Here is a 60948-nt window from a genome sequence, read left to right on the forward strand (position 1 = left end):
TTTCAGAATTGCTCATTTCTGGCATTATTTTCATGTCCCTTGATTTTTAATAACGTTTCTCAGTAGTTGTTAGCAGCTTCATAGTGTGTGACTATTGAAGGATACCTTTTTTCATGTTCCTTGATTTTTAATAACTTTTCTCAGTAGTTGTTAGCAGCTTCATAGTGTGTAACTATTGAAGGATATCTTGCCAACAAATACATTCCTCTTTTCCTTTTACGAGATATTTTAATCCCTCTAGTGACCAACAGTTTTTTCTTTGCTTTTTAATGTCCTTTCTGATTAGCTTATGTGGAAAGCTATTTTCAAACAAGAATATGAATTTATCATGAAATAGATTAAATTTCATGTTAGCATTTGGTTCATTATAAAAGCCATCCTATGCCATCTACTGTAAAGTATTCTTAAAAATTTCTTAAAAGACATCATAGTCGCCATTGACAGTATAAAATATTTATTGTTACTATTGCAATTTCGGACTTATGCCCATTTTCAAGTAACGCTGCAAAGTTACATTCTGTCAGAATAATTCCTAAGAACATTTTTTCCTGGAGTCAAAATTGTTCAAATTTATTTCCACTGAGGAGTATCAACATTGTAAAGCACTACCTTATTTTTCTTAACTAACTGTGCATCATGGTCAGAGAGAGCATTTGTTCATGGGTAAAAAGCTATTTTCTTGCTTTGAGCTTCACCAAAGAAAACCCTATTAGTTAGAGTCCTACTGTCTTTATCCACTCATGTTGGAAATTTAACTATTGAGGTCAAATTGTAGGATCCAAATAAGGTCTCCAGGTAATTTTTCCTATCAGAATACTTTAGAAAATCTACATTTAAGTCACCACAAGCTATTAACTGCTTGCTGCAGTAAGCTCAATAAGGGCTAGTAAATCATCAAATACCTTAATGGAACACGTAATGAATATTCTCTCTATAGCATACCACTGTGGTCAAAAGGTTGAAACAGCTGGAAAAAACAGTGTCATAAAAGGAGTATTTGTAGGGAAACAAAAGCAATACATTTAAGCAGAGTGTAAAATATACAAGGTCCTGAAGACTGGAACAACAGTGGAGAAAACCGAACATTTTTAGTTGTTTTCAAAATTGCTGGCTACTGAAAACTATGTATTGTAGTAAGAAATTCGTTACAAAAGATGTTATCAAGGCAAGAGAAGAACTTAAATTGTCATATGAAAATTGCCAAACAAATAAATCATGTGTTAGACAGGAAGAAGCCATGTTGTAGATTGATAAGGGTAGATAAATTCTTATATGGCAAAAACTTTTTTCCAGAATATCAGTGAAATAAATGCCAGTGGGTATACCCTGAGAGTAGCAATGAATAAACCTGCTCATTTTATATTGTATTCTTATGTGCACAATGAGGTATGGGGTAGCTAAATATTCATACCAATGAATCAGGAGAAAAACTATTGTACATGGTAATTCCAGCTGTCTACCTTTGGCGTATACACTGAGACGACAAAAGTCATGGAGCAGTGATATGCACGTATACAGATGGCAGTAGTGTCGTGAACACAAGGTACAAAAGGTTAGTACATTGGAGGAACTGTCATTTGTATTCATGTTATTCATGTAAAAAGGTTTCTGACGTTATTATGGCAGCACAAAAGGAATTAACAGAGGTTGAGCTCGGAATGGTAGTCGAAAATAGATTCATGGGACACTCCATTTCGCAACTCGTTAGGGATTTCAATACTCTGAGCTGCACAGTGTCAAGAGTATACCAAGAATATTAAATTTCAGGCATTACCTCTCACCACAGACAGAGCAGCAGCGTTTGGGTAGAGTTGTCAGCGTTAAGAGACAATCAACTCTGCATGAAATAACTACAGAAATCAATGTGAAATGTACAGCAAACGAATCCGTTAGGACATTGTGGCGAAATCTGGCGTTAATGGGCTGTGGCAACAGATTTCTTTTGTGAGGCCTCTGTTAACAGCATGACAGTTTTATTGAATCTGTTGATCCCTGGATGACTGGAAAACTGTGACCTCGTCAGATGAGCCCCGATTTCAGTTGGTAAGAGCTGATGGAAATGTTCAAGTATGGTGCAGACCCCATGAAGCATGGACCCATGTTGTCAACAAGGTACTGTGCAAGCTAGTGGTGGATCTATAATGGTGTGGGCTGTGTTTACGTGGAATGGGTATGTTCGGCTGCTTGTAGACTGTTTGCAGCCGTTCATGGACTTCATTTTCCCAACCAACGATGCAATTTTTATGGTTGAAAATGTTTCATGTCATTGGGGCACAATTGTTTGCAACTGATTTGAAGAACATTCTGGACAGTTCGAATGAATGATTTGTCCAGCCAGATCATCTGACAAGAATCCCATCAATCATTTAATCCCATAATCCAGAGGTCAGTTCGTGCACAAAATTCTGCACTGGCAACACTTTCGCAATTATGGATAGTTACAGCAGTAGCACGGTTGAATATTTCTGCAGGGAACTCCCGAGAAGTTGTGGAGTCCATTCTATGTTGAGTTGCTGCACTATACCAGGCAAAAGAGGTTCAACTCGATATTAAGAGGTATTCCATGACTTTGGCACATGCTGACCATTATCACTTTAAGGTTTATATCTGTGTTTTACTAAGCAAACTAGCTACTTTGAATAATATCTATAAGGCTATGTTGCCTCATATAAATGAAAATGGAAAGTTTTTAATACAGCAGGTTGTGGAATGCCATACTACTTCATACAGTGAGAAAGTGACATTGAGATCCAGCTGAAATCCATATCATTTCAAATTGCTTCACATAGAGCTAGTAGACAAACTGATAATTCCTAGAAGTTACAGTGAAAAGCTTAAAAAATATTTCCTGTATGACAGGATGTACTTTCAATGGTTCTAATGATTCTGATGGTTTGAGCACTATGGGACTTAACTTCTAAGGTCATCAGTGCCCTAGAACTTAGAACTACTTAAACCTAACTAACCTAAGGACATCACACACATCCATGCCCGAAGCAGGAACCGAACCTGCGACTGTAGCGGTCATGCGGTTCCAGACTGTAGCGCCTAGAACCGCTCGACCACCACGGCAGGCGGATGTATTTTCACCTCTCTAAACAACAATACTACATCAAAATATCCACGGGTGTGTTGCCAGTCTATAGTGTCCAACGGGCACAATATTTCGGCGATCATACATGTCGCCATCATCAGGTGAACTGACGGACTGAGCTCCTGTGAACGTGCCGGCACGGAGATCCGTACGCTATGGCTGCTCAGAGGGAACTGGGTTCGGTCGCGGCGGCGGCCGATTTAAATACCCTCCGCCCGCGGCGCGCTCCCTCCGCCGTCCGCGCCCCGCGCCACGGTCGCGCGGTGGAACAGATTGCGACGGCGTCTGAGATGACGTCGGTGTGATGGCTCTGTCCGCCGTGGTCGTCACAACTATACGTTTGCTCGATTTACTCTTGATTAACCCAATTGCTGGTTCCCAAACCTTGCTAAGATTATAGCCACAGTCACGGTTTATGAGGTCGTCATTGGTGCGAATTTCGATGGCCTCTCTAACAACGCTGTCCCAGTATCTCGACGTCTGTACCAGAATCCTCGTGCGGTCATACTCCATGGCGTGATTTTCCGACAAACAATGTTCAGCGACCGCCGACTTGCTCGGATACATCAGTCGAGTGTGCCTCTGGTGTTCACGGCATCGATCCTCGACGGTACGCATCGTCTGACCAATATACGACTTGCCACACTGACACGGAATCTGGTACACGCCGGCCTTTCTCAAACCGAGATCATCTTTGGCGCTCCCCACCAGTGCACGAGTTTTATTCGGAGGACAAAACACAGTTCCGACCCGGTGTTTCTTCAGAATGCGGGCGATTTTCCCCGAGAGTGCGCCTGTGTATGGAATAAATGCAGTGCCTACCTCCTCCCTCGTGACTTCATCCGTCTCAACATGTTGTGCTGCAGTGGTTGGGCGGAGAGCACGTTGAATCTGCCACTCTGAGTACCCATTTTTTCGAAATACAGTTCTCAGATGTTCCAATTCCTGGGGTAGAATCTCTGCGTCGGAGATAGTGCGCGCTCTATGTACTAGAGTTTTAAGTACCCCATTCCTCTGTGAAGGGTGGTGGCAGCTGTCTGCGTGCAAATACAGATCAGTGTGCGTTGTCTTCCGATACACCCCATGACCTAGGGTGCCGTCAGCCCTTCTCTTGACCAAGACGTCAAGGAAAGGTAATTTACCCTCTGTTTCAGTCTCCATAGTGAATTTGATGTTGGGGTGTATGGAGTTTAGATGTGTAAGGAAGTCAAGGAGTTTATCCATACCATGTGGCCAGATGACGAACGTGTCGTCCACGTAACGGAAAAAGCAAATAGGTTTCCATACGGATGACGACAGGGCTTCCTCCTCGAAGTTCTCCATGTACAAATTGTACATATTGTGCCCGTTGGACACTATAGACCGGCAGCACACCCGTGGATATTTTGATTATCAAATACGCCGGGAGAAACTCAAGAATCACAACAATAATACAAGTTCTTAAAAACGAAAAAACTGAGGAATTGCATGGTATATCTGCTACAATAATGAAACTTATTATCATAGGTTGATGGGACTTTTCTTAAAATTAAACCATATATTAAAGAACAGTCAAAGTCCTAAAGAAAAGTAGGAGGGAACTTGTACATAAATGTCGAAGTATGTTTTATATTATTCTCTGTACTGCAGTAATGTTTTATTTTTATTATTGTTGAAAAGATCCTTTATAATCTTAACTTTAGTGAAAACTTTGCCACCACTGCTTAGTTTTATCAAGTCAGCTATAAAAGAGACTGTAATCGCTATTATGTCACCGTAAAACAGCAATACTTCTCATTATGATGGGATTCCAACCAGTGTTACACAAAATGCAAAACAGCACACATTCTATGGTAGGCTGATCAATCTGAAAGATACTGCATTTCATGAGAGGAAACCACTTTGTTACAGAAAGGTCTGCAGTATAACATTATTCTAAATTTTAGAACCAAACATTTTACTTCGGTACTCATAGAGTCTAATGCTGCCTGTGAATTGGCTAAAAATATTAAACTCCAGAGGCTGTGGTTAAAATTAATAAAGCAAAATAATCTAAAATAAAGCGAAATAATCTGAATAAGAAGTTTTAAAAAGTGTAAACTAATAAAGAAGACCAGTAAGGTAACACAACTGTAGTCAAATATAACGTAGATTAGGTTAGAAAAATAGCAGAACTATTTCATGAGAATGATATAAGACTATTACAAAGAGATCCTACCAAGAAATTTCAGGATGACTGATGGAAGAAAATAAATAGTTCTCCATTTCTTTAAATTAGTATGATACAGTAACAGCAAAAATGATGAACTGTAATCTCGCCCCAACTCTGATCACAAGTTAATTTCTGTAAAATTAATAATACTATATATACAGCTGTGACCAACATATCTCCCAGACAGAAACTTCATTAAATTTTGAAGAAAAAGTTGGAAGCAGCATCCATTTTCAATACATGAGGCAAAGGTCCCGAGTTCGAGTCTCGGTCGGGCACACAGTTTTAATCTGCCAGGAAGCTTCATATCAGCGCACACTCCGCTGCAGAGAGAAAATCTCATTCTGGAAACATCCCCCAGGCTGTGGCTAAGCCATGTCTCCGCAGTATCCTTTGTTTCAGGAGTGCTAGTTCTGCAAGGTTCGCAGGAGAGCTTCTGTAAAGTTTGGAAGGTAGGAGGCGAGATACAGGCAGAAGTAAAGCTGTGAGGACCGGGCGTGAGTCGTGCTTCGGTAGCTCAGATGGTGCCGGCACGGTAGCTCAGCGTGTTCGGCCAGGGAGCCAGTTGGCCTCTGTAATAAAAAAACTCAGTGGAAGGATCAACCACCGAACTTGCACAGGATGTCTTGCGACGTCCGCAACGATCGAACACAACAATAAAAAAAAATGGTAGAGTACTTGCCTGCGAAAGGCAAAGATCCCGAGTTCGAGTCTCGATCGGGCACACAGTTTTAATCTGCCAGCAGGAAGTTACATATTATTCAGTTAAAAAGTATACAACTGGCGAACGAAATTAAGGATGTACAACATTCTAGATACAGCAGTTTAGGCATATATTATATATGTGCATAGTTTATGCCATCTGAATGGCAGAAAGCAATGTGTATTAGTTCCACGTCAGTATCAGATTTTTAATCTCAGTCGAACTACATACGCTTTCTCTTAGAGAGGCAGAAAACAATGCGTTCGTTGAAACATTTACAGTATTTTAGAAAAGAAGACAAGGAGAATGCAAGCTTTTAGTTCCAAAGTTCTTCTATCGTAGTCATGTGTATGAAATGTTAATATCTTAGGAAGGAGCATCTGTAGCGTTGAAGTTGTCTGATCGTGTTGTTTGTGTTTATGGTTAGTAGGTGTTGAAACAGTGAGTTTATTTTGAAGAAAATTAGAGTCATGGGGGAGAAAAAACTGCCCGAAGAAAATCTATACGAATTACTGGGTATAAATATAGAAGCAACTACACAAGAGGTACAAAGCCGTGATTGTATCACAGAGTAAAGTAGGTACGTTGTAACAGCAGTGAAGTAACTCGCATACTTTTTATTTCAGATTAAGAAAGCGTACCGAAAAACAGCCTTGAAATGTCATCCAGACAAGAATCCGGACAATCCAAAAGCCGCAGAATTGTTTCATAAATTATCAAACGCTTTGGAGATTCTTACTGACGAGTCTGCAAGGGTTAGTAAACTCATTTAAATTTCCATAGTTGTGATATTCGTTGCAAAGCTTAAATTTTGTTGCTTCGTGTACGTTCTGTTAGAAACAGATGTCCAGTAAACTTCATGTGACATACGAAAATGTTTAAGCCGTTTTGCAAGTTTTGTGCAATTTACTTTCGTTGGAGCTTTTCACTATATTACTCAGTACATAGATGGAATGAGTCTCGTATAACTTAGCGGCTGTTAATTGTTCCCATTCAGTGAATCCTGAAAAAAAAAAAACATTACCTTCCCTCCATTCTGTAGTTCCATTAATTTCTGTCAAATTGTGCTGTGTGAAGGGCCTATAGGCTTCGGCTTGTCTCTCTAATTTTTTTATGATTTGGAGCAGTTGTGGCATTGTTCCAAGTTTGAACAACTGGATTGCTTAGAGTTAGGCATTTCAATCAACCTTCTAATTATTTCAGGGCCACTGTTATATTTCTTCTCATTTTCGTGCTTTCCAAAATAGGGATATGCAGCTAAGCAGTATTCCGTATTTGAGTCACATAACAGTTTCACTTCTATTCGATATATAACTGGTTTTGTTCGAATATATAGCCTGAATGGGCAAATTCTTCATCAACTATAACTTACTCACAAGGATTATAAAACTCAGAAAATTTACTATCATGTTCGATATATCCCTGATAGGAGCAAATTTACCAGTGTGTTTTCTAGCTGCTTGAGTTAGAGCATCATCAAAGTGCAGGCACTTTAGTACGAGCCGCAGTCTATGCACCAAAAATGGAGCTCGGTACATCAAAATGTTTTCTTTAGTAAATATATCACGTTAACTGCCCTTGTTATGTCTATGGGCTCCACAGTTCAAAAGAATTCCCATTGCTGACACTATTTCTTCCCTTTCAAATGGTTTCAAATTTTTCATGAAAATATCTTCAGATGATTCCCTAATATTGCCTAGCTTTTGGTTGGTATGCATCAAAATGTTATCCAAGATGTGATCATCAAGATACGTGAGAAAAGCTTTACCTTGTGTATCAGGTTTTGTCTCTGGCTCAGTTCCTTTTGGGGGCCGTCATAATGTTAGCAATAGACCCCCTCCTCTGAGTTACATAATGATCTCTCTTCCATATCATACTTGATGGGGCCACCATGTCTTTTTCAAGGTGATCAATTTGTGCCTTCGGCCTGGGTTAACTTCTTGTTGTTGAATATCTATAAAAATGTGAAAGCAGAACTGAATACAGGCACAAGGACCGAATGCAACCACACAAAACACTCATCTACTGAGACAGGCATCCTAATGTAGTCCAAAATATCAGCAAAAAATAATAAAAATCAATACTTACCATGTTCATTTTCATCCAACCCAGTGCTATTAGAAACCATTTGATTTGGAATTGCCACGACCACATTTTCAGTCTCACTGCTTGCAGTTTCAGATAGTTCCTCACTAAATCATTGTCTGAATTCTCAAGCAACTTTCTTATTTCTTCATCTGTCGATTAGCTTCAACTCACCACACTGTTTACCGGTTGACTGCAGTTGGTGATTATTGAGCTGCTACACCTTCAGTTGGAACACAATCACTATTACTCACCAATGAATGTAAACCAAAAGCTCTTTTTACTATCAATTGCAGCAATAATCATTATGATAAATGTCATGTATGTATTAAATAAAATACTGAACACAGTGGGAGTTGCCCAAAAACTACATTGGGGGTCAGTTACTGACACCACCCCCACGCCCCCCCCCCCCCCCCCAATTGGTATGCAACTGTTAAGAAAGCAGATTTGGACAACACGAAGCAAGGTTTATTTCTTCTTCCTTCTTATTATTGTTTGTTTGAGGGGGGAGTGTGGGGGGGGAGGTTTAGAGATCAGATATATATGCATGTTACAGGATGCAGCAAAGGAAACGAAGAAGGAATGCTGAAGAAGAATTTAAGTAGTTCAGTGAGAAGAAATAAGTCTTAGGGCTGCCAATACCATAATTTTGTCTTAGATGGCAAGGGACATAGTTTATCAATTGAACAGAGAGGATACTGCTTCAAAAACAGATTATAAAATAAACATCAACAAAAGTAAAATAAGGTTAATGGAAATAGTCGAATTACATTGGGCAAAGTTGAGGGAACTACGTTACGGTTTGAGAAACTAAAAGTAGTTGATGGGTTCTGTTTTTTTGGGCAGCAAAATAACTCAAGCCAGCAATAAAGAGAATATGAAATGCCGACTGGCAGTAGCAAGAACTGAAAAAAGGTTTGTTAATATCGAACATAAATTTAACCCTTCGAGTGCTACTCCGGCACGTGCAGCTGGCCGTGTCAAGCCTGCCCTTGGGGCCACCTAGTCCGTGTACCTGCGCTGGCAGCCACTTTCGCGGACTATTGTGTGTGCCTGAGCTCTCCGCTCGGCCGTCTTCGCTCTGGCCTGAGTATTTCTGAAACCAAGGCGGCCATGACAGTCTCGCAGTTAGTGTGATCACTGACATTACAAATAAATGCAGAATATGTGGATACTTATTCCATAGCTTTGAATCTGTAGGTGAATTGCTCGATAGACCTAATGTACACTGAAACTGCTAACGTGTAACTCCTCATCAAAGGCTTTCTTTCATTTGCAATTAGTTCTTGAGAATCATCATACGGTCTCAGTATACATCTGTGTTTTATTTCGCATACTGATACTTAATTATCAGATTTTTGTGCGCAACTTATGATGTAAACGCTATAGAATCCGTAACGATCAAACATTGACGTTCTTCTGTACTAGCGCAATAATTCGCGTGCAAACAACCTTTGAGGGAAGCTTCAGGATGCCGAGACACACTTTTAAAGCTATTCACTATATTTTGAGAGCATTAATCCAGTAAATTGAAAATTCAACATTTCTGAATTCTTTTTATAATGGACACAATTGTTATTGTACAGTAGAAATAAACAGTTATTTATAACTTTTCTTTAAGAATTTGATAAGGAAATACTCAAGTTTCAAAACTACCCAATTAAACGTCACCTTTAATTCCTAATGACCTTTTGTGCTTCAGAAACGGGCGAGTGTGTGCAACTGGCCAACGTGTGCCAAGATGCCCTTTCCAAGTGTAGGCCTAGAATTTTTTCACAAGTCCAGTGGCCTGGAAAAATAGGACAGCAATCCATTACTGAATACTACTAGAAAATTGTAGCCTGGGTAGCCCATTTTCAAGCAACCATGTCAAAAAGGAGTGTGGCTAACACATTACAGCTGTTAATAAAATCATAGAATATCAATAGCTATCCATTTTCTTTGGTTTTATTAATAACTACAATATAGTTGTCATAGTCTTTGTTTTACATGGTGGTTTGAAAATGGGCTTCGCCTGAAACTAGTCGTCACTTAAATAAATATCTTTTACCGCAACCCAGGCTACAATGTTGTAGTAATAATAATACTAGAATTTTTTTAATTAATGATATTTGCACTAAATTTAAGGTTTAACTTCTACCAAGAAATTATGGAAGAATCCATAAATTTGTACTTTTTTATTTTTGCACCTTCTGTACGAACATTTGAAGATAATTCGATGATTTTTTCCCCCCTCCACAGTTATATTTCCCATCTCTTCTTTCTCATCTGGGCTTTCGACTGGCAGTGGCGAAGATTAAAAAATAATTTTAATTTTTATAATTATTTTTATTTATTTATTTTTATTTTTAAGTAATTTTTTTCGGAAGTAATGGCTTCATTTCATTTTCCAGCTGTAGCAACTTGGCTAAAAGTTCTTCTTTGTGTGGTATGTTTCAAAACATGGTTACAGTGCACAAAGGTACATTGCATGTTTTGCATTCATATTTTGTTTCTCGACGCACATTCTGTTTCGAGCAGACTGCACACCTATGCTATAGTCCGCGTTTCTTGGACTGGTCACTTGGAATGACATGTGGAAAGTGCCTCCCAGTAAAGTGAAGAGGATTCTCGTCATCAGAGCGTCTTACTTTCATATCTCTTCTCCGTTCTGGAGCAAATTTTTCCACAAGTTCTCGTATCAGACATAAATGAAGATCTGCTAATGATATTTTACTCCCTGTCACCGATCTGTGAAGAGTGTGAGCATTCAAAACACAAAGGTCCACAACATGAAAATAAAACTTTTTGTACCATCTAAAAGATTTATGTACAGATTCAACAGAGCTTAATAGCATATCGGAGTGGTCTACTGCTCCCATATTTGCATTGTAATCAACAACACATTGTGGCTTAATTACTTTTTCGCCAGTCGTCCTATTTGTCTTTCCTGTGTCACGCATTTCTGTAGTGTTGCAAGTAGTCAGCATGAACACTTCTCTCTTGTCGCACCACTTGATGGCAAACATTGCGTCATTTGACACAAACTCGACTTCTCCTCATTTCAGTTTCTTTTGTAGCTTCGGAAAGTTGCGCCTCTTCCTATGTACAGTACTGCATGCTGCTGTTCTCTGATTGTGAAGCCAGAGGAACAAGGCTGGACTTGTATACCAATTGTTGACATACAGGGTATGTCCATTTCCAAAGTATGGCTTCATTAGTGTTGCCACAATATCACCTGATTTCCCAAATTATGGACTTCAATTTCTGTTGTTGTACCTGTGTATACAATGAAATCCAAGACGTATCCAGTTTTACAGTTGCACAGCACAAATGTTGATAAGTGATCTTTGAACAATAATAAGCTTTCATCGACACAGAGTTTTCTGTATGGATTAAATGCACTGCAGAATGCCACACGAACTGTATCAGTTATTTTCCTAATTTTAAACAAACTGTTATCTCCACGATTGACCGAGTTGTCACTAAAATGCAACACCATCAAAAGTAACATAAAACGGTCACAGGACATAACTTCATCAAAAATTGGAGTACTCAGAAGTACATCTCTAGACCAATATTCCATTATTCTCAACTTTTTAACACGAGCCACAAGAAGTCAAATACCAATGAAGCTATACATCTCCTCAAAACCTGTACCTTTCCAGGTGGATAGTCGAGAATGAACTGATTCCGATGTATTTGCCATGGTGAAAGTGAAAATCAGTTAATTTCAAGTGCTAAAAAATTTCAACAGGTCTTCTGACAGAAATAGCATGAAAAAGGATAGAATGCTTGAATCAGGCGCTAGTTGGCAATTATGTCCTTAAGATGAGTCATCAAATGCATGAAGTGCTGGACTGAAATCACTTTTTTGCCAATCAAATTTCTCATTCTCAGTATGGCGTGGCCTTTTACGGATCGATTTGTCTTTACTATCAAAATATGAAGAACTCTCCTGGTAAGCTCTACTAGGTGAAATATGTGGAGGTGTATTACTACGAGATTCTTCTGATGAATCTTCATTGTCAGTACATTCATTGAAGATGCCACACTCACTGTCACTGTCACTCCTTGCCAGTATCTCTTCGTCAGTGTCACGACGCCGATGTGCCATTTGTCTGTGGAACTCAAAAGTGACATCATCATTTAAGACTGATTATGCCTTTCAGCGTTCAGTCTGGAGCATAGTTCCCCTTATAAAATTCCTCCGTAATCCCCTATTCAGTGCTAACATTGGTGCCTCTTCTGATGTTATGCCTATTACTTCAAAATTATTCTTAACTGAATCCAGGTACCTTCTCCTTGGTCTACCCCGACTTCTCCTACCGTCTACTGCTGAACCCATGAGTCTCTTGGGTAACCTTACTTCTTCCATGCATGTAACATGACCCCACCATCCTAAGCCTGTTCGCCCTGACTGCTACATCTATAGAGTTCATTCCCTGTTTTTCTTTGATTTCCTCATTGTGGACACCCTCTTGCCATTGTTCCCATCTACTAGTACCTGCAATCATCCTAGCTACTTTCATATCTGTAACCTCAATCTCATTGATAAGGTAACCTGAATCCACCCAGCTTTCGCTCCCATACAACAGAGTTGGTCGAAAGATTGAACGGTGCACAGATAACTTAGTCTTGGTACTGACTTCCTTCTTGCAGAAGAGAGTAGATCGTAGCTGAGCGCTCACTGCATTAGCTTTGCTACACCTCACTTCCAGTTCTTTCTCTATGTTGCCATCCTGTGAGAATATGCATGCTAAGTACTTGAAACCGTCCACCTGTTCTAACTTTGTTCCTCCTATTTGGCACTCAATCCGTTTATATCTCTTTCCCACTGACATTACTTTCGTTTTGGAGATGCTAATCTTCATACCATAGTCCTTACATTTCTGATCTAGCTCTGAAATATTACTTTGCAAACTTTCAATCGAGTCTGCCATCACAACTAAGTCATCCGGATATGCGAGACTGCTTATTTTGTGTCCACATATCTTAATCTCACCAGCCAGTCTATTGTTTTCAACATATGATCCATAAATAATATGAACAACAGTGGAGACAGGTTGCAGCCTTATCTTACCCCTGCAACTACTCTGAACCATGAACTCAATTTACCGTCAACTCTAACTGCTGCCTGACTATCTATGTAAAGACCTTTAATTGCTTGCAAAAGTTTGCCTCCTATTCCATAATCTCGTAGAACAGACAATAAATTCCTCCTAGGAACCTGGTCATATGCCTTTTCTAGATCTGTAAATCATAGATACAATTCCTTGTTCCACTCATAACACTTCTCCATTATTTGCCGTAAGCTAAAGATCTGATCCTGGCAACCTCTAAGAGGCCTACACCCACACTGATTTTCATCCAATCTATCCTCAACTAATACTCGCACTTTCCTTTCAACAATACCTGAGAAGATTTTACCCACAACGCTGATTAAAGAGATACCTCTGTAGTTGTTACAATCTTTTCTGTTCGCATGTTTAAAGATTGGTGTGATTACTGCTTTCGTCTAGTCTGATGGAACCTGTCACGACTCCCACGCCATTTCAATTATCCTGTGTAGCCATTTAAGACCTGACATTCCACTGTATTTGATGAGTACCGACTTAATTTCATCCACCCGAGCCGCTTTATTGCACTGCAATCTATTGACCATTTTCTCCACTTCCTCAAATGTGATCCTATTTCCATCATCATTCCTGTTCCATTGTACATCGAAATCTGAAACATTACTGATCGTATTTTCACCTACATTGAGCAACTCTTCAAAATATTCCCTCCATCTGCCCAAGGCATCAACAAGATTCACCAGCAGTTTTCCTGACCTGTCCAAAATACTTGTCATTTCCATCTTACCTCCCTTTCGAAGACTGCTAATTACACTCCAGAATGGTTTTCCAGCAGCTTGACCCAAGGTCTCCAACCTGTTTCCAAAGTCTTACCAAGATTTCTTCTTGGATGCTGTAATTATCTCTTTGGCTTTGTTTCTTTCTTCAACATAACTTGCTCTGTCTACCTGAGTTCTAGTTTGTAGCCATTTTTGATATGCGTTCTTTTTCCTTTTACAGGCTACCTTGACTGTGTCATTCCACCAAACTGTTTGCTTCATCCTACCTTTACACACTACTGTTCCAAGACATTCTTTGGCCACTTCTAGTACTGTGTCCCTGTACCTTGTCCATTCCTTATCCAGTGACTGCAATTGACTACATTCAACTAACTGGTACTTTTCTGAGATCACTGTTATGTACTTGTCTGATTTCCTTATCCTGAAGTTTCTCCACTCTTATCCTCCTACACATGGACCTGACCTCCTGCACTTTCGGCCTCACAATACCAATTTCACTGCAGATTAAATAGTGATCAGTGTCATCAAAGAATCCCCTGAATACACGTGTGTCCCTCACAGCCTTCCTGAATTCCTGATTTGTTATTATATAGTCAGTGACAGATCTGGTTCCCCTGCCTTCCCAAGTATACCGGTGAATGTTCTTATGTTTAAAAAAGGAGTTTGTGATTACTAAGCCCATACTGGCACAGAAATCCAAGAGTTGTTTCCCATTCCTGTTGCCCTCCATATCCTCTCCAAATTTACCCATAACCTTTTCATATCCTTCTGTTCGATTTCCAATCCTGGCATTAAAATCACCCATGAGCAGAACACTGTCCTTGTCCTTTACTCTAACAACTACATCACTGAGTGCGTCATAAAAACTATCCATCTTATCTTGATCTGTCCCTTCACAATGTGAATATACTGACACAATCCTAATTTTCTTGCTAGACACTGTCAAATCTATCCACATCAGTCATTCGTTTACATACCTTATTGCAACTACGCTGGGTTCCATTTCTTTCCTGATGAAAAGCCCTACACCCCATTGTGCTATTCCTGCTTTGACTCCTGACAGGTAGATCTTGTATTCTCCCACTTCCTCTTCTTTCTCACCCCTTACCCGAATGTCACTAACAGCTAAAACGCCCAACCCCATCTTACTTGCAGCCTCTGCCAGCTCTACCTTCTTCCCCGAGTAGCCCCCATTGATATTAATAGCTACCCATCTCGTTACCATTCGTTTGCCGAGTCGTATCTTAGGAGTCCCTGGTTTGTCAGAGGTGGGACTCCGTCACCTCCAAAGGTCCGAGGCATTTTGCTCTGATTGTTGCCAGCATCATATTTATAGTACCAGGGAAGCAGGTTGGTAGCCTTACTTGCCCCGGGTCCCATTGAGTTTTACCCCAAACGGTTGAGGATCTAACTGGTGGATTTGGTAGTCTTTGCCATCAACCACGACTCAGAATATGTCCGAGATGCCCAGCCTTATTCCAAAGTAACTGGTATCCCGACTGTCAGGACCACTTACTTGGCCACTCATACGTTGCCCGTGGTTCATGAACTAGGACATGAACTCAAAAGTGACAGCACTCTAAAAATCCTGATGAAACGGCAGATAGTAAACAACACCACAGAAGCAGAATGCAGAAGATAACATGAACCAGCTAGCATGAATGTCGAACAGCAACTGTGAAATCCATAGCAGAGTGTTTCCCAGACAGCAGGGACAGCGGCATAGAACAATAAATAGGGTACATCCATCCCAGGGAGTACACGGGACAAAAGAAATGCGACAGGCCGGCATGCAGCCCTGAGTGGCTATTGACGTCCATAGGCCCACAGGCAGTGGAACGAGCTGCAGTATAAGCCGTCATTAAGGCTCAAGTACCAGCCAGGCCACGCGGCAGATGCTGTCTGCAGAGCCCACGGGGAAGCCCACTTCAGCAGCAAACAACATCCGCAGACCCCACAGCAAGGTGGAGCGCCGCAACATATCACGTCTGCAGTACTCAAAGGGTTAAGTGTCAGGAAGTTTTTCCTAAAGGTATATATGTGGAGCATAGCCTTATATGAAAGTGAAAAGCGAACATTAAACAATATAAGGATGGAATAGAATCTTTTGAAATGTGGTGTTACAGTAGTATGCTGAAAATAAAATCGGTAGATTGGATAACTAAAGAAGTTCTGATTTAAATTAAAGAGCAAAGTGCTGTGTGGCACTACTTGACTAAAAGAAGGGATACATTGTCAGACATCAAGGAATAGTTAATATGGTAATTGGGTGTGACAATTGTAGAAGTAGATCAAGTTGTAGCCACAGTAAAAAAGGTTGAAGTAGAAGTAGGTAGCAGTAGTTATGTGGGGATTGTGAGGTATCCCAGATTTTTCAGATAAAAAGCCAATTTACTTTATTTCCAATTTTGCTATTTCACGTGCGTGAAGTGAATGTATACACACTGCAGTACATAAAGAGTAAGGAGCGAGTAGTAGGGTCCCACACTGGTGCTTTCAGAGCCAGTGGGATGACATGATGATGCTGAAATTGCTCCCGACGTCAACAAAGAGACACATAAGGAAAGTACATTTATTCTGGCATAAATCAAGTAATTGTTATTAATAAATATTTACTAACAATGTCACCTTTCGCCACTCAGACATAGGAGTAGTCTGCAAGTCATAAATACTATCTTTCAGTAATTTTATAATGCCAGGAAAATTGGTAGTAATAAATTAATGAATAACAGTGGCATAACAGAAGAGGTATGATCGTATATGAACTACACTGATTGTACAGTCAAGTTGCAGACTGTACGCCATAGTTGCCAGTCTTCAATAGGGTGCCTTTCAATCTAGTCGTGAGGTAAACCATGCTCTTGTGCCATTAATAGTTAGCTTGTAATCAGTGTGAACAAGTTCATCTTGCAGTGTTATAAATAACTGCACCATAATGACGTCTCATGTAAAAATTATTTGCACAAAAAACTTCTTCTCACCTAAAGTAGTATTGCACTTTCAGAATCCGACGGCATTGCGGATCTGCAAGGGGACATAGAACTACAAGGGCACCTCCATATAACTAGTAGGAAGAATTCCTATGCACTGGCTCATTAAGTTAATTCAAAGACGGACTGGCTTAATTATCACAAATCTCGGGTGGGAAAGCATGGCCAGTTATACTGTATGCCCCTTATACCACCATCTCCAGACTCACTGGCTAAACTGAGACACTTCTAGAGGATTAGTAGTTGTGGAAGGTTCTTGCAAGATGAAGACCCATGTTCAGTGTAGATTAGAATCGAGAGGTACCTTAACCGTTCTTCAGACTGAAGGCTGCTACAGCAACAACATTTTGTCAGTTGAACCGTGTTACCATGTAATCACTCTGCTGTCCACTGTAATCCTAGTTATATTCAGATGTAATTGCATCTACACAGTAATCTCCAAGCAACTTCCACACGATTCACATACCAGTACCCCAGATGGGGGTACCCTTAATTGCATTGTATGTATTGGTCCTGTTGTCTACAAAACCATCTTTTGCATTAGACATTGGACAAGTCAAGTCATAAGTTCACTTCTGAAAGTGATTTCTAGACATGCATATTTAACGTTCCAATAATACACTTTATACATTTAAGTATTTGTGAAACACACTTCATAAATTTAAATGTTCTTCGGTGGAGTAAAAGCAGTGATGCTGTAAATATGACTTATGAGGTGTTCCAAAGATTGCGACTTCAATAATAGCTTTTATGTTTTCAGGATTTTTGTTGTAAAATTTAATTCGCATGTGGAAAGGACTTTTTTGAACAGGGATGTATTGATTTGGGTTTTATGTAAATTTTTATTGTCTGGTAAAGTGATCATTGTATATCACAGATTTTTTGCAGTCTGCTATCCTTACCTATTACATTTATTTGAAAGAATGTAAGGGTTTACATAATGTATACACATGGCAATGGAGGAATACAAGAAATCGTAAACAGAAGTTTGCATCCAAACAAGATTCTAATCGTCTTTTTTTGTAGTTTGAAAGTACTGTTAGCTTTTTTAGAGTATCCCATAAAGTGACTCCATATTTAAGGTGAGAATGGAAGTAGGCATGATATGTATTCACTACTGTTGTCTCACTACAGCAGGATTTTAGTAAGAAAAGAAGATAACAAGTCTTCATTCAGTATGCTTATTATGTTTTACATTGCTTGCAACCAAAATCCTAAAATTCATTGTTGATAGTGACCAGTGGGATAAATGTGTCGTCCTTTGGAGCATTGTGGAATTTTAGTGCAGTGTTTTTTAAGGTGATTATTCTGTGACAGTGTGTTTTGTGACAGTGTTTATTGATTGCTGTAATTGTTCACTGCTGTCTCCTTTTAGTAGAATTGTGGTGTCATCTGCAAATATGATTGTTTTGCATGCACCCACATTTCTGATAAGTGTTCAGATACAGTTTTTAGGTGAACCTTTGTATGCTTGATGCACACTGCCTACTTATAATTGCTCAGGAAACAACTTATCCAGCTCTTGGACAGACCTCGAATACCTTTTTTTTTTCCCCCAAGCTTTGACAGCAGACTCTTATGGCCCACCATGTCAAAAGCTTTTGACAGGTCAATACATACTCATATTGTTTCTTGTCCCTCAGGCTTAGTATGACTGACAATTGTCATTGGCCTCTTATTTCTGAATTTATGTTGTTCATTACATAGGATATTGTTTTTATTTGCAAATTTTTTGAGTTTGTGATACATAACTTTTTCTAATTCTTTTGAAATTGAGGTAGTACTTGTGATGGGTCTGTAGTTACTTAAATCATCTTTCTCACCTTTTTATGTATTGGAATGACTTTAGATGTTTTCAGTACATCAGGGAAAGTGCCTGGCTGAAGTGAACAGTCGAATAAGTGTGTAAGTACTTCAATTAGGTTTGCTGCAATCTTCTTTAAGATTGTTGCAGGGACACCATCAATGCCTGCAGAGTTGGAATTTTTTAGTCCTTTCATTGCATTAACTACTTCATCTTGTGAGACAGAACTGATGTACATGGGCCATCCATAAGCATTTATTTTATATTTGTTGGCTTCTCTCTCTCTCTCTCTCTCTCTCTCTCTCTCTCTCTCTCTCTCTCTCTCTCACACACACACACACACACACACACACACACACACACACTTTTTTTAAACATTCCACGTAGCCTTCAGTTTATTAGCTGAATTATATTCATTGTAATGCATTATTTCTGATGCTCTTATTACTTTTCTTAGTATTTTGAAATATTTTTTGTAGTATACATGTATTTCAAGCAAGGAATTTTGTGATTTACACATTTCATGAAGTAGTCTTTTCTTCTGGCATGAAACCCTTATTCCCCGTGTGATCCAGCTGTTTGTTCTAGAATTCCCCCTCATGGTTACAGTTTTCAGTGAGAATGCAGTTTGAAAGAAATGAGTTAATGTATCCAATGAAAGTGTTAAATTTTTCATTTATATCATAGTGTTGTTAATAATACTGCCTTTCATTTTTAAGCTTAGTATTTGAGCAATATGGTCACTAGATCCCGCACTGAAAATTTTTAGTGAAGTTTTGTATAAACTTTATATCTAAAAACAAAGATGATGTGACTTACCAAATGAAAGTGCTGGCAGGTCGACAGACACACAAACATACACACATAATTCAAGCTTTCGCAACAAACTGTTGCCCATCAGGAAAGAGGGAAGGAGAGGGAAAGACGAAAGGATGTGGGTTTTAAGGGAGGGGGTAAGGAGTCATTCCAATCCCGGGAGCGAAAAGACTTACCTTAGGTAGAAAAAAGGACGGGTATACACTCGCGCACACACACACACACACACACACACACACACACACACACACATATCCATCCACACATATACAGACACAAGCAGACATATTTAAAGACAAAGAGTTTGGGCAGAGATGTCAGTCGAGGCAGAAGTGCAGAGGCAAAGATGTTGAATGACAGGTGAGGTATGAGTGGCGGCAACTTGAAATTAGCGGAGATTGAGGCCTGGTGGATAACGGGAAGAGAGGATATATTGAAGAGCAAATTCCCATCTCCGGAGTTCGGATAGGTTGGTGTTAGTGGGAAGTATCCAGATAACCCGGACGGTGTAACACTGTGCCAAGATGTGCTGGCCGTGCACCAAGGCATGTTTAGCCACAGGGTGATCCTCATTACCAACAAACACTGTCTGCCTGTGTCCATTCATGCGAATGGACAGTTTGTTGCTGGTCATTCGCACATACAATGCGTCACAGTGTAGGCAGGTCAGTTGGTAGATCACGTGGGTGCTTTCACACGTGGCTCTGCCTTTGATCGTGTACACCTTCCGGGTTACAGGACTGGAGTAGGTGGTGGTGGGAGGGTGCATGGGACAGGTTTTACACCGGGGGAGGTTACAAGGGTAGGAGCCAGAGGGTAGGGAAGGTGGTTTGGGGATTTCATAGGGATGAACTAAGAGGTTACGAAGGTTAGGTGGACGGCGGAAAGACACTCTTGGTGGAGTGGGGAGGATTTCATGAAGGATGGATCTCATTTCAGGGCAGGATTTGAGGAAGTCGTATCCCTGCTGGAGAACCACATTCAGAATCTGATCCAGTCCCGGAAAGTATCCTGTCACAAGTGGGGCACTTTTGTGGTTCTTCTGTGGGAGGTTCTGGGTTTGAGAGGATGAGGAAGTGGCTCTGGTTATTTGCTTCTGTACCAGGTCGGGAGGGTAGTTGCGGGATGCGAAAGCTGTTGTCAGGTTGTTGGTGTAATGGTTCAGGGATTCCGGACTGGAGCAGATTCGTTTGCCACGAAGACCTAGACTGTAGGGAAGGGACCGTTTGATGTGGAATGGGTGGCAGCTGTCGTAATGGAGGTACTGTTGCTTGTTGGTGGGTTTGATGTGGACGGACGTGTGAAGCTGGCCATTGGACAGGTGGAGGTCAACATCAAGGAAAGTGGCATGGGATTTGGAGTAGGACCAGGTGAATCTGATGGTACCAAAGGAGTTGAGGTTGGAGAGGAAATTCTGGAGTTGTTCTTCACTGTGAGTCCAGATCATGAAGATGTCATCAATAAATCTGTACCAAACTTAGGGTTGGCAGGCCTGGGTAACCAAGAAGGCTTTCTCTAAGCGACCCATGAATAGGTTGGCGTACGAAGGGGCTATCCTGGTATCCATGGCTGTTCCCTTTAATTGTTGGTATGTCTGGTCTTCAAAAGTGAAGAAGTTGTGGGTCAGGATGAAGCTGGCTAAGGTAATGAGGAAAGAGGTTTTAGGTAGGGTGGCAGGTGATCGGCGTGAAAGGAAGTGCTCCATCGCAGCGAGGCCCTGGACATGCGGGATATTTGTGTATAACGAAGTGGCATCAATGGTTACAAGGATGGTTTCTGGTGGTAACGGATTGGGTAAGGATTGGAGGCGTTCGAGAAAGTGGTTGGTGTCTTTGATGAAGGATGGGAGACTGCAAGTAATGGGTTGAAGGTGTTGATCTATGTAGGCAGAGATACGTTCTGTGGGGGCTTGGTAACCAGCTACAATGGGGCGGCCGGGATGATTGGGTTTGTGAATTTTAGGAAGAAGGTAGAAGGCAGGGATCCTAATCCTACCCCTAATGATCCAACTCCCCAAGACACTATCCAAATTGAACCCTGCCTGGAACAGTTCCGTCCTCCGTCACAGCGGGACCCACCTCCTCTTCCTCAAAATCACCCTCTCCAAACCTTCCAGGAATTTCTGACTTCCAGCCTTGCCTCTCAATCCTTCTTAAGAAACCTTAATCCTACTCCCAACATCACCACTGCTGAAGCCCAGGCTATCCGTGATCTGAAGGCTGACCGGTCCATCGTCATTCTTCCGGCGGACAAGAGTTCCACGACCGTGGTACTTGATCGTCGGGAGTATGTGGCTGAGGGACTGCGTCAGCTTTCAGACAACACAACATACAAAGTTTGCCAAGATAATCCCATTCCTGATGTCCAGGCGGAGCTTCAAGGAATCCTCAGAACCTTAGGCCCCCTACAAAACCTTTCACCTGACTCCATCAACCTCCTGACCCCACCGACACCCCGCGCCCCTACCTTCTACCTTCTTCCTAAAATTCACAAACCCAATCATCCCGGCCGCCCCATTGTAGCTGGTTACCAAGCCCCCACAGAACGTATCTCTGCCTACGTAGATCAACACCTTCAACCCATTACATGCAGTCTCCCATCCTTCATCAAAGACACCAACCACTTTCTCGAACGCCTCCAATCCTTACCCAATCCGTTACCCCCAGAAACCATCCTTGTAACCTTTTATGCCACTTCCTTATACACAAATATCCCGCACGTCCAGGGCCTCGCTGCGATGGAGCACTTCCTTTCACGCCGATCACCTGCCACCCTACCTAAAACCTCTTTCCTCATTACCTTAGCCAGCTTCATCCTGACCCACAACTTCTTCACTTTTGAAGACCAGACATACCAACAATTAAAGGGAACAGCCATGGGTACCAGGATGGCCCCTTCGTACGCCAACCTATTCATGGGTCGCTTAGAGGAAGCCTTCTTGGTTACCCAGGCCTGCCAACCCTAAGTTTGGTACAGATTTATTGATGACATCTTCATGATCTGGACTCACAGTGAAGAACAACTCCAGAATTTCCTCTCCAACCTCAACTCCTTTGGTTCCATCAGATTCACCTGGTCCTACTCCAAATCCCATGCCACTTTCCTTGATGTTGACCTCCACCTGTCCAATGGCCAGCTTCACACGTCCGTCCACATCAAACCCACCAACAAGCAACAGTACCTCCATTACGACAGCTGCCACCCATTCCACATCAAACGGTCCCTTCCCTACAGTCTAGGTCTTCGTGGCAAACGAATCTGCTCCAGTCCGGAATCCCTGAACCATTACACCAACAACCTGACAACAGCTTTCGCATCCCGCAACTACCCTCCCGACCTGGTACAGAAGCAAATAACCAGAGCCACTTCCTCATCCTCTCAAACCCAGAACCTCCCACAGAAGAACCACAAAAGTGTGCCCCACTTGTGACAGGATACTTTCCGGGACTGGATCAGATTCTGAATGTGGTTCTCCAGCAGGGATACGACTTCCTCAAATCCTGCCCTGAAATGAGATCCATCCTTCATGAAATCCTCCCCACTCCACCAAGAGTGTCTTTCCGCCGTCCACCTAACCTTCGTAACCTCTTAGTTCATCCCTATGAAATCCCCAAACCACCTTCCCTACCCTCTGGCTCCTACCCTTGTAACCGCCCCCGGTGTAAAACCTGTCCCATGCACCCTCCCACCACCACCTACTCCAGTCCTGTAACCCGGAAGATGTACACGATCAAAGGCAGAGCCACGTGTGAAAGCACCCACGTGATCTACCAACTGACCTGCCTACACTGTGACGCATTCTATGTGCGAATGACCAGCAACAAACTGTCCATTCGCATGAATGGACACAGGCAGACAGTGTTTGTTGGTAATGAGGATCACCCTGTGGCTAAACATGCCTTGGTGCACGGCCAGCACATCTTGGCACAGTGTTACACCGTCCGGGTTATCTGGATACTTCCCACTAACACCAACCTATCCGAACTCCGGAGATGGGAATTTGCTCTTCAATATATCCTCTCTTCCCGTTATCCACCAGGCCTCAATCTCCGCTAATTTCAAGTTGCCGCCACTCATACCTCACCTGTCATTCAACATCTTTGCCTCTGCACTTCTGCCTCGACTGACATCTCTGCCCAAACTCTTTGTCTTTAAATATGTCTGCTTGTGTCTGTATATGTGTGGATGGATATGTGTGTGTGTGTGTGTGTGTGCGAGTGTATACCCATCCTTTTTTCTACCTAAGGTAAGTCTTTCCGCTCCCGGGATTGGAATGACTCCTTACCCTCTCCCTTAAAACCCACATCCTTTCGTCTTTCCCTCTCCTTCCCTCTTTCCTGATGAGGCAACAGTTTGTTGCGAGAGCTTGAATTCTGTGTGTATGTTTGTGTATGTTTGTGTGTCTGTCGACCTGCCAGCACTTTCATTTGGTAAGTCACATCATCTTTGTTTTTAGATATATTTTTCCTACGTGGAATGTTTCCCTCTATTATAACCATATCATTAATTTGTATAAACTTTTTGTGATTAGAAATTGATCTAAAGCTGTTACACAAGTTTCTGCTACTCAAGTAGCAGCCTTTACTTCAGTCATTAAATTACAGGATGTTGCAGGGTTCGAAAGAGCCTCTTTGTTTCTACTATTTGTGAGGAAATCAATGTTGAAGCCGCTACTGTTTTTCAACTCACAATCTATTTTATTTACTGTGTTTAACAAAGACTCCATTTTGATTAAGAAAAGTTCAAATTTTCCAGATGGTGATCAGCAAAGTACAGCAATAAGCAGTTTGAACTGAATAATTTTTATAGTTGCAATTTCATAACTCTTTTCGACATTTGTTCTACTTAAGTCAGATAGATTAGTAAAATCTGTAGTTTTCTTTATGTAAATTGCCACCCCACACTGCTTGCTGTTTTTCCTGCAGTAGTAGGAAGACAAAATGAATTTATTTATTTTCGTATTCTGAATTAATTCTGGGTTAAGCCAGTGTTCAGATATGCATAACAGTGAGATATCTTTTAGTTCATCAGATAACAGCATATTAATTTCATTGGTCTTATTATGCAGGTATTGCACATTATGGTGACAAATTTTTAGATCTGGTATATTCATGGCTTGGTAGTTGGGACCATATCTACAGCAACACATACCTTTAGTGTAAATTAGGATCAGTAGTTGTGTTGTCTTTTCATTCTTCTTTCTTGTTCATTTTACTTTTCTCACTGTTGTCAGTGGGATATACAGGAAGCTGATAGATTGTTTTCTTCCTTAAAAGTCTTTATCGATTATTTCATGACACGATCACAAACAACCTTTTGCTATCATAGTTTAAATGCATTCTATGCTTCATGTGCCGATTTCGATGCAACCTGCTTATATCCAGTATTTTGAACACAGTTTCCTTGCTTTAAAGTTTGTTTTCCGAATTTCTTTGTTTACACATGAACTATAAATTAGATCGTATCTTTGAGGCAGCGTGGCAGCTACTGTATTTCTGCATGTCATTTTCCTGTGTTAGTTTCATCTGTGAGTTAGTGTCTAGAATATTTTTACATCCTGCTCCAGGTTTCACTACACTAGTCATTGCTATGTCGTGATTTTTCTCTCAGAACGTGCTGGATAGATTTCTGCCATGATTGTCCTGTAGTAATATTACATTAATCATTTTCCTTGTGTTCATTATTGACTTTAGTTGCATAGACACCATTCATTTTCACCTCATTGATTTTTACAAGCTCACGATTATTTGGAGAGTCATTATCAGAGCTGCTTGTTTCCAAAACATCATATTTGTTTTTATCAGAAAATATATATTTCTGTGCCAGTTCATGGTGCTACGTCAGCATTATTTCCAGCGCAACATATTCTGTATTCTCTCTAAGTCCATCTTGATACAGAATGCATACCTGTTTCTGATTTGACATGTTATGCTATGTGTTGGATTTTTGTGACAAGTATGGTAAACTACACTCCATACATATATGGAAAATTGCCAAAAAACTAATGTGAACTCATCTCTTATCCTGACCAGTTTCATTTATTGTAGCAAATGGATTCAATCACTTTGTGTCTCCTATTTGTTTCACTAATACACTCTTTGGGGAGATATATGAACAGTTAGTCATCATTACTAGATGCTGCAGCCTAACAGAGAAAAACTGTCAGTTATTGTTAAATATTTCTTAAATTCAAAAAACTAAACCAACATTACCTGTACTGTCTTAATCGAAACATGTAACATTAATAGCAAACATGGTATTTTAGTCCAACACTAACAGATATAATAGGGATTTTGAAAAATGTGCTAGCATTTATTTTGCGTATTTTTATCATAATTTCAGGCTGCATATGATAAAGTATTAAAGGCAAAGCAAGCTGCGAAACTTAGAACACAACAGCTAGACTCTAGAAGAAAGAAATTTAAAGAGGAACTAGAAGCAAGAGAGAGGGCAGCACAAGAAGCAGCAGCAAAGAAGTCTGAGTTTTTAATTGACACAAGAACAGATGAAGAAAAGCTTCAGGTAAACAGTGGCATCAACTGCCATGGCATCCTGAAATACATATTTCATCTTTTTCAGTCATGGAGAGATGAGTAAGTTATGAAGCAGTTTTTATTACCTGTACTATTTTTGTATTTGGTTACATTTTAGTAATTACATAAGTTACTGGTCTTGTTTCATAAGAAATAATTTTCAGCATTTGAAATATCGAAATGAAAATGTGTTAGATAAAGCTGGAGGAATTAGACAAATGTTGATACAAATATGAAGAAAAGATGAAATGGTAAGAACTAATTGTGTGTGGTGGTTTTCTTTTTCTTTTTTTTTTTTTCTCAAGAACTTGGGTGGAGGTTGAGAGTGGCAACAGGCCAATGGAATAATCAGTTCCTGAATTCAAAAATCTCTAATTCCCAAATATATCAATTTCCTTTGCTGTTACAAAATATACTACTACTTTGTAAAGCGTTTCCAAAGCCCTGTGCCCCCAACCCTCCACACCTATTTTCTTCCTTTGGAAGAAAGAACCTTTTCCTAGAAGCTCAGTTATTTTTCTTTCCTCCACTATCTGTCCTACACAACTTTTTCATAATTTTGTAGCTTCAATGGTGTTGGAGGGAGAGGGAGGGGAAGGCAGCAATGTGACCATGGCAGTATTTTTGCCGTTCAAACTAAGTACTACTTTTTTTATTTTATTTTCAAATCCAGCAGCAGTATTTATTGCTATGGATTTTGAAACGACAGGGATCCATATTCAGGGATAAAGTGTAAGATTTATGTACATTACCTCTGCAAAATTAACATCTGAACATGTAGAAACTGCTCATCCATCCATCAATAGATACAGTATAACCTCAACTCAGTATCAACTATTTTCATACCTCTTGTTGTGTGAATAAGCATTGTCCTCATTTCAGATGATCAAGTCCACAAATGGAGCCTTGAGGCTTTGAAATTGATAGCCATTAAGTTATGAAGCAATGAATACTGCTGTTTGAATGTAAACATAAAAATAGTATTTTTTTCCAATGTGAAAAGCAGCTTATTCTAATTTCCATATTTGGTAACAGGGTCCACTTTTACAGTTTCTTTTTGTTGGATAAATTCCTTGTCAGTAATAGATCAAGAGTCAGCTTCCTTCATTTACACATAATGGAAACCAAATATTAGCCAGATCAACTTATCGTCATTTTTAGGAGTATTTGTGATGTGGACTCAGAAAGTGTCCAGCTTATACTCTGTGTGTGCTTCAAATTAAGTCGTACTAGAGGTGATGTAATAAACACATGTAGCATTTAGAGTAATGAAGTAAGTTACAGAGTATATGGTAATTTCCATTATATCACTGTATTAGAACTAATGCACAAAGCTGTTCTGTAGAATATGGGATAGCTATGATGTTTGTTTCTTCTTTTTTATGTAAAAGTGATCCCTTGCTGTAGGCACCAGTGCCAAAATACTCCAAACTTAATTAATTTTTGAAAAACTAGTACATAATATTTATTCAGTTTATTAATGGCAATTATCAGAACTTTGTTCAGTGTTGTCATGCATGGAAATGAAACCAGAGTTTTGAGTGATTACAGATAAGGACTGGTTCAAGCTAATCATACTGTGCAGTCCATTTATAATCATACTGTACAATTCATTTATAATGAATGTTTTATTCAGTTCTTGTTATTAATAGTCTTACTTCTGTGATATATTTCAACAGTTGGACTCTTCATGTGTGGTCAGTATATATAAAGCCAGGTAACATATGGGTTCTTTTCAGTATACAAAATTAGTAGTTACTTAAAAATATTACATTTGTGGTAAATATGAATGTATATGTGAATTACAGCTCAAAATGGGACTACAAAATAAATGTTGTTTTGTAGTTAATTCCAGAGAAACTATTTTATCACAGATATTTCAAGCCTCTGCAGGAACCGTGGACCTCACCAAAATGGGGTGCCTTGTGTGCCTTAGCTGTACAGATAGCCATGCCATAGGCACAACCACAACTGGGATAGGCCAAACAAATTTGTTATTCCTGATGAGGGGCAGCAGCCTCTTCAGTCTGAATGATTAACTGGTTTGGCTCTACTCTGTGGCTTAATTATGAGGCTATCCTCTTGGCTAAAAATTTTGAGAGGTTTTAGCCTACCATTCAGATCTCTGGGTGGGCACAACTCGGAAGGATGTCTTCATCAGGAAAAACAAGACCGACATTCTGTGGGTAGGGTCATATAATGTTAGGTACATTAATCAGGTAGATAGGTTAGAGAATTTTGAAAGGGAGGTGAATATGTTGAAGTTAGATGTTGTGGGAATTAGAAGGATGCAGTAGCTGTATGAGTAAGACTTCTGGTTATATGAGTGCTGGTTAGGAGTACAAAAGCAAATACAGGTAATACAGTAGTACTTCTAATAATAAATAAGAAAATAAGGAATGTTGGTAAGATGCTATTAACAGCACAGTGAATGCATTATCATAGACAAGAAACCAACACCCATCAAAGCAGTACAAGTTTATTTGCCAACTAGCTCCACAGATGACAACGAGATGAAAGACTGTATAAGGAGATGAAAGAAATCATGCAGATAGTTCAGGGAGATGAACATTTTATTGTGATGCCTGACAGGAATTCTCTAGTAGGGGAAGGAAAAGAAGGAAAACTAGTAGAAGGACTCGGGCCGGAGAAAAGGGATGGAAGGGGAAGCCACCTGATATAATTTTGCACAGAGCATAATGTAATCGTCACTAACACTTGGTAAGAATTGTATAAGAAAGTTATGAACATGTCAAAGATGTGGTAGTTTTCAGATTGGTTATATAATGGTAAGATAAAGATTTCTAAACCACATTTCCATAGCCCAATGTAGACTTTTGCCATAATGTAATGGTTATGAACTGCAAAGTTAAACCGAAGAAGTTGTAAAAAGATATAAAATTAAGAGGATGAAACCTGGATAAAGTGAAGCAACCAGTGGTTGTTGAGAGTTTCAGATGAAGCATTAAGCAAAGTTTTGACTGAAACAAGGGGAAAAGAATAATATAGATAATGAGTGGGTAGCTTTAAGAGATGAAATAGTGAAAACAGCAGAGGATCAAATAGGTAAAAAGTTCTACTTGAAATCCTAGGGTAACACAGGAATAACTGAATTTAATTGATTAAAGGACAAAATACAAAAAAAATTAAACAAATTAGGCAAAAGGGAATACAGATGACAAAAAAATGAAATTGCCAGTAAATGGAAAATGGCTATACAGAAATGGCTACAGAAGCCAGGTGAAACACACTCAGACTTTAAGAAGAATGTTATAATACCAATGTCAAAGAAGATAGTTGCTGATAGGTGCGAATATACTGAACCATCAGTTCAATAAGTCATAGTTGCAAAATACTGTCACAAGTCATTTACAGACGAATGGAAAGACTGCTAGAAGCCAATCTCAGGGAAGATCAGTATGAGTTTTGGAGAAATTTAGAAAAGTGTGGCACTGCTGACGATACAGCTTAGAAGGTAGGTTGGAGAAGGACAAAACTATTTTTTTACAACGTGTACAGAAACCAGACTGCAGTTAGAGAGGCATGAAGGGCAAGCAGTAGTTGAGAAGGGAGTCAAACAGGGTCGTAGCCTATAGTCAATGTTATTCAATTTGTAAATTGATGAAGCATTGACGAAACCAAAGATAAATTAGGAACGGGAATTAAATTTCAGGGAGAACAAACAAAAACTTTGCAGTTTTCCGATATCATTGTAATTCTGCCAGACATTATAAATGACTTGGAGTAACAGTTGAATGGAATGGATAGTGTCTTGAAAAGAGATTATAAGATAACCACCAGCAAAAGTAGAATAATGTAATGCAATCTTGTTGAATTAAATCAGGTGATGCTCACAGAAGTAGATTAGGAAATGCAACACTGAAAGTAGTGGATGGGTTTTGCTATTTGAGCAGCAAAGTAACTGATGTTGGCTGTAGTAGAGAGACTGAAAAAACAGAATGACAATCACAAGGAAATCATTAAAAAAATTCTTAGCATATAACATAAATTTAAGTGTTAGTAAAACGTTCTGTGAAGGTATTTGTCTGGAATGTAGCCTTGTTCAGGAGTGAAACATGGGCAATAAACAGTTTGGACAAGAAAAGAATAGAAGTTTTTGAAATGTGTTGCTGTAGACCCACAAATGGACTAAATCAGGAGTTTGATTGGTAGGACACATCCTGGGACTTCAGTGAATAGTCAGCTTGTTAATTATGTGAAGTTGGTGGGGTTAAAAATTATAGAAGGAAGGCTAGCTCAAGATAGATTAGTGATTCATCAAATCAGTTTTTGGACTGAAGACCACATTAACAGCAACTTCCTAATAGCATTGTTTTCTCCATATAAGTATGAACAAAGTAACTAATTTTCATTAACCAGTATTGTACAACATTTAGAAAAATTACTTCAGACAAAGTTGCGAAATAGGGAATACACAGATGCAACACCATCTGTGTACTTGTAATTTATACTCTGCTGCAACATCAGTTGTCATGTGGATGAAATCTTTCCACAAGATACGCACCAAGTAAGCAACATAGTGCATAATAGTCCAACCTGGCATCTTAGTTCAAAGAAATGTGCACAGTTCAGTTCTACTTGGTGTAGTAGTCTTGTTTGAGTTTCTCCTTAATGAAAACACACAAAAGGACTCATTAGTATGCTCATCTAGGCGTATACCCTGCAGGTCCAGAAGCACTTTTCTGCAGATGTTTTAGTAGTCAAATGGGAAAGGAGGATCTCAAGTAACACCTTAAATCAGAGAGGCATCCTCTTGCCTATAGAAAAATGTTGCTTCCCAACATAAACAGACAACAGTTATTCAAAGCTTAAACAGTGCTGAAGGAAGAAAACAAGGCAAAGATCATTTATGGAAAGGAACTGCTGAAGTTTATGCAAAAGAAAATAGTTCTAGTCGGAAATCTGGAATATGGTATGTTACAGACATAAGAAATATTTGCCAGATTTTTTAGTGTGAAATAAAATACAAACAGCCTTCAAGTGTGGTGCATTATGTTAGATATGGGTATAAATCTAGAAAATACATTTCTTGTGTGAAAGAATACCATATTACTTTCTTGGACACACATTATTTTATGGTTGTGTCTTTTTATAGAGGAACCATCAATGCAAACACCTCATGCAGTTAAGGAAAGCAACTACAGAAACCTAAACCAGGAACACTGTACAGTGATTTGAACTTAGGTTCTCTTGAATATGTGTCCAATGTATTAACCATACTTGTACCTTACACAGTCCACTACAGTTCTTTTTCCAAGCTAAAAAATGGGATGTTATCAATAATTAAAGGCTGGGGTACACTCTGGCCATGTGATTTGCATTTTAGCTTCACCCTGTAGGATTTTATCCTCATAACAGGCCTCTGTAAGCACAAGCATTGTTAACTATAAAATATAAGAATCACAGTTGAATATATTGTTGTTGTTGTCTTCATCATTTTGAATCTGCTTAGTGTATTCATCTCTTGGTCTCCTTCTAAAATTTTGACCCGCCACACTTCTCTCCAGTACGAAATTGGTGATCTGTTGATGCATCAGAACATGTACTACCAACTGATCCCTTCTTCTAGTCAAGTTGTGCCACAAATTCCTCTTCTTCCCAATTCTGTTCAGTACCTCCTTATTACTTACGTGATGTACCCATCTAATCTTCAAAATTCTTCTGCAGCACCATGTTTCAAAAGCTTCTATTCTCTTCTTTTCTAAACTATTTATTGTCCATGTTTTGCTTTCATACATGGGCTACATTCCATACAAATAATTTCAGAAACGACTTCCTGACATTTAAATCTATACTCGATGTTAACAAATTTTTCTTCTTCAGAAACGCTTTCCTCGCCATTGCCAGTCTACATTTTATATCCTCTCTACTTCGACCATCATCAGTTATTTTGCTCCCCAAATAGCAAAACTCCTTTACTACTTTAAGTGTCTCATTTCCTAATCTAATTCCCTCAGCATCACCCTACTTAATTCGACTACATTCCATTATCCTCGTTTTGCTTTTGTTGATGTTCATCTTATACCCTCCTTTCAAGACACTGTCCATTACGTTCAACTGCTCTTCCAAGTCCTTTGCTGTCTCTGACAGAATTACAATATCATCGGTGAACCTCAAAGTTTTTATTTCTTCTCCATGGATTTTAATACCTACTCCGAACTTTTCTTTTGTTTCCTTTATTGCTTGCTCAATATACAGATTGAATAACATCGGGGATAGGCTACAACCCTGTCTCACTCCCTTCCCTACCACTGCTTCCCTTTCATACCCCTCGACTCGTATGACTGCCATCTGCTTTCTGTACAAATTGTAAATAGCCTTTCGCTCCCTGTACTTTACCCCTTGCCACCTTCAGAATTTGAAAGAGAGTAATCCAGTCAACATTGCTAAAAGCTTTCTCTAAGTCTACAAATGCTAGAAACGTAGGTTTTGTGGTGTCACCGCTAGACACCACACTTGCTAGGTGGTAACTTAAATCGGCCGCGGTCCTGTAGTACATGTCGGACCCGCGTGTCGCCACTGTGTAATCGCAATCCTAGCGCCACCACATGGCAGGTCACAATACACGGACTAGACCTCGCCCAGTTGTACGGACGACATAGCTTGCGACCAGACGTACGAAGCTTTCCTCTCATTTGCCGAGAGACAGATTGAATAGCCTTCAGCTTAGTCCATAGCTACTACCTAGCAAGGCGCCATTTGTATCAGTGCTTATAGCTTCCTAATATTCAAGAGAGATGTATTCCAACAAGAGAATAAAAGTTAAGTAACCTATATCTACGTACTTTTCTTCTTATTCATTAATAAGTCTCATGTTCCAGAACTTCAAGCCCGTCTGCGTTAGTTTAGCGTGCACCTAGCTACCTCATTGTGTCTAGACTGTAGGAGCTAGACACAACAGGTTTGCCTTCCCTTAATCTTTTTTCTAAGATAAGTCGTAGGGTCAGTATAGCCTCACGTGTTCCAACATTTCTGCGGAATCCAAACTGATCTTCCCCGATGTCTGCTTCTACCAGTTTTTCCATTCGTCTGTAAAGAATTCGCGTTAGTATTTTGCAACCGTGACTTATTAAACTGATAGTTCGGTAATTTTCACGTCTGTCAACACCTGCTTTCTTTGGGATTGGAATTATTATACTCTTCTTGAAGTCTGAGGGTATTTCGCCTGTCTCATACATCTTGCTCCCCAGATGGTAGAGTTTTGTCATGGCTGGCTCTCCCCTAATGAAATGTTTTCTACTCCCGGGGTTGAATATAAGAGGCTCTGATCTCTGTACTATTGAACCATCAAAGAACTTCCTCAAATTATATTCATATAATTTATATCTGTACATTCACCAGTGTGGATTGACACATTCTCAATCCAGCACTGTGACATTTAGATATTTCAGGTGCAAATATTTGGTAATTTAAGTGTATTCATTGCCAAACTCTGCATAAAACACTATTTGCTCGACAACAAAACTTAATTATGTGTTCATCTTTAGTGATGTTCCTCCACCCACTGTCTTGGGACACTGAATTACCATGTTGTTAATGGAACACATGCTATGGGTTTACACACATAACTATTGGAATATCAGACCTTAAGCACTACCAGTCATGTGAGTAATTGCCATTTCGGAGTAGGATTGGAGAATTTTTACTGTGATAATATTGAACATTTTTACTCAGTGCTGCCCAAAACATTTCATTTTTCACACTTGTATCAGATATTGGTACAGAACCTGTATTTGGTTTTATCAGCATTTGAAAGAGCTTATTTCCTCACCATAAGAGAAATCTTTATGATATAATTATATGATGTTCCATGCCTTAATAGATAACTTTGTTGTAACTTAAAAAATTCTCAAGCTAACGTTTGCATTCTACACTAAAGCACCAAAGAAACTGGTATAGGCAAGTGTATTCAAATACAGAGATATGTAAACAGGTAGAATACAGCACTGCAGTCAGCAACAATATTAGGCAGGTGTACCAGTTTCTTTGGCTCTCCAGTGTAATTGTGCACATAATTGGAGAGGGGAAATTGTTCTTGATGATATCTGTTCTTGTGAAATTGATCTTTTGTTTGTCGCTGTTGGTAGTGTAATGCAGCAGCTGAATTACATCACTTCTCTAATCTTTAATGTTAATTATTTGTTTGTAGGCTGAGATTGATAGGTTAAGGAAAGAGGGATCAAAAGCAGTGGAAGAAGAAATAAGATATGTTCAGAAAATAATAGAAGAAGAAAGAGAGCAGAGAGCAAACAGGAGAGAACAAGAAGCAAATAATCAATATCGTCTTCGGATTAGGTGGAATGTAAATAAGTCTGATGTGAATAATGGAGGATATTCATATGACATGTTACACAAATTGTTGTCAAAGGTGAGATTATGTTAGTGTCTATCATTCTTATACAATGTAATTACAATGACAGTATAAATCTTAATATTACATTTATTTAAATGAATGAAGACAACATTTGCACAATCTATTTTAACTTCACTTTATGTATTGTTTTATATTGCAGTATGGAAATGTGGTAGCACTGATATTATCTCCAAAGAAGAAAGGTCGAGCACTTGTTGAGTTTGAGAGTAAAGATGCTGCAGTAAGTATTGTAGTAATTGAAACATATGATATTGCAAAATGAAAATGTCGATATTAAGGATAGATAAATGGGTTTCAGGGTTCTCTGTTGACTTATCCGTCACTTTTTTTCTATATGTAACTTTTTTTATTATTGCTGTTATTATTTTTATTTTGGAAAAAGGAGGAAATGCTAAATTATTGTTGACATTGTACCATTTTTTCTAACTGTCTTACTTGGAAAGATACAGGCAGCAGTGACAAGTGTGCTCATTTTTGCAGTATTGTTGACTGTTACATTGTTTCGTTAGTGAAATACATCAGCAGTGGATTGGGCAACAGTTGTGATTATTTCTTATTTTGCTGTTTTGGAAAACCGAAAGTTGTTTCATTGAGACTTGTGAATGGTAAATAAAATGAGAAACAATGATTAAAAGGATGAGTCAATGCAGAATCCAAGTGATGTCATGTTTCATGTAGAAAAGAAAGCAATGAAATTGAAGTAAATGAGTTGACAGAACTGTTGAAGAGATCTGTATTGTCAACAGTCAGAACAGCTTCTGTGATACAGAACAACCAAAGAAGTCAATGAAAATGGAGGCATAGCACACCAGTTGCGTTGAAAGATAATGTGATTGTCGTAGGTGTGCAAATACAAAGGACGGGAATACAGAGGATCTGATTATTCAAAATTGGTGAGTAGAACCCATTTATCTGTCTTTATAGTTGATTACTGTGTTTGATTGTGATATTCTAATTGTTTATTTCATCTCACGGCATTTGTCATTGACGAGAACAAGCATCACACTGAATAAAGTGGATGTGGTCAATTAAAGAAATAAATAGGAATTGGTGCAGATCAAAGATGATTTGAACACATGAATCCATGTAAACGAAAAAGTAAAATAACAAATGATGAACACATTATGAAGCTTCATGAAATAGTAGTTTGGGGCAGTGATGCCCCATTGTACATATTAGAGAAGACAATGCTGGCTGTTCACTGTTAGTTATTGTCTAGTGCACTTGACAGTCATGAGTGGAAACAGTCAAAATAGTTAGAAGGCAGCAGTTATTTAAGGAGTTGCACTAGTGAGTATACACAGAATTGAAAAGACTGCAGAGATGGCTTGACTTCGAAAAGTGATATGTTGTTTATCCTAGCCTACCTGTGGTCAGTTTAAGAAGTTCTAGTTAATATAGTATCCTACACTGGAATATTTTAGGATAACCATGGGTAATGTTTCTGTTAATGATCAGTATATTCCCATAAGTGCTGAAAGGTGCACTTACATTAAATTAAATTAACTTTGCCTGTATGTGCTGGAATGATTTGAAAGCTACGTTCTGACAAAAGCAAAGTAAATTCGTATGGCATGATTGACTGGGATTCTCTCGAGGGATGTTCAGCGACTTGTTTGCAAGTTCTTTCGATTGGTCTGAGATAGTAGTTTGTGAACAATTCGACTCACTGTGGAGAGAAAGTACACAACAGGGCAACACGTATTTGAATTGGATCAATAAGAAGGGACATCTTTCTCCGTCATAGCTAAAATCCACGTTTTTCTGGGTAATGAGTTCAAGCACTCACTGGTAGTGACAAAACCGGGAAAATATTCCAATCCTGGTTACTGAAGTGGGCGAGATTGAATGTCCGTTTTTGTGTGGAGTGTCTTCTTCTGTCGACTGATTTATTTTCTCTTGCATGGAATTGTGATTGTTGAGAAATTTCGCCGGCCGGAGTGGCCGAGCGGTTCTAGGCGCTACAGTCTGGAACCGCGCGACCCCTACGGTCGCAGGTTCGAATCTTGCATTGGGCATGGATGTGTGTGATGTCCTTAGGTTAGTTAGGTTTAAGTAGTTCTAAGTTGTAGGGGCCTGATCACCACAGCAGCTAAGTCCCATAGTGCTCAGAGCCATTTGAACCATTTCAGAAATTTCAGAGGGACATCACAGATTTACACAAATAAAGAGGAGAATTTCTTTTTAAAGGCAGGAATACTTCTGTGCAAAATATTTCATCAGCTAGTATTGTGAAATATCCAAGGATAGTATTGTGTAATATCCAAGGAAAGAGGTGATCATCAAGTTTCCCGAACCCCAAATTTATTGAATGTATATGCTGGTTAGTTTGCCTAGACCTCTCCCACTTTTCCTTCAAAAGATGCAGGTTACTGTTAAAAGACAATTGATACAAATATTATGAGGCAGTGCTCCATCATCTTTTGGGCATGTAACTGGGATATTATTATTTCTTATTCCAACAGTTTAGCTGACAGCCTTACAGACATTCTCATGGTGAGTCACTTCCAAGGCTTTTAAATCACTTTACACAGTATTGTGGAGTAAACTTGGATGCATCAGGGATAACACTATTGGTAACAAGAACATCAAGTCATAGATGAATCTTTATGCATCTAAGATCAAAACAGTGCAAGCACAGAGCCATCGCAATGTTCATCTGTGTTTCCTTTGTTTTAATCGTATCCAGATGGACACTTTTGTTTCCAACAATGTTCTCTCTGATGCATGTGCATTTACTTCACAGTATCGTGTCAAGTGATTTAAAAATCTTAACAAGCAGCCGTGAGAATGGCTTTAAGGTTATGAACCATAAATATCAGAACAGGAATTAATAATACCCTGGATGCATGCCTGTAAGATAATGGAATATTCAATCCCCAGAGAAAACTTCAAGAAACATATTCATTAGGAGGATTATGCTGTTTAATGATAGCAAATTCCTTACTAATGATTGAGTAAAGCCATCATTTCTAAAATTGGCATCTTTGGTGGATAAGTCAGTACAATGTATTTTTCCAGAGATGTTATTTCACATTGTCTTCATCAGCACAATATTTACGACAGGTAATCTATAGTAGTGTTCGGTTGTAATGATCCCCATTTCATGTTCATAATTATGCATATGTTTTATTTCCTTGATTTTTCACATTATGTGTTTTAAAATCCAACAACAAAATTCTCTTTTTAGATCATGGCGCAGAAATATGAAAAGGGCCTTACTTCAAACCCTCTAATTGTAGAGTGGCTTACGCAACCACATAATGAAGAGGATGTCACTACAGTACCATCTTCGCAATTTTCTACAACAGAAAGCAGTGAGAGACATGGACTGTTTCCTTCAATGAACACTGGAGGTGCTATGTCTTCTGGTTCTTATGCTCGCTCCTCACCAAGTCCAATGGTAATTGCATTACATGTTTTTTATGTAAAATATTTCAGTAGTAAAATCCATGGAACACCATGCTACTAATTTGAAAAAAAAATTAAAAATTGAACATTAATTAGCTCATAAAATTACATATGCTGTACCACTTTTGTTGTTAATGTATGTATTTTGAGGAAATGGAAATTGAGCTGGAATATAGAAAGCCTAGTTTCCAGCTTAGTTTCCATTTCCTCAAAATATAGGAAGACTCTCCTCAGGGTGTCACACCTAGTGATTATGAGGCCGGTGACCACGGGGCCCCGAGCTGAGTCCTGGCATTGCTTCCACTTACTTATGCCAGGCTCCTCACTTTTATCTTTCCTGTCTGGCCACCCTCGGCCAGTTCTTGTTCTTTTCTGACCCTGACGCTATTAGGTTTTGAGGGCTAGGGGTCTTTCATTTTCCAACCTATACTTCTCATGCAGCATCTGACCTGGAGAAGGCAGCTGCAAAAGGCGTCTGTCTCCCATGTTAGGGGCGGCCTCCAGAACTGCGGAAGGCAACAGAATACCACCGCAGATTATCTTCCCTGCATAATGCAGTCTCCATTTTATGTACAAACATGGCTTCCTCTCATCTTAAAACAGTGTCCGGAGGTAAAATAGTCCACCATTCGGATCTCCGGGGTGGGGGGACAACTTGAAAGCAGGCAAAAAATCAAAACGAGGATTGGTACCTGGAATGTTAGAACGCTGCTACAGGCAGGAAAACTAGAAAACCTTAAAAGAGAGATGGAAAAGAATCATGTGGACCTCATAGAAGTTACTGAGGTAAGGTGGAATGGACATGGAGAGTTGCAGTCAGATGAATATGTGTTGTACTCCTCAGGAGGAGAAGTAAAAGGAATGAATGGAGTAGGAATGATTATGACAAAGGAGTTGGCTAAATGTGTGGAATATGAAGACTATGCAAATGACCGGGTTATTGGTGTAAGGCCGAAAGGAGCACAAGAAGATTTACTCATTGTCCAGGTTTATATACCAACTTCAGAACATGATGACCAAATTGTAGAGGAAACAACGTACAATGTAATAGAGAGAATAATGGACAAAAATAAAAAATGCTGCAAAATAGTAATGGGAGACTAGAACTCCATTGTGGGAAAAGGGAAAGAGGGAAACATAGCAGGCAGTCATGGTCTTGGAAAGAGAAATGATAGAGGTGAATGGCTAAATGACTTCTGCAGGGAAAGGCAGCTGATAGCGGCAAACACATGGTTCAAGAACCACAAGAGGAGGCTCTACACTTGGAAATCACCAGGGGATAAATACAGAAACCAAATCGATTTTATACTGGTAGAAGAAAGATACAGGAATGGAATCAAGAAGGTGCACACATTACCAGGTGCAGATATTAATAGTGATCACAACTTACTTCTGGCAGAAATAGAAATAAGAATGAAAAAACTGAAGAAGGCGACCATGGTGAAGAAGTGGGATCTAGAGAAGATAAGATCCAACAAAGAACAAATTACAGAAATGCTTTCTCGGGAGTTTGTAAACACCTGGTAATGCCAACGAGTACTGGAATATGCTGAAAGAAGGAATCATTAAAGCAGGACAGCAAAATATAGGATATGTAAATGGGAAAAGGTCAAAAAAACCGTGGGTCACACAAGAAATGATTTCCAAGATGGAGGAGAGAAGAAAATTGAAGAACAAGAGCACTGAAGATGCAAGAAAGATATACCGAATGTTAAATAATGAACTGCGAAGAGAAACAGAGCAGGCTAGGAAAAAATGGCTAAAAGAGGAATGTGATGAAATTGAAGAACTGGACAGGAAGGGAAGATACGACTTATTATACTACAGAGTAAAGACTATGACATGGGAACAAAACAGAGCAGGAAGTGCTACTATGGAAATTTTGAGTAAAAACGAAGAGGTAGTGTACAAAGATCGTGACAGTGTCCTCCAGAGATGGGAAGAATATCTAAAAGAGCTATATGATACAAATAGCAAACCAGAAACTCTGGAACTTGAATCACACAACAGCGTAAGTGATGACGAGAAAGAACCAACCATCATAATGGAAGAAGTAAAGTCTGCCATAGCTGCAATGAAAAATAGCAAAGCAGTAGGTACAGATATGATACTGGGAGAAATATTAAAATGCTTGAACCAAGATGGAATAAGAGAAATACTGAGATTATGTAATAAAATATGACAGTGGTGAATGGTCTGAGGACTTTCTGACAACAGTAATGATTCCATTACCGAAAAAAGAAGAAACCAGGAAATGCAGCAAGCACAGGACAATCAGCCTCATTTCACATGCAGCCAAAGTTATGTTAAGAATAATTGATAAAAGACTTGAAAAAGTAATGGAGGAGAATCTTGGCGAGGAGCGGTTTGGCTTTAGACGGAATACGGGCACCAGAAATGCAATAGGCCTCCTACGAATCTTGGGAGAAAGGTTTATTGAAAAAGGAAGAGACCTAGATATGTGCTTGATCGATCTAGAAAAGGCATTTAACAATGTGGTTTGGGACAAGCTGGCGACTATAATGAGGGAAAAGAGAGTGGACTGGAAAACCAGAAGACTTGTAAACTCATTATATCTTAATCAAAAAGTTTCAATTAAAGTGAGAGGAGAAAGTACAAACTGGATCGGACTAGGAAAAGGAGTAAGACAAGGATGCTATCACCTACTCTTTTCAACCTCTACTTGGAAAATATGATTGACCAATCCTCATTAGATGACAAAGGCGTAGAAATTGGAGGAAGTAGTAGGGTGTTTGAGGTTTGCTGAGGGGAAAAATTACAAGATTTGGTGGACACCATTGAAACTAACGGAAAAAAATATGGAATGAAAATTAACACAGATAAAACAAAAGTGTTGGCACTAGGAGGAAATAAGGAAATACAAATTATGCTGAGTGGAGAAATACTAGAACAGGTGCAACATTTTAAGTATCTTGGAAGCAGGATAGACACCGACTGGAAGTGCACCACAGAAATTAAAACAAGGGTAGCAATGGCAAAAGAGGTGTTTTATAAGAAAAAGAGAATTTTCTGCTGTGGTCTGGACAGAGCACTCAGGAAGAGACTCTTAAAATGTCTGGTTGGAGTGGTGTCCTATATGGCGCTGAAACGTGGACTGTGAGGAAGAAAGACAGAGAAAGGCTGGAGGCTTTTGAGATTTGGACATGGCAGAGGATGGAAAGAATAAGTTGGATGGACAGAGTAAAAAATGAAGAGGTACTGAGAAGAGTGGGAGAGAAAAGACAGTTACTAGATGTAATAAAGAGAAGAAAAAGAAATTGGATTAGGCATATATTAAGAAAGAATGACGGACCGATAAAAACAGTTTTAGAAGGTTATGTAGAAGGGAAAAGGAAGTGAGGAAGGAAGAGATTCCAGATACTGGATGACATGATGGACAGTACAACATACAGCAGCTTTAATAGTTAAATAGTGGTATGCTGCCACTTTAATGACATACACATTAATTTACACTGAATTTGTGAATTGCTGCACACAGCCTGTAGAGAAGAGATTGCGTGTTGTAATGCTGGAAAAGTTCACATTGACGCGCAGATGTCATGTTGAGTTGTTAAACCTGCAGACAGAATGCTTGAACACTGCAGCTGAATATATAGAGCAGTCGATAGTATCTTATTCCACATGGTGGCATCAGCAGTACAAAAACTGCAGTGTCTTCTACTGTGTTTTTAATAATTGAAAGTCCCTCTTGATGATCCTGAAAGGTATAAATAATAGCACAAGGAAAGCCCCATACACCTTCCTTTGTCTTTACAGTAGTTAGTCGAAGAGCTGCATATAATAATGCTTATCAGTCATTACTTTCAGGAGTTCTCATTCTCTGATGTTTAAACATTGCATTTTGACTGTCATTCCATACTGCTCCTGCAAGTGTCATACTATTGTATGTTGGTTCACTGCCATTATGAACACAAACCTCTTACACACTGAAGTGTACAGTTCTTCACACTCAGAACTGTATGCTTTCAGGATTATAGACCAAATTTTCATGTGGAATTAATTACTGGGCCTGTTATCTTGCTAGTATGCTTTTTTCTCCTTAAGGGGAGTTGGAATGCCCTATCTCGCCAATGTTAAATTTGCTAACTTTGTGTACCTTTTTCTTTGGAACTATTATCTTCAGAACTTTGAAATTCTGGCAGAGGTTTTCAGCATATATTGTGAGCCCACTGAACTAGAACCAATGTTTTCTTTTTGTTGGTATAGTATTTATGAATTTTTTACCATTAAGCCATTTTTTATTGGAAAAAGTATAACATAAACTTCCCTAGTTCAGAGAATAAGCCAGTTCTTGTCATGATTCTAGTTCAGTGGCCTCTTTGAACTGTTTTGCAGCATTTCTGAAAATTTGAATGTTGTTGGTTGAGTGGTTTATGAGATAAAGGTACATGTAACACTAAAAATGTCAAATGCCAGAAAATGCGATTAAAGTAATTTATTATGAAAATTCACAAATACCTTTTATTCTATTATCAAAAGTGTCCAGCAGAGTAATCAGGGTCATCTTCTAGTTCTTCTTCTTCACCTAGAAGCTTTCTTCTCCTTGCTGCCCTTGCTTTTTTTGTATTAAATTCAGCTGCATACTGAGCCTTCCTTACTCGCACGCTGTCCAGAAGCTGAAGACCTCTGATGGTGTTGATACCAGGAGCAATGCCGAGCCTTGCCATGACCTTTAGCCTACCCATATGACCATCATTGAATGAAATAACAGCATCACTGACTCCCCATTTCAATGTTTTTATCCCAACAAATACATTCTTAGGTACACGAGTCCAAATGAGGTTGTTGAACGACTCGTTTTGATTCTGGGTACAACCATGAAGACATTTTCGCAGAAGATCAGGATGCCCCAAGTCTCTATATATTGGTTTAATTACTTCCATAACAGCCAATGGAATATAATTTTTATGGTGATAAGGATCCCCAGTAGCTTGAGATTTTCTATAATTGCACCATGACTGAGGACCATCTGGACAAGCAAAATGTTGAGGATTATCATCAGTTGATGATCGATGTAAATATGTGGCCCATACAGCTTGTCTCATTTCCTGCAAATTATTTGCATTATTTCTTATTGCCATACCATAGTATTGTTGTAATTCATTTATAATTTTATCTGACAGGCGACCTCTAATGGTTTTACCATCTGACAAAATTTTGTCCTTCAGATTCTGTTTCAGTTTCCTTAGACGAGTGCCCATTCGTTTCTGAACATGACCGACACATTCTAGTTTAGTTATTGTCTTATTGACATATGGCATGGATTCTGTAACACTTTTGTATGCCTTGGAGTCCCCATCTCCAAGGAATTTTGTGTAAAATACTCCCCGTTCTTTTTCTGATCTGCTAAACATTTTCACAGCAGCGGCAGCCTCCATGCCTCCACTCGTACCTTCATAATTCTTGCTACATATGTGAGCTGCTTCTATCTTACCAGATGCACAATGGTAACAATGTTTAGTGAGCACTTCATAGTCCAAAACTTTACCGCTGTCCACACTAGTAACAGTAGCAACAGCATTTTTGGATGTGTGACCCCTTTTCTGCCAGGTTCCATCAAAAGCAACAGGGATATCTGGGTTTCCTTCATTTATATATTTTGCTTCACTGGCAGCAGCTTTCATTGATAAATCTGCTACAGACTGAACAGCATCTCCTATCACTTCAGTGTAATTGTCAATTTTAGCAGGTGGAGGTGGAAGATTCATTATGGCACAAAATGTTTGAGCAGCAGTATGTCCTTTACCAATTGCTCTCATTGCATACATTAGCCTGATATTACTCTCAAACAAATTGCTACTGCATGTTTTAGAGCTCCAAAAACAGGTCTCACTTTCACAACTGGCACAAACTATAGCAATTTTGCAGGAAAGTCCTATAGATTTTGTTATGTTCATATCAAAAGAACCTCCACAAAGATTACAACACAAACATTTCTTCATAAACTCAGTAAAAACAGGAAAGTCGACTAAAACATATTGTTCATTAGAAGCTTCATCTGTAATTTCACTTGCACAGTTTGATAACTTCTTTTTTGATGCACTGGTGGGCGTGTCTCCTTCACACATCTCAGCTGTACAAACGTCAGAACTTTCACCAGCATCAACAGGTGCTGAAGCAGAATCACTTGAACAAACGTTATTTGTAAATCTATTACCGCGAAACTTTCGCTTTTTAAATAATGATGCACTCCTAGGCATCGTAGAAACTACGCACTCACCACTGAAAGTCAAAACAAGACAGATAACAAACTCCAAATGAGCGACAAACTAAACTCGAGGCTCAAAACAAACACTCACAGATCAAAAACTGAACAATAAACACAGCTAGTCGTAAAAACAATGGTACCTATGGAAGGATCAAAGATTCTACAACTGAAGAGTGAAATCCACAGCCTTCTATATGTAATGTTTTCGGAAATGCGAAGATTTAAATGTGTACAAATCACAAGATGGGTAACTTTGCTGGGCGCACATGTAATTTTGAAAAATTAAATAAAAATACTTCCAATTGGAATTTCTTAACAAATTTTGCACCATTTTAAGCAGAAAATTTCAAATTAAGTTATAAGGTTAAAAACTGAAAATGTGAATTTTTTCCATTTTCCGGCATTCCAACTCCCCTTAAAATCTGAGGTGAAGTTGGTGATATGTTTCTTTGTTAGAGTGAGCAACAAAGATAAAACAAGTAACATTTCTGAAATATGATTTGCAGTTGCTAAGAAAATAGCAGCTGCAAATAAAAACAAAGAATAGTTTCAACACACTCGCAATCTTTTATAGAATAGGTGTTTTGCAGATTGTTGTTTCAAATGTATGGAAGGCATTACATTGTTATTAAATGCATTTTGAGCTCACCAGCCCTTATAAGAGAAAGAACTGTAAGTGTTATCTGAAGAAAACCGGTAATTTTCATTGAGTGCTTTTTCTACCAGCAGTAATTCTAAATCACCTTTGATCATTGAATGTCAGACACGGGAAATGGGCCAGGCTCTAAATTTGGACAATCTGGAATGGAGTAACAATAGCATTGCTGAGTATGTGGGCTGCTATGGGAGACTGGGGTTAACAAATCCCACCTCCTCATCTCTTGCTGTGTACCACACTGAAATCACCATTGCATTCATAATACTTCCATACTGCTATAATTGCTACGGTGTGCTGTATGATGTGCTAGCTAAGGTTGCGCAACAGGTGGAAACAATCTGTACCAGCACAAAGTCATTCAGTTTCCAGTGATTCCTCTGCTACCAGAAAATTGTGAAGTGATAGTATGCATGTATTAAAGACGACTAACACGTAGGCACAGAATTTCATTAATTGTTCTTTATATAGTAGAGCACCCTCACTGCCCCACAAGTGTTGAAATGTTCATCAAGAGACAGAAGTATCAGTTAAACATACTGTTTCTCAAAGATCTTAGCTAGTTTGAAACACTTCCCATCAGTAAAAAAAGTACCTTTGACTCTAACACTTCATTGTCTAACTTCTTTTCCTAAGGCTTATCAAACATTCTTCTTTGCATATTTGCAAAGCCTTTCAAATTTGATGTATGGAATACCCATTCTCCTTGGAGAACACAGAACATAAGTGTAAGAGTTTGTTAAGTTGACTGTGTCAGAGGCCATGCAGACTTGTCGACAAAAACCCTAAGAAGGCTCAGTTTGAAACGTATGACGATAGCTGGACACTTGCAGGTACAAAACTGATTAATAGATTGGAGCTGTTAAGGTGTTTTGCAGCATGGCAAATAGACAAAAATTATGATGCACCTCAATAATTGTACAAAATATGTCTCAAGAAGGAAACTGAATTTTCTGACTTCTGATAAACTGGTGTAATTGTACAGGGTTATTACAAATGATTGAAGTGATTTCACAGCTCTACAAAAACTCAAAAAGTTTTTTTAGGCATTCACAAATGTTCGATATGTGCCCCTTTAGTGATTCGGCAGACATCAAGCCGATAATCAAGTTCCTCCCACACCCGGCGCAGCATGTCCCCATCAATGAGTTCGAAAGCATCGTTGATGCGAGCTCGCAGTTCTGGCACGTTTCTTGGTAGAGGAGGTTTAAACAATAAATCTTTCACATAACCCCACAGAAAGAAATCGCATGGGGTTAAGTTGGGAGAGTATGGAGGCCATGACATGAATTGCTGATCATGATCTCCACCACGACCAATCCATCGGTTTTCCAATCTCCTGTTTAAGAAATGTCGAACATCATGATGGAAGTGCGGTGGAGCACCATCCTGTTGAAAGATGAAGTCGGCGCTGTCGGTCTCCAGTTGTGGCATGAGCCAATTTTCCAGCATGTCCAGATACACATGTCCTGTAACATTTTTTTTCGCAGAAGAAAAAGAGGCCGTAAACTTTAAACCGTGAGATTGCACAAAACACGTTAACTTTTGGTGGATTGCGAATTTGCTGCACGAATGCGTGAGGATTCTCTACCGCCCAGATTCGAACATTGTGTCTGTTCACTTCACCATTAAGAAAAAATGTTGCTTCATTACTGAAAACAAGTTTCGCACTGAACGCATCCTTTTCCATGAGCTGTTGCAACCGCGCCAAAAATTCAAAGCGTTTGACTTTGTCATCGGGTGTCAGGGCTTGTAGCAATTGTAAACGGTAAGGCTTCTGCTTTAGCCTTTTCCGTAAGATTTTCCAAACCGTCGGCTGTGGTACGTTTAGCTCCCTGCTTGCTTTATTCGTCGACTTCCTCGGGCTACGCGTGAAACTTGCCCACACGCGTTCAACCGTTTCTTCGCTCACTGCAGGCCGACCCGTTGATTTCCCCTTACAGAGGCATCCAGAAGCTTTAAACTGCGCATACCATTCGCCGAATGGAGTTAGCAGTTGGTGGATCTTTGTTGAACTTCGTCCTGAAGTGTCGTTGCACTGTTATGACTGACTGATGTGAGTGCATTTCAAGCACGACATACACTTTCTTGGCTCCTGTCACCATTTTGTCTCACTGCGCTCTCGAGCACTCTGTCGGCAGAAACCTAAAGTGCGTCTTCAGCCGAACAAAACTTTATGAGTTTTTCTACGTATCTGTAGTGTGTCGTGACCATATGTCAATGAATGGAGCTACAGTGAATTTATGAAATCGCTTCAATCATTTGTAATAGCCCTGTATAAGTATATATCTTACTATTTGGTCTCAGAGACACTAGTGTTTGTGGATTCTGGGAAGTCCATATAATATGGTAGATGCTGAGCCATGAGGTCAACTTTGAAGTTACCTGTTCAAAAACAAAACAGTTTTAACTTTTTGTGTATCGACTAAATCCTTTATTTCTCAATCTAAAATGGTTATGGTGACAAATTTGTAATTTATATATCACAAAAGAGAATATTAGCACTAAACTGAACTCAGTAGCCTTTCTGGGCTTTAATAACTCATTGATTTGATAAATTTCTTACTACAAGAATGACCTTTAACTCTTGTTCATTAATGAACAACAGGTAATGTTCAACTGATTAGAATAAATTCATAGTTACATATCATAAGTCTTAGACTATGTTCATACAAGGAGGACTAGTTCTACAGTGGTTGTCAGCAAGCCTTTGGGCACAGTTCAGCAAGACCCCAAACAACAGTGTGACATTCATATTTTTAGTGATACAATCAGCACCTTTTTCTGGTTGCATGTTTCTGTCCTCTCCAGTCCAGAAGACTCTTGACATAAAATTCATCATCATTCTTATTCTCAGCTTAAAATGACATCTGTATCCTGTGCAAGCCTATTCATCTCTGAATAAATGAAGCGCATTACATGCATTTGAACCTGGTTACTGTATTCAGGTGTATTGAAAGCGGCTTTGAGACAAGAAAGTGGCTTTGAGACAAGAAAGGCCTGCCAAAATGTATAGAACAACTAATGATTACCATCTTACATTACTGATTCAAGATCTCCTTCAAAATGTAAGGGTCTTTTTTGTAGAATCTCAACATCACCGTAGTCAAATAAGGATCCAAAAGTATAGGTTACGTGGGATAGTGTTTTAGCTCCTCTGTTAGTTAAACCATGATCAACCATTGCCTAATAACACACAAAGTTCCATCTATGCTGCTGATCTCTCTCTCTCTTACTAGAATGAGACCTTCAAACAGGTGGTACCAAATCTTAACACTACTTTGGAGAAATTACATAAATACTACCTTAAGAACCATTTAAAACCAAGTCCCAGGGAAACTCAAGTGTGCACATTCCATTTGATGAACAGACAGGCCCTTGGGAAACTTAAGAGTGATTTGGAAAAGAGTGCAGCTGGAACAGAGTTTCCAGCCTAACTATCTTGCGGTTACTATTGACTCTGTGTTGACTTACAGGCAGCACTGTTTGAATGTAAAACATCCTAGGGTGTAGCAGCAAAAATGTTGAAGCTACAGTCTATACTAGTACTACATACAGTGTGTTAACTGAAAGACGGCAGAGTTGTGAGGGGAGAGCGGGACAGGAGGAAGCAAGCATTGGCTGGCGAGGGGAGAGGAGCCGCTGGGGAGGGGACAAGGCACGCCTACCAGTTGCAGTGCTGGCACTACAAATTGCGCGTCATGCTTACACGAAAGCAGACGAAAGGCTCGGAAGTAAAACTCGCTTTAAATGTTGTTCGTAAACGAAACTGAAATCGTCATGTACATTAATATATATATATATATATATATATATATATATATATATATATATATATATATATATATATATATATATATATATATATATATATATAATATATGAATGTATGTATGTTTGTCTACTATGTGCTCCCTATGTAGTGAACCGACACTCTTCCTCTGCCAACATTTATTAAACGTTAAATTATTATCGATCCACGATTCAACGAGATAAAATATTTCTCTGCCTGCTTCCCTGAAGTTCTTCATGTCAACAATGAAACAAGATCGCCAGTGCACAATGTCTGGACGTTCTAACAACACATTACTCTTGTTTTCCACATTACGCCATATGAATCCCATAGACAAAAGTACTTTTCTCAGCGAGACAATACTCCACTTCCAGCCCATTTTGTCGTGCAAAACTGGAAGCAGTGTTCGCAGGCTTGGCACAGTCTTCTGCACTGAATAAAATTCCCCTATCGTGTCGCGAATGACACGCTGGTTGAAATCATCGATCATTACTTTGATTTCTCCACTTCTTTTCCTAAGTCAAAAGAGAGAGAAAGATTTATAAGCAAATGCCTTCTGCACTGCATGTATTTTTTGAATTTGGAAATGTACTGTAATATGAATGTGTTTCGAAATAATACAGTAACCAGTGGTGTTTCCATACAAAGCAATACAGTAGCAAGGAAAAATGAAATATAAGGTAATTCGGACAAAATAGGGGGCTCCTTCAAAGTGATCGCAAACAAAATATCTGAAATGGAAACTCACCTTTTCTTGCCAGGTGTTTTTGGTGATACGCCAGGATAATTCTTGGAAAACTGTTTGAATCTTCCAATGCTACGCATGCTTTGTTCTGTGTATGTAGAAGATTTGTAAATGTGGTGAAGCAATTTTTTCTGCTTCCTTTCCCTTTCGCAGCATTCAATCACACTCAGTATAATTTTGCGAGCATCGCTACATAGTACTGGTTTCCTTCTAACCGTAGGCCTACCGATAGGGGTTGTTGGCGACTCCCGAGATGGGCCAGCAACTGCCCCTTCACTCATTTTGATAATGTTTAGCATAACTGCACAATAAAAACACGCAGAACAGTACAGCGTAAAACAATAACGAAGCAGGCGACAGTGGCTACCTTGTACAACACAGTCAGCTACGTAATGTTGGCAGCAGTCGAAACTGCGTGCCTACCAAAGGCTCCCAACGTTTACCGACTTCTACGAATTCAGGACTAGGGAGAGGTCTGCCATCTAAAAGTTTACACACTGTACATAAAAATTGATGTGTGTGTGTGTGTGTGTGTGTGTGTGTGTGTGTGTGCACGCATGCGCCACATCTCCTTCTAAACCACTGAATCAATTTCAACAGAACTCGGTACAAGTTCCATTTGTTGTGTGGAAAGAAGTGCTGCCAGGGTACAAATCACCTAGCTACCATTGGGGTAGGGGTGAAAAGGGCTGGTAACACCTGACATCTAACTGTCCTGCAGGATTGACATTTTTGTGTGGGTGGTAATAGAATGCATTGCAGATGGCAGACATGTGGGCAGGCATGGCTAAGTAGAGAAGGGAGGAGGAAATGAACAGAGAGAGGGGAAGAGGAGATCGATAGAAGGAGAATGGGGGAACTGTAGGAGTCCAGTGGAAGAAACAGAAGGGAGTTGGGCAAACAGAAAATGAAGAGGGTGTGTTTAGGCAAGTAGGTAAGGGTGTGAAGTGGAAAATGGAGAGTGAATGAGGATACAGGTGGAAGTGGGAGCGGGTATATAGAGGTAGGTTGTGAGGAAGGAACAGTTTTGTCAACATGTCTCAGGAACAAAGATCATACCACACGGCTGAATACCACAGATAAATTTAGCATCATCTCTGAAGTCATATTGTGTAAAACAGCAGGCTTGAGACACACACATGTATGTGACATACATAATAAGTAGGCGAAGCCTTAGGTGAAAGGCTAGTATATTATAACAGTGCATGTATGTATGTATGTACCTTGTCCCCTCCTAAACCACTGGATCGGTTTCAGTCAAACTTAGTACATATATCACCTATGGTCTGGAAAGAAGCACTGTGAGGGTAACAAACACCTACCTCGCATTTGGATCTGGGTGAAAAAGGGCTGATAGGAATTGGATGGAGAAGGGAGAGGAGGAGGAGGAGATGGATAGAGAGGGGGGGGCAGGAGATAGACAGAGAGGAGGGGAAGAGGAGACAGACAGAGATTGGTGGGGGAGGAGATGGACAGAGAGAGAGAGAGAGAGAGAAAGAAAGAGGGGGCGGGGGGAGGTAGGTGTAGGAGTCAGGTGGAAGATGGAAAGGGGCAGTGAACAATTGGAGAAAGGAAGAGGGTGTGAGGAGGCAAGTGGATGAAGTATGGTGTGTGGGTAGGTAGAAGAGGGACAGTGTGTGATGAAGCAGGTGGAAAAGGTGAAAGAGAAATAGAAAGGGGAGGTAAATATGGAGATTATTTTGATAAAACTTATTTCTTTTCGTGTAAAAGTAGTGTGGGGTTAAGGCACCTCCAGGGATGGGGATAAGGATGAAAAGGGGAGTAATATGTCCTTTTTTTACTTGGAATACTATAAAAATATGAAGTTTTGTTTGTCTCTTATGTGTGCTGTTCAGTGTGTCAACCAGGTTGCAAGAATAAGCACTCCAGTAGCCCACTGTTTTTGTCAGTGTGTCAGGACCAAAAATCATGCCACATGGCTGAAAACCACAGAAAAATCCCCTCTGGAGTTGTATGGTGTAAAACAGCAGAGATTGATACATACATGTGTGAAATATATGTGACATACACGAATGCAGGTGAAACCATGCGCTAAAAGCTAGTGCATTTAAAAAACTGCTAGATAAATATCAGTTGTATTTCTTACCATATGTAAGATCTTCTATGGGAGTGGCTTCTCACATCATGTTATAGCTGATTCAATAAACAAACTTAGTAATTTTTGTTTCACCTACATATACTTCCATTGAAAGTCAGATAATGTACTTTCCATTTTGAAAACAAGCACTTGTCCATTTAACACTTTGACTACCTCATGCTTAGTGATGGATGTTTCATGGCCAAGGCAGGCACATAGCTTTAGGCTCTGCTGCAGCTACCACCAGCCACAGGATTTGAGGCATGTGAGTCTGTTGTGGTCACAGGTGACTACAACAAAGCCTAATGCCTTTGCCTGGCCTGGCATCAGGTGTACTGGTCCACTGTAGGTGCTGACAGCCCTGTGGAGCTTAATGTGCTAAACATTGTCTGGGGTGTTTTTGGGAATGTTCCGCATTTTCCATAACTGATGTAAGAACTGTCTCACCACTGTTTTTAGTTTCTTTTTTCCTTTCTTCATTCACCTTCTCCTATCCTTCCTCCACTTCTGCGTTCGAGGCTCCTCTTTTTCTTCTACCTCCCTGGGTACTCCTGAAGGCCAGCCCACACACCTGGCATGTAACAGGTGACAGGGTAACGCGTAATTCCCAACCCTAGGTCAACAAGTATGGTTCACAAGTACCCCCTGGTACAGGCCAGGCCCACGGAGGGGTGATTGCCTGAGCTGCTATCTCCCCAAATTGCCAGTTGGACCCTCTGTCAGATTTTCGGGAGGTGTGAACAATCACCTAAGGCGGGTGCCCCCCCCACCCACTGCACCAGTTGAAAGGAGTGCACCATTGGATATGCTGGTGGCAGTCATGGGGGATTTTCTTGCAATGAGCCAGTGAGTGGCTCGAAGACTTCTTAAGTAATAGAACCCAGTACGTTGTCCTCGATGGTGACTGTTCATTGTTCATCGGAGGTGATGGTATCATCTGCAGCGCCCCAAAGAAGTGTGGTAGGTCCGCTGTTGTTTTCTATCTACATAAATGATCTTTTGGATAGGGTGAACAGCAATGTGCGGCTGTTTGCTGATGATGCTGTGGTGTATGAGAAGGTGTCGTCGTTGAGTGACTGTGGGAGGATACAAGATGACTTGAACAGGATTTGTGATTGGTATAAAGAATGGCAGCTAAATCTAAATATAGATAAATGTTAATTAATGCAGATGAATAGGAACAAGAATCCTGTAATGTTTGAATACTCCATTAGTAGTGTAGCGCTTGACACAGTCACGTCGATTAAATATTTGGGCGTTACATTGCAGAGCGATATGAAGTGGGACGAGCATGTAATGGCAGTTGTGGGGAAGGCGGATAGTTGTCTTCGGTTCATTGGTAGAATTTTGCGAAGATGTGGTTCATCTGTAAAGGAGACCGCTTATAAAACACTAATACGACCTAGTCTTGAGTACTGCTCGAGCATTTGGGATCCCTATCAGGTCAGATTGAGGGAGGACATAGAAGCAATTCAGAGGTGGGCTGCAAGATATGTTACTGGTAGATTTGATCATCATGCAAGTGTTACGGAAATGCTTCAGGATCTCGGGTGGGAGTCTCTAGAGGAAAGGAGGCATTCTTTTCGTGAATCGCTACTGAGGAAATTTAGAGAACCAGCATTTGAGGCTGACTGCAGTACAACTTCACTGCCGCCAACTTACATTTTGCGGAAAGACCACAAAGATATGATAAGAGAGATTAGGGCTCGTACAGAGGCATATAGGCAGTCATTTTTCCCTCGTTCTGTTTGGGAGTGGAACAGGGAGAGAAGATGCTAGTTGTGGTACGAGGTACCTTCCGCCTAGCACCGTATGGTGGATTGTGGAGTATGTATGTAGATGTAGATGTAGATCATCTTTGCAGTCCTCGTTCACCAGACGTAAAAGGAATGAAACTCCCTATTCAAAGACCCTCCCAGTTGCACCACTGTTCCTCATGATTTCATACTGAAGTTGGTCTGTCCTTTGCAACGGTAAATCTGTTTCTGATTCAGGAAAGTGTTGATGCAATTGCTGGCCCTGTGAAATCCTGCTCTCATTTGCACAATGAAACTTTGCTTTTGTAGACTACTTCTGACTCTCAAGCACAACTGCTTGCAGCTGCGTTCCTCCATGGCTGTCCTGTTCTTGTTGAGGCCCATAGAATTCTGAATTCTTCCCGTGGTGTTATTTACACTATGTTGCTCATTGGTCCGACCAAAGCAGAAATCCAAATGTACCTCTCTCTTCAGGGTGTCTTTGCCGTCCATCCAGTGAAGAAAACAGTAGTTGCATCCTTAGTGCCCACACACTTTTCTCATCTTTGATAGAGCAGTGCTTCCGTCAAAGATCAAAGCAGACTATGAAGTTATCACAGTCCAACTGTACATTTTGAACCCTATCTACTGCTACAAGTGTCATCGTTTCAACCACACTCAAATGTCTTCTCGACATCTGGCCAAATGTGTAACTTATGGTAGGGATGTGCACAAGGGCGATTGTCCGCCTCCTCCTCCGTACTGTATCAACTGCAATGGCGACCATGCTGCCTCCTCTCAAGATTGTCCCATGTATGTTGATGAGCAGGCTGTCCAGGAGTAAAGGAAAAGGAAAAAGTGCCTTACCCGATCACTCCCAAGTTATTAGCTACTCGGAAACCCTGTGTTCTACTGTCTGGCACTTACAGTACTGTTCTTGTAACACTTCGCTCTATGAAGGACATGGCCATGCAGACATGTAACCTCAAATTCAGCACTGAGGTTGTGAAGTCGCCCAGTGTCATAGTAGCATCGCTGTCTTCCTGTCCAGCCGTGCACCAAACCCAGCAAACATTCACCTCCCAGGGTGAAGTCACCAGCTACACAACTGGCAGGCTGGGAAGGACAGAAAGAATACTCCTGTGAAGACTTCCTCCATCCATTCACCCAACAAACATCTGAGACTTCCTATGCCAACCAGAAAGGCTCCAAGAAGTCATACAAAGGCAAACGGTCTTCTCCTTCGCCAACACGGAGGTCCTCTTTTAGGGTGTCACCACACGATACCTTCGCCCACCAACCTCCGTGTTACCATTGCACACCGCCAACCATTTTTCTGCCCTGGACTCCACAGATTGACAGAGGGAGAGTGCCAATGCCTCTGTAGATCTCATGGAGCAGGATCCTCAAGTCTCTGCACCCTGCAGCAGACAGTCTTTGAAGGCTGGCATGCGGCAGTTGCTGAGGTGATCCCCCTTCATTTTTTCCCTCCTCCCCTTTCCTTGTTATGACTGTCCTTCAAGAGAATGTTCATGGCCTTCGATCAAACAAAGAGGCTTTATGGCTGCTCTTAGAATCCCAGCATCTGCTTGTTCTATGCCTCCAGGTAACAAAATTGTGTCCTCACAATCTCTTTGAGCTCTTGCATTTCTTCCCAGTCTGTTTTGATCTTCCTCTTGAGAATGGTATTCCATCTCATTGGGAAGTCATGCTGCTCATACAGGATGACATTCATAGTCAACCCACTTCCCTGACTACCCGCCTTCAAGCTATTGCAGTTCGCCTTTTCCTTCCTCACTTGAACTTTTCCCATTGTACCGTTTACATTCATCTGTCATTCGATGGCACCAGGTCAGACTTTCTTCAGCTTATTGGGCAGCCACCTGACCCATTTCTGCTGCTTGGTGATTTTAATGTGCACCATCCCCATTGGGATTCTCCCAGAACGTGTCCAAGCAATGCCCTCTTGGCTGATCTTCTCAATCATCTTAACCTTCTCTACCTTAACACAGTAGCACCCACATTCCTTTCAGACTCCTCGCACACCTATTCCTATTTGGACCTATCCCGCACTGCCCAGCTTGCCCATCATCTTGGGTGGCCTGTTCTCTGCGATACATACTTGATCGACAATTTCCCAGGTGCTATCCATTTGCTGACTCCTACCACACCTACGTGCACACCCAAATGACAGCTTACTAAGGCTGACTGGAGTCCTTACTCCTCCCTGATGACCTTCGACAAACAACATTTTCCCAGTTGTGATGACCATATGGAGTATCTTATAAACACTATGTTTACTGCCACAAAATGTTCCATTCCTCACACTTCCTCTGTACCATGCCGTGTCCCGGTCCCTAGGTGGACTGAGGCATGCCATGAGGCAATTCACATGCAGAGACATGCTCTCCGTGTTTTTAACCGTCATCCTATGATGGTTTAACCGTCATCCTATGATGGCAAACTGCATTCATTATAAACAGCTGTGTGAACAGTGTCATCATGTTTTCGGTATGGCAAAAAAAGCCATCTGGATTTAATTCACAAGGTCTTTTAACAGTTCCACTCCCTCTTCCAGCATGTGGGCCAAACTCTGGCAGGTCCCTGGGACTAATATCTATTCCCCAATTTCCAGCCTGACAGTAGCAGACAATGTCATAATGGACCCTATTGCTATCTCCAACACCTTGGGCTGCAATTTTGTGGACATTTCGAGCTCCTCCCACTATCACCCTGCCTCCCTTCATTAGAAGTGAGCGGAGGAGGCTCAGGTGATGCCCTCCTCTTCTCAGAATCAAGAGTGCTGCAATGCCACCTTTACTATGAGATAGCTAAATCATGCTAGCTAAATCATGCTAGCTAAATCATTCTCTCACTTCATCCTGATTCTCCACCCCAGGCCAGACGATGTTCACATTCAGATGTTGCAACCCCTTTCTCTTGCAAGCAAACACTTTCTGCTTCATACATACAAGCACATTGAGGCAGAGGGCACATTTCCCAGATGCTGACATGAAGCCACTGTCATACACATACCTAAGCACAGTAAGAACAAACACCTTCCACTTCTCTCACCACCTGTGTTTTTGCAAGGTGATGGATCGTATGATTCATGCCCACCTGCTATTGTGGCTCAAGCCACGTAATTTACTACCCTCTACACAGTGTGGATTTGACTGTGCCGTTCTGCAGTTGACCGTCTCGTCACTTTATCCACCCATGTCCTGAGTGGTTTTCTGTGGAAATCCCAGGCTGTGGCCGTTTTTCTTGATTTGGAGAAAGCATATGACACCTGCTGGAGGACTGATATCCTCCATTCTCTCTACACGTGGGGCATCTGTGGCCGCCTGCCCCATTCCTTCAGGAATTTTTAAAAGACTGAGTTTTCAAGGTACATGTGGGTTCTGCCTTGTCGGACACCTTTATACAGGAAAATGGTGTCCCTTAGGGTTCCATCCTGAGCATCAACCTCTTTTGCTATCACCGTGAACCCTATCATGGCCTGTCTCCTGTTGGGTATCTTCAGCTCTCTTTTCATTGATGATTTTGCCATTTATAGTTCTCCGTGGACTTGTCTCATTGAGCAGCATCTTCAGCAATGTCTTGCCCACTCATGGAGCATCAACAGTGGCTTTTGTTTTTCCACTGACAAAACCATTTGTATGAATTTCTGGCGGCGCAACTGCTTTCTTCCATCATCTTGGGCCTGTTACTCTTCTGTTCATTGAAACTATGAAATTCCTGGGACTCATGTTCGATAGGAAACTTTCTTGGTCTTCCCACGTGTCTTACCGGCTAGCCTGCTGTATGTGGTTCCTCAATGTCCTATGTGTCCTCAGTGGTACTTCCTGGGGAGTAGATTGTACTACCCTCCTCCATTTGTACCGGTCCCTTGTCTGCTCCAAACTAGACTATGGGTGTTTCGTTTACGCATCTGTACATCCGTCCCTCTTACGCCATCTTAATACTATCCACCATCGTGGCATTTGTTAGGCCACTGGCGCCTTTTACACTAGCCCGGTTGAGAGCTTGTATGTGAAGCTGCCAAACTACTGCCATGACTTTCTCCTCAGCAGATATGCATGCCGTTTGTCTGCCATGCACCACCCATCCTGTGCCTTCCTAAATCAGCACTGTGAGGCGTGTCCCTCTTCTCTTTACCTCCTGGAGTTCGCTTTCAGCTCTTGCTCCACAATCTTAATTTCCCAGTGGATGTGAGCCCTTCACCACCTTGGTTTCATGCAGTGGCCCATGTTCACCTTGGCCTTCATTCACTTTCTAAGGACACTACTCCCACTCCGCTCTATTGCCTTCAGTTTCACGACCTTCGCATGGAACTTCACGATAGTACCTTATGTACTCCGATGGCACTCTGACTGACCGAGGTGTCGGGTGTACATTCGTCATTGGCAACAACATTTTTCGGTTTTCGTATTTTATAGAACTTGTTCCACATCCCTGTTTTTAGCTGTCTTCTCTTCCATCGTTTGGGATCAACATGTAGTCATTTTTAACTCCTGTCTTTGTCTTCGTGTTCTACAGGTCTGGCATGGGTGCATATGACCCTAATTGTTTTTGCGCCCTAAAATAAAACAAAACAAGATATAGGGTCACCTACATTATAACCAAATACTGGACACTTCTCTCATCTTCTCATTCTGTCATCATCTTTCTTTTAGCAAAGTCTATCCTACTTTATCTTTTCCTCCAGCTCTCAGGATCCTCATACACCTACATTTTTATTTGGCTATTCATCCAAGTTCAGGAGTTGTTCCCCAATCAATCCCTCTCCTATTTCTTCGTTGATTTATTTCAGTCATTGCATGATAAAGCTTGTTTAGCACCATTTTGAATTCCATTACTTTTTCCTCTCAAATAGACTTCCTTCCTGAGCAACAAGGACATTTTGAGATAAGAGAAAAAAATCAGACTTCATTACCCTTCAGACTTTTAGTTTTACACTGGTCGTTTACTTAGTCATTATATTAATTACAAAATATCAACATGGAGTCTCCTGCACTGACTGGATAGCCAGCAAAATGGTGATGTCTTCATGTATCCAAGAAACTTTAGTCTCAGTCATACCAAAGGACAGTGCCTGGAAAATAGGAAGGAGACAAGCTGCAATCTGAAGACATAGACGATGGAAATCTTTTGAGAGAAAACTCGGTTATACTGAGCTCTCTTTTTCATGCAGTGCCAAGCTTGTCCAGATCCTTTTTTTTTTTTAACAGGATTTTTAATAAACTGGTCTAATAATTTTTGGGACAGGGTAATGCTGCTGACATCAGTATAAAAATGCATAAGAAAATCAATTATCTTGCTCTCATACCACATAATTTCTCTAATTTGTAGATGCAAAATGCAAACATCACTATAAAATGTGTAAGAAACTCAATACTCGTGCTCTCAAAACACAGTAATTTCTCTAACTTTGAGATGTGAGATGCAAGCTCCTCTTTTAAAACATGAATGACACAAATCTGAAATCTGTACTTAGCATGTAGACTATGAGATTTCAGAATTACTGCCAGATCTTCAGTGACTTAACTATTAAAGCTTCATCCTCTCATATGGATGACAACCAAATTGTCATTTAATGGCAGAGGGCAGACAAATTAATTGCTGGATAAATTGCTCGGCATTAAATGTGTAGCTTCAGTAGTAGCACATCAGCTCTTGTTGTGCACCATCCCATCTGACTATCATCAATCACTCGCAATGATAACCCACTAGATTCTTCCCATATTTCACCTGTTTTGCATTCCTCCTTTCTATGCACAGATGACCTGCTGTATCTCTCTCTCTCTCTCGCTGTGTGTGTGTGTGTGTGTGTGTGTGTGTGTGTGTGTGTATGTGTGTGTGTGTGCGCGCTTTAAGATCAGTTTCTAATAGTCTTGCAGAAGAACAAAGACTTCATAGTTAAACAGATGTTACAGCAGCTCATTTGTCTGGTGGTAGACTTCTAAGGGTAGTATGGACCATATTATATTCTCTGTCTGTCTCTGAATATGCTCATTTAATATGCTTTTAAAGGGCAGGGAAGGAAGCACGCATGCTTACTTCCCAATCCAGAACACAACCCAAATGCGACCAGCTTGTTGAACTTTACGCTGTCAGCTTATTTGTGTGTTGGACATTATTATTTCTGGTACTCTTTCAAACTGTTTGTCTTTTACCACATTCTCAAAATAGCCTCGAAAAATAAAAATATGTATACTCTAATTATTACCATTAAATATTAACAGTGCTTGTACTATGTTATTTGTAATCTTTGTGGTAAACTGTTGTAAGTATTGAAATTTATAACAGAATCACATCCAGTTTTTTAGTGTAAAATATTTCTGTTTACAATTTGTTACTGTTTCAATTTGGCAGTTTGATGATGGATTTGCTGCCTTTGTTCCAGTCTCTTATACTTGATTATTTACATAATTTAACACATCTTCTTTCAGAGCCACATGAAAGTCACTGGCTCAGACTTTGAAAGCTTGGTGCTCCGCAAAATGAAACAAGCCGAAGAAAGAAAGAAACTTGCTGAGAAAATGCAAAAAGAAGAACTGGATAATGAGGATGTATGATAGAATGTCGTGCGTGAAGTTTACCTCAGAATTCCATAAAATATGTACTACTGTATGTTTTATGGATCAGAGTGGAAAAACTGTAATTAGATAAAAAGTTAATACTCACTAAGTATATAAATTGACAGTAGTTATAACAGTGCCAAAACATAAGAAGTAAATATCTGATGTTCTGCACCAATGATTCCTCCTTTGGAAACTAACGGAAAACAGACAATTTTTCCTCTTGTCTCTCTCCCCACAGGTGTTAAATACCAACCTTTTTACCACTCATACATTATTTTTACCCTTTATCTTATGTTTATCTTCTGGTGAAAGAACATTTTGTCTTAAAAGCTGAGAATTCTCATTTAGCATATCATTGTGGACAATGCCTTAATTTTGTCATTTAGTGGGTATAACTATTTTATCTATCTTAGCTAGTGTATATATTTTGTAATTTGTACAGATGTGACTCTATATTTCAATATTTAATGCTGAATAAATAATACTTGGTTTGTATTTCGTTTGCTTATTTTTTTACAGTTTTCAGACTTTGATCAGTTTCAATTAATTTTTCATTAAAACAAATTACTGAAACACCACATTTCAAACAAAAATTATTGAAGCACAATATGCTGTCACATATTCAAGAAATTTGTATAGGTTTCTACCATCACATATATATTTTACATCCAGTATGTAACTGCTGAGCAAAGTGGTGCAGTGGTTAAGACTCTGAATCTACATTTGTGGGGAGTTAACTCAAGTTCTTATGAGACCATTCTGTGTTATTTTGCCCACTGTTTCCATAAATCTCTTCAGATAAATGCTGAAATAGTCCCCCAAAAATTTCAGTGGCTAATTTCCTTCCTCATCTGTGACAAAATGGGATAATTCTCCATTAAGAATAATCTCATTGTCAATAACATGTCAAACCTTGAAGAAAATACGCAATTCCAAAATTCTTATTTAATCTCTATAATTTATAAGGAAAAAAATTAATCCTATCATTACTTTTCTCAATTTATTGCAATATAATTACAACAGAAAGAAACAGTCTTCATTGACGTCAAAAAGAAGTATATGTATGTAGTAGAAGAGCTTTTACAAGTAACCCTTATTAAGCCCGCCCCCCCCCCCCCTGCCTGAGAAATAATGGAAGAGAAATTGAATAAATTATTGACAATTGATTGTTTAACGTATACCTTGGCATTAAATATGGCATTTAAGTACTAGATATGGGTTTTGTTTCTGACATCACTGTACAT

General features: G+C 39.9%; 1 protein-coding gene across 1 annotated transcript; it reads left to right on the top strand.

Moving 5' to 3' along the window:
* The first annotated feature begins 6393 nt into the window (after window positions 1-6393).
* Window positions 6394-60147, top strand: LOC126260196 (dnaJ homolog subfamily C member 17). Its single transcript, XM_049957476.1, has 7 exons — window positions 6394-6533; window positions 6615-6743; window positions 25865-26044; window positions 34226-34444; window positions 34590-34670; window positions 37641-37853; window positions 59573-60147. The coding sequence occupies exons 1-7, from the start codon at window positions 6459-6461 to the stop codon at window positions 59696-59698; spliced, it is 1023 nt and encodes a 340-aa protein (XP_049813433.1). The 5' UTR covers window positions 6394-6458; the 3' UTR covers window positions 59699-60147.
* Window positions 60148-60948: the final 801 nt, after the last annotated feature.

Source organism: Schistocerca nitens, chromosome 5, assembly GCF_023898315.1.
Source record: "Schistocerca nitens isolate TAMUIC-IGC-003100 chromosome 5, iqSchNite1.1, whole genome shotgun sequence".
NCBI classification, from domain to species: domain Eukaryota; kingdom Metazoa; phylum Arthropoda; class Insecta; order Orthoptera; family Acrididae; genus Schistocerca; species Schistocerca nitens.

What these genes read in the sequence shown, in the direction of transcription:
- LOC126260196 (XM_049957476.1), top strand. Translation starts at nt 6,459, where the DNA reads ATGGGGGAGAAAAAACTGCCCGAAGAAAATCTATACGAATTACTGGGT. An exon ending in TTGAGAGTAAAGATGCTGCA is followed by an intron (nt 34,671 to 37,640) that starts GTAAGTATTGTA and finishes TTCTCTTTTTAG; the next exon opens with ATCATGGCGCAGAAATATGA. An exon ending in GCTCCTCACCAAGTCCAATG is followed by an intron (nt 37,854 to 59,572) that starts GTAATTGCATTA and finishes ATCTTCTTTCAG; the next exon opens with AGCCACATGAAAGTCACTGG.